A 72089-nucleotide genomic window follows, 5' to 3' on the forward strand; every position below is an offset into this window, starting at 1 on the left:
CCAGACTCTGTCCCCCAGCAGCTCCATGTGTTCCTCTACTGATCTCCTGTCAGCTTCAGAGAAACTAGACCTGACACAAACAGTTAACAGGACAGCATGGGGTCCAGGAGAACACAGAGTCACACCGCCTAGAAGGGCATTTTTGATCCTCTCGGATGGAGGTGAAATCGACCAGTCTGAACAGTTCACCACACAGATATTTCTTCCAGCAACACGGCGCTGTTGTCTGACACACCCTGTCAGTTTGGTCTGGGTTTTAAACTCCTGGAATGTGAGGTTTACTTTATGTTAGTCATAATAATCAAAACCATCACTATTCTGTCGTCATTGGTGAACAGTTCCCTCTCAACCTTAACTCACTGAATGTATTATTCTCTTTCACTTTGTCTAACTCTTAGTGTTCCTGCCAAAGGAATAAATAAACAGGAAATAACTATATGGTTAATAATTACAACCAGCATAGAAGTAATACTGCATATGGAAATAAGCACATTAGTTAACAGTGGCAGTTAGCAAAAAATAAAAAAAATAACAAAATCATATAACATCACTCACCTTGTATGAAGTTTTGGTGAACAGATCATTCTCCAATATATGTTCTCCAGCTCTGCTCCTCTCCAACTGCTCTCCACCAATCAACATCACCCTCACATCATTTAGATTCGGAGGTATTCCTGACAAACAGAATATCAACATTAGTTTATCACACTGATTTGACAATTTAGGGCCTGGATTCACTGATTGAATTGAAATTGAACTATTACATCTGCACATGTAAATGTGTAGAACATTCTTAAATGTATCCCTGAGGATATTAATCTGTTGGTAATTAGATCAGTACACCTAAAAAATGTTATTGTACAGAAGTCTTCATAGATGTACAAGTCACACAGTGTTACAACACTGAGAATGTACAATACAAATCATTACAAATTTGACCATACAAAGTTGATATGTAAATAAATAATTATGAATAGCTTTAGTTGTAGACAGACAGACAGATAGATTTTTTTATAATTATAAACATCACCTTTTCGTCTGGGTGTCCTGAATGCCTGGACATGGTTCTTTATTATTTTCTTCCTCGTTGACAACTTCTCTGCAACAACTCTGTCAACTTCATAGTGTTCACCGCTGTTTCCTGCCACCATTTCCTCTATCTGCTCTAGCAGCTCTGTGACCTGAGTGTCATCTACCTTCTCATTGTTGAAGACATTATACCTGTTCCCACATTTGTGAACAAGCCAGCGGAGGTCTTCCCCTTCAGCCTCAATGTGCTGCTCAATGGTTGTGTCTCCCAGCCAGTCTCCCCTGGTGAACAGTACTATAGTGTGACTCCAGAGTTTCTCTGTCAGAAGCGTCATGTGTTCCTCTACTGCTACTTTCTTTGTTTTAGTGAACGCTTGATCAAGACGAACCATCAGAACAGCAGCATGTGGTCCAGGAGAACAGAGAGATGCACTGCTCTGGATCTCCAGTCTGTCCATCCCTGAAGTGTCCTTTAGTGGACTGTTGTAGAACCAGCCTGGTGTGTCCACCACTGTCAGATGTCTCCCCGATACTTCATTTTTTTCTACTGTACAGTGCACTGTCCTCTTAACATTATGATAATTTAAATCTCTTCTGTACAGAATGTTGGCTCCTGCTGAACTCTTCCCAGAAAGGTGCTCTCCCAACAATAGAATCCTGAGGTTAGCTGTCAGAGAAAATAATGTTTACATTCACACAACAAAGCCACTATATCCATGTTATTATATGCTATGCTCTCAAGTCTCAACATCTAATAATCACATGCATACCAATTAAATCAACTGAAAATGTACATCAAATATTTTTTCTTAACAAAGTAAAGCAATACACACCTATTTTGTTTGGAAACCGAGTTGTTGGTTTCTGAACTTCTGCCCTCCTTTGTTCTGCTCTTCTTCTGATAGTTTTCTCCATCTCCTTCAGTTGCTCTGAGATGTGTTTTTCCGTTTCATAGTGACAACCATTTTTGGCCACCATCTGCTCTATCTTCTCCAGCAGCTCTTTGACCTGACTTGCATCTCTGTCAATAATGTTAAGAATATGGAAGCGGTCTTCACATTTCTTAGTAAGATCTCTTAAGTCATTGTCATATCTAATGAATTCTCTCACATCTCTTGTTTTGCTTTTGTCAACTACTGTGAACACCACAATAGTGTGTCTCCACACTCGGTCACTGAGGAGAAGACTCACATGCTCCTCTACTGACATTCCTGTTCCAAAGTATGGGCTGTCCAATGGCATCACTAGGACAAAGACGTGCGGTCCTGGAGGACACAGATACAGACTCTGTTGAATTTCTAACTGAATCAGTTTTGGGGTCAGATCTAGGGGATGATCGACACTCCATCCTGGAGTGTCGACCACAGTGACTTGTCGCCCATACAGTTCCTCTTGTCTCCTGACACTCTTAGATGTTCTTCTTTTTGTGTCAAAGACATCTCTGCCCAGGATAAGGTTTCCCACTGAACTCTTTCCACTGGGTTGATCATCATCTCTTCCGCCAATCAGAATCATTCTCAGTTCTGTTGGGTCACAGTCCTTCCCTGGTTGGAAAAATAAATACAATATTCATAAAGATCCCACATGCAGCCAGTTTGTTGGTTTTGTCTGTTTTAATTAATAGACGGAAGCTGAGGTTCCACTGGACTGTTTTTGGACTGTTGTTTGAATTGTAAAACAGTCAAAATGAGTCCATCTTATGTGTAAGACATTGATCAATACTTGTAAGTTGTTGTGGAGGTGTCCAGGCTCTTCTGACGTTTTTGTTGTTTTGTCTGGTCCTTTGTGATTGCCGTTCTGCAAAGTTAGGACATCATGCGTGAGTTATTAATAGAGTGATGGTGGGAGTTGTCAAATGTTTGCATAATATGACATGTCTGTGTTTGTGTTCAAGTGAATGAGTTTAGTCACTACAATGCATTACAGGGTTAATGGGAAAACATGAATAGTTACCTTTGGCCAAAGTTGTTTCCAAAGTATTGCGCCTGCCCTGACAGCGCTCAGCTGAGAAGGTAGTTGTAAATATTTTGTTATTAGAAGTTATGATATACTGTACATATATGTCATCTATGGAACAAAGTATATTTGATAATGGTATTGTTGTATTAATGTAGTTAATTAAAATGTCAGTGTAGTAGTAGATACAATGCATTACTGGTTTAATGGGAAAGGATGACCTACGTGTGGCCTGAGCCGTCTCCAATGACCAGGACCGTTCCCTTCTCTGCCACGCCATGTCCTCACGGCGCTCAGCTGAGAAGTGAAGATAGTTTTAATTTATGTTCTGAGGTACAGCTAATGATATGCAATACATAAAATATGTTATGTCTGACAATGTCATATTTGTATTGAAAAAATGTTTTTTTTAAGAAGTTGGGAAAATAGCAGATCGCGACACGTTGTGAGCTTGTGAGCTGTCTGTGACCATTCAGACATTTGCCGACTGGTCAAGAGCAGCCGGCAAATAGGTTCTACGCACAGCAGCCATATTGGAAAGAATTTGGGCCTCTTCGTTACTTCCTTCACAGGTCTTACCAATTATACTAACTAGAAAAAAGTACCCCTTCGGGCGCGTGCACGTTGTAGCAATGAGAAATGTGTATCAATGCAGAAGGGTAGACGGTTTATTGTCATGTTGTAATAAAGGACAGGCAAAGTGATTTTGGCAGAAATCAAGTGTTTTCCCTAATAAGTGCATCTCCCTTTGCCTGATGAAGGCGGTTCTTTATTTCATTGTCTTGATCAAAGACAAAGATTTGAGAGAATTTGGGTTTGTTTGTGCTGTCAGGAAAGACTGCTGAGGGAGTGAAGTGGTACATCTAGCCACTCATCTTGAATGGCTTTGGTACATGTCCTTTGAAGTGGACCAAACTTCACAGTGCAGTAATAATAATAGCATTATCGTACCAGACACATTCCTAGAAGCCATAGAAACCAAGCCATTGTACTGTCTGATGTTCTCTGACTGTGTAGACCTTCTCTCGAACAGACACGTTAGTGCAGGTGTTGTCCAGGCTCTTCTGACGTTTTTGTTGTTTTGTCTGGTCCTTTGTGATTGCCGTTCTGCAAAGTTAGGACATCATGCGTGAGTTATTAATAGAGTGATGGTGGGAATTGTCAAATGTTGGCATAATATGACATGTCTGTGTTTGTGTTCATGTAGTGAATGAGTTTAGTCACTACAATGCATTACAGGGTTAATGGGAAAACATGAATAGTTACCTTTGGCCAATGTTGTTTCCAAAGTATTGCGCCTGCCCTGACAGCGCTCAGCTGAGAAGGTAGTTGTAAATATTTTGTTATTAGAAGTTATGATATACTGTACATATATGTCATCTATGGAACAAAGTATATTTGATAATGGTATTGTTGTATTAATGTAGTTAATTAAAATGTCAGTGTAGTAGTAGATACAATGCATTACTGGTGTAATGGGAAAGGATGACCTACGTGTGGCCGGAGGCGTCCCCAATGACCAGGACCGTGTCCTTCTCTGCCACGCCATGTCCTCACGGCGCTCAGCTGAGAAGTGAAGATAGTTTTAATTTATGTTCTGAGGTACAGCTGATATGCAATACATAAAATATGTTATGTCTGACAATGTCGTATTTGTATTGAAACAATGTTTTTTTTAAGAAGTTGTGAAAATAGCAGATCGCGACACGTTGTGAGCTTGTGAGCTGTCTGTGACCATTCAGACATTTGCCGACTGATCAAGAGCAGCCGGCAAATAGGTTCTACGCACAGCAGCCATATTGGAAAGAATTTGGGCCTCTTCACCTTCACAGGTCTTACCTGTGTGTGTGTGTGTGTGTGTGTGTGTGTGTGTGTGTGTGTGTGTGTGTGTGTGTGTGTGTGTGTGTGTGTGTGTGTGTGTGTGTGTGTGTGTGTGTGTGTGTGTGTGTGTGTGTGTGTGTGTGTGTGTGTGTGTGTGTGTGTGTGTGTGTGTGTATGTGTAGCCTGTAAAACTATGCCTGCCCGAGGGTAATCACACATGTAGGGGGGCAGGGGTGTAACACACACACACACACACACACACACACACACACACACACACACACACACACACACACACACACACACACACACACACACACACACACACACACACACACACACACACACACACATAATGTGAAAAGAAGTTCTTGTATAAAACCTAATAATTGCCTGTTGTGCTGTTTGCTGTCAGGTGTAACCGCTACGGCATGTCCTAAAATAACACGGTACTCAATGTCCAGATTTATGGGGTTTTATTGACTTCAAGATTTTTCTTGAAGCCAAACTGTTTTTTTTTATTCATAACAATATGTTGCTTAGCCACACCACAAACACTAAATCAACATATTAACTCCAAGACGCAGTACAAATACACATGCAAACTCACCGTTTGAATGCACACACAAAAATGGTTTCAAGTAGAGGGCTACTGGATAAAATCATGGAGTAGGTAAAATATGAAAGTTGAAAGCATGAAAGGTAGTTTATTGGATTTCCAATGTCATGCATGTCATTCATTAGTATCATTGATGAAGGAAGTAAGGAAGCGGCCCAATTTTTGCTGTGCATAGAAACTATTGCCCAACCCCAACCATTTGCGCACGCACGCACGCACGCACGCACGCACGCACGCACAGATGTATAACATACATTTACTGTAGATTTCCTTTACTTACTCTCTTCTTCAGCCTGGGGTTGTACCTCTACGCATCCAGGCTCTTTATAACAACAAACCCTTTTCTTTCTTGACAATCTTATTTTTCGTTGATGACATCCGTCTGTGTTATCTGCTAACATGAACAAAATGAGTAAAGATCAAAAACTTTGTATATCTCAGGTATGTGTGCTTCTATAGCTTTAGTATATAGACGTTGGCAATCGATGCAATGCTAGTGTGCTACCATATAATCTGGTCCACAGTGGCCGGACATGGCGCTCCTCAGTACAACAATAGCGGCCGGCGCTTGTCGATCTACGCTTTTCGGTTTAAAGCGGCTATAGCGCCCGAACGATGGGTCGTACAGAGACGTTGGATCCGGGCTTCCGCTTCCAACTGTGCTCGACTCCACTCTGTCCGTCGCCCCCCGTCCGAGGGACCACCCTGTTTTCAGACAGTTACCACAGCCATAAATTGACATTTATGTCAAAGTCTTGTTTAAAAGGGGGCATTGTGTTGAATGGGGTTTGTACAAGTGGAAGTGGAAGCATGTCTGGGAAGGCAATACGAAAGCCTAATTTATACTCGGTGAGAGTGTCACTTGTCGAAAAGAACACATCTACAAGCCAGCAACTTGTCACGATGCAACACGTTGGCTTGTAGATGTGTTATCAGGTGTTGTTTAGCCACTCTCTAAACTACCACGCAACTGCTAGTTGCATTGATCGCATTGAAATGGCTATACATTTCGACTTATAACATTTTTTGTTCACATACTACTAAAGATCACATACTACTGTAACTGTCCAGCTTAATGTAAAATGTAAACAGGATGAGAGGAATGTAAAAAGGAACCTCTGTAGATCCTCCTTGATCACAAGAACATCACCAGATTCTATGTTGCACCATGACCCACTCAGATGCAAAGAAGTCAGGCCATGCATTTATTCCCTCAAGGATTTATTTATTTGATCATTCCATTTCCACACTCTTCTGAGTTAAATGAACACTGAGAACTCTGCCATTGTTTGAGAGGAGTCTTGGGTGGGATATGTTAAGATATGTTAAGATTTTCATTTACTATTGTTAAAACTAATTATTTGGTTTTGAAGTTAAGGCAAATTATGTACATAAGTCATAGTGCTTCAAAGTGATGTGTTGTTGGTTCCTACTTCCAGTGTTGGAAAAGTTACTCAAAACCAGTAATATATTACATACTACTAGTTACTTGTTTAAAAAGTAATATCATGACTTTACATATTACTCCCTGCCAAAAGTAACTCGTTACTCATTACTTTAGTTTACTTTTTTTTCTCTCGCCCCCAGTAATTGCATTCTTTCTCCCCAAAAGTCTTACTTTGCATTTTCAACATTAGCAGTTGAAAGTTCCTTCTTGTTACCGACAGCGGACAACAATGTTCTTCAAATCTTTGGTCCGGACAAAATCAAAATGACAATTATTCACTGCCCAAGTCAATGCCTAAGTCACTGCCCACCACTACGGAGGTTGTGGGTTCGAATCCACCGTGGTGCGTCCAGCTTTGTCGAGCGTCTACACAAACACGATTGGCCCGTGTTCGGGGGAGGGAAGCCGGGCGGGCAGGGTGATATCAGTCTTTGCACGTACTCCTACAGGCTAGGGTGGCACCTGTCAGTGGGGAGTGTTGGGCGGGAGGAGTAGGACGAAGGCTCTATGTCCCCCCGGTGGGGGCTCCTCACCGGCAGGTGAGTCAGTAGGATACGACGAGCTGTGACAACACAGAAGTGAGTGTGGGGAGGATTCATTTAGCATAACGACTAAATTAAGGAGAAAAAGGGCTAAACATTTTTTGGCAACTCTAAATTAAAAAAAATTAAATAATAATAAATAAAGACAATATTTCCAAGTGCCGGTGTCTCCCCCATGTTTGTTTCCATCTCTAGCAATCTGTGTGTCTCACACTAACACTAACCGCATCTGATAATTCACACGCACAGATAAGTGCGCAACGTTTCCGTATCCGCTCTAGAGTGTAGACCTAGACAGGATCAGCAGCATGCAAAGCAACTCGATCCCAACCTAGTCTACCATTATATCATCTGACCAAAAACTATACAGGATCAAATAAAACACACTCAAGCCCACAGTACCACCAAGGCTCGTGAAAATAGTAATAACTTACTGTTGGAAAATAGTAAAAGTAATATTTATTACTCAAAATGTGAAAGTAATTAGTTATATTACTAGTTACTGGAAAAAAGTAATAATATTACTAATATTACTTAGTTACTTTAGTTACTTTCCAACACTGCCTACTTCTTAATTTGCAAAGTGTCAAAATGTAAATATTGAGGTAGGTGTGGGAGAGGTGCTATGTGCACTAGAAGCAAAGCAAAGTTCAACTGCTAGCATGTGGAATAAGTGGCATTATCTTCAGACAAATAGCATGACTTTGAGACAAGTCCAGGTGTGCGTTGGGATTCTCATTGTAACAACTATAAAAAAGGTTATGAATTATTTGTATTTACTATATCAGTACTTTGTACACAATCATTTCCCAATACAGAAGCACATTTTAAACCCTGACACATTTAACCACTTTCAACCTAGCGTCCCTATTTTGGGCATTTAATTATAGTCAAAATAGCAGATCTACAAGCTCACAATGCTTTGCAACGTGAAGCTTGTAGGTCGGCTGTTTTTGATAGGAATACGAGTGTGCCTTGAGATTGTCCATTGGTGTGCACTGGGCAGAAAGGTTTGAAAACTCTGTATGAAGTCATGTGAAAAACCTCTGTAGATCCACCAAGCACATCACCAGATTCTGTGACACTATGACCCACGCGGATGCAATAAATCGGTCCATGTCTTTATCCCCTTAAGGATGTATATATTTATTAATTTGATAGGGTAAAATGTGGTTCCTTTTGTGCACTCTTCTGAGTTAAATGGAGGTTTTCCTTGAGCTATTGTTTGAGCTGAGTCTTAAAGGTGGGATGTATTCAAGACTTCTTATTGTTACATCTTATATGAGTACACAAGTAAAGTAATATTCTTTGGGTTCGGTTCCTCAACATTGTAGCATAAGTAACAGTAACAAAGACATAACTAAGTATAGCAACAATAGTAAGTAAAATGTAAATAAAAACATACATTAGCCATAGCCATAGCACATTGAGGTGCTTGAGGTACTGTGTGTATGTGTACTATATGTGTATGAGTGGGAGGTATGTGTATACAGTATGTATTTACATGTATTTACATTTATGGGTGCGTATGTTTTTGAGTGCTGCCATTTGCTGTCGTGCAAATGTGTAAATATTGAGGTAGGCGTGGGAGGGGTGCTGTGTGTGTAGATACTGTATGTTCCTTATTTCAAGTGGTTTACTTCCCTTTACTGGCACCATAGCGTGTGATGGATGTGATGTGATGGCAAAAAATGTCACATTGTGTCTGGCGGTGCTCCATTTTGCATGTGTGCATTTATATGCTCATTATAATTGAATGGGAATATATTATGTAGCCCACACAAGCTGCTTTTTCTTGAAAAATTATAGGCTTAACAATATAATATCTGCAATAAATAGGACATACCCTATTTTTTAAAAGAGATGGGCCCCTATACACTGTTCAAATAGTTTGTTATATTCAGGAAAGGAATATCACTTTTCCCCAGTTAATTTCTTCAAAGTCGGCCATCACACCCATGACCCAGCATTATAAAACAAAATGCCATACACCAGAGGATTTAAGGCCTAACACTAAAATATATTTAAGGATCATTATGGTATATATTGTGCTATACTGTATGATTGAACGACCCCATTCAGACAGATCAGGGGTGTCTAAGAACTTAATGGGGTCTTCGTGAAGGGGGGGGGGGTCTCAGGGGGCATTGAAAGCTTCTAATGCTGTTGTTTTGAACTTTTAGTATTTCTTTTAAAATATATACTTTTAGTATTTCTCCCCACAGAGCTGAACCCCCATTCACAATTCAAAGTTCAGATATCTTCATTTCAGAAGGCTTTAACTTTTAAATTCCTGATCCGAATGTCCTAATATTTTCTGAGACATGCTCGTGAAATAAGTGGAATTATCCTCCTGCGACTTGAATGACTTTGCCTTAGTTTGATGAGGTCAAACTCCTAAAGGATTTGACATTGCCGCCAAATAATTTTTTTTAATCTTTTACCAACATTCTGTGTACTGTATGCCGAGGCATACTGGTGTGCTGTGAGACCAGGTGTGGTGTGGTCCAGGTGTGTTTTGGGATTTTGTGACAACCACAAAATGTTATGAATTTTAATTACTATGTCGGTACTTTTTCTATACCCTGAAATATATATATTTTAACCACTTTCAACCTGGTGTCTCTATTTTGGGCATTTAATTATAGCACACATTATCTTACACCCATGGTGGGATTTGAAACTGTGATCTCAGGAGAGCCAATGTCTTGACACAGTGTGCTACCAAGCTTGCTGTCACACCCTGTCACCCATCATTTTGGATGTTATTTGAAGTGCTATCCAATGATAGCATAGTGCGTCACTTGGCAGAGCCCACTCCCAATTCATCACATATTGCAGCTCTGTCATTTTCTCGTCAAGTCGTCACTATAGGACAACTATTTGTGAGAATGTGTTACAACCTAACATGGAATGCACATTATGGTGCAGTGGTTCCTTTGATTGTCTGGTGTAATGTTTGGGGTAATTGCATGAGCAGTGTCCACTTGACAATTTAATGATGCTAATAAGCTATTTTGTTATTATGCTGCAAGTAGCCTATAGCTCCTTCATTGTTCAAAGTAAAAAGAAGAAAAAAATGAGAAAAGATAATACTTCATGTTAGTAATTTTCATAAATTACACATTTTAACAATCAGGGACATTTCTCAGGCATTTCTGCTTTTTAGCTGTATCGAAAACATACCGAACCGTGACACGACTGCTGTATCAAACTGAACCGTGAATTTTGTTCAGAATTACACCCAAATATAAATTATATATACTCGGGCCACTCCGCGGTCCTCACATCTAGAGTCAGGGACGCGCTATTATGGATCCCACGCCAGCTCTTGGCAAACCCCGCTGTGATTGGTCAGTAGTCGCTGTGATTGACAGTTCTCATTTTTGCAACTATGCCTAAACCTAACCTTAACCCTAACCCTAACCTCAGTAAAACTATATAAACCTAACCCTAGCCCTAACCATAACCTCAGTAAAACTATGCCTGCCAGGGAGCCAATCAGACAGGTAAGGCGGGTCTATATCCTGGAGCGTTGGTGGGATCCATAATCACGCGTCAGGGACGCTACGCGGTGACCTACGTCACACCACCAATCCGACCGATATGTCTGAGTGATAGTGTCAGGGGCTGTGCCAGAGTATCCGTTGTACCCGTCTGTCTGTGTCCCCCATTTATGGAGATCTCTGTATCTGTCAGTCCTTGTCCCTTTTATGCCCATACATGGAGATCTCTGTATCTGTCAGTCCTTCTCCCTTTTATGCCCCTATATGGCGATCCCTGATGTCATCAGTAAATGCCCATATATGGGCAAGATGATATGCCCATATGCCCAGTTCTGGACAATGGTATCCGAACGTACCGAGGGCGTGCACTGCACTCCTCCGAGTCCTCGCCAATGCGCCCGCTGAGTTTGAAGTCAGTCTGTATATATACACATGACATGACCACTTGAGTAAGAGTACAGATACTCCTTGGTCAAATTTACTCCACTATAAGTAAAAGTAGCTCAGTCAAACATACTTAAGTACAATACTTAAGTATTCCAAAGTACATGCTTTGAAAAATACTAAAAGTACGAGTACAAGTAAAAGTAGATTATCTTAATTTTTATATCAATGAATTGCTGTAATGTTTTCACAATGCATTTATAGGACCTTGTAACTCTTGTTTCAGAGAAGCACTTTAACTCTGAAACCACCTGCACTGCATGCACTGCTGTGCTTGTTTTTAGAACCACTACGTTATACAAAGCCTGCAGAAACACCTGTAAAAACATAGAAATTAGGAACCAGAACTAAATACTTTTACTCCTTTACACCCATACAAGATGTAACAAAGAGGTAAGCGGAGGGGGAAGCCAGAAACACAGCCAGTGTGAGAGCAGAAGTTAGGCCAATTGCATTTTAGGGCAGAAAAAAAAAACAGCCAACCTAAAGGACGAACCGCACTAACGCAACTAGTCGCAACTCCTTGCAACAAAACCGTTTTAAGGTCAACCGCACCAATGCAACTCCTTGCAACTGCCATTGGGGATAATGGTTGCAAGTAGTTCCATGTTGCAAGGAGTTGCATGGCGAAACATTGGTGTGGATGTGGTGTGGGCTTAAAAGTACTCAGTACTTTACAGCCTTCCTAGAAATGTACTTGAGTAAAAGTAAAATATTTGTGTTGGAAATGTACTCAAGTAAGAGTAACAAGTATCCGAAAAATCTAATACTCAAGTAAAGTACAGATCCTCAGAATCTGTACTCAAGTACAGTACTCAAGTACATTTACTCCGTTACTGTCCACCACTGCACATGACCATATGTGTTCCCGGCTGACACCGGCAGTAACTTAGCCTGTGTGACCTACTTATATATGTGTGTGTGTGTGTGTGTGTGTGTGTGTGTGTGTGTGTGTGTGTGTGTGTGTGTGTGTGTGTGTGTGTGTGTGTGTGTGTGTGTGTGTGTGTGTGTGTGTGTGTGTGTGTGTGTGTGTGTGTGTGTGTGTGTGTGCGTGCGTGCGTGCGTGCGTGCGTGCGTGCGTGCGTGCGTGCGTGCGTGCGTGCGTGCGTGCGTGTGCGTGTGTGTGTTTTGATAGAGCATTAACTTCTAATCTACCCGCACTTCACCTACCTTTTGGTATGTTTTGAAACCTCTCGATTAGATCATTCCTGTCGATCTTCTTCAGAACATTCACCACGATCTGAGCTGCATTCCTGGGATAGTTCTGCATGACCAGATCAATGGTGCCCATCTTGTTGACATTCTCCAGGCTGTCCTTTGGGAGCGGCTGGAGTCCTTTAAGGACAGGCTGTCGCAAATGCCACTGGAACTGCTCAAACTCCTCTTTGCCCAGCTCCTGTAGAGTTTTTAAAAGTGTCTCCTTGGTTGATTCCTAGTAGAAACAGAGGATATTAAGATTTCAGCGTCATTCTCTTAATGCTTTGTGTGTAAAGAAACTGAACACATCAGAACACATCAGGAAAGACTGTGTCTGGCTGTGTCTATATTCCATAGTTCTAAAACACATTTCTTTCTTCTTTTTTTTTTTAAGCAAAAGCCATATTGAGTTGTTACTATGTATGTCTGTAGAATATTACAATAACTGAGCATGTTTTCTAAAGAGGATCTGTACAGACATTTATGACAAAATACAAATGTCATATCAGAATGGAAGAGAGAATTAAAACAACTACAGATATAATGCAGTATCAGTATTAATTACTGAGATCGTTGTATTAACTTTACAGTTAATTACATTCTACAGAGTATTTGCATTTCAACATGCTCAACACTGGCCTTCAGTTAGTTTGGTCTGACCATTATGTTAATGTACTGGTGTATGCCTTTATATATTGCAGTTTTGAGGGCCTAAATGTGCTCAAAGGGTGCAACTTTGCACCCTGATATGTGATATGAGAGACGTTTATAATGAACCAAATCAGTTTACTACATGTTACTCTCAATGATAAACTACAGTAAATGCAGTGTAACAAAATGATACAGAACATGAAAAACAAAAGATGCTTTGAAACCTCAAATTCATGGTGAATGGTCATTCATTTCAGTCAGAATAGGACTGCTAGTCCAGAATCATATCATTACTTGGAATCATTACAGAATGAAAGGTAAAAGAGATGCCTGTTGCACAGCTCTATGCTGCCATTTTGGTCCAGGTCTAGACTTTTATTTTGTGTCAGTCAAGCTCTGCTGCTTGCAAACAGTGCAATAGGCCTAACGAGAAAATAAAGACTTAAACACTCAAACCCTCTAGACTTAATAAAACAGACCTGAGTTGGCATTTTCCCCTCTACACCAAATCTCTTTGGTGTAGAAAATAGCCGATCTACAAGGCCACAACGTCTTGTGAGCTTGTAGATCTGCTATTTTTGGATAATGTTCCCCCCAGAATATGGATGTAAGTTGTTAAGAAAAAGATGATTCATAAGTCCTTATTTATGGAATAGGTTTCAGTAGATTTTTAACAGGTCCCATGTAATGCATAATAGCCTTATTATATTCAAATTTTGTGGATTGTAGCCATGTTTCAGGGGACAAACATTTACTCAGCTTCTACAGAGGAAACAGGAGCCATCAACACCAACCTGACCAGAGCTTGTCCCTGAGGAAAACTTCCTTTCATCTGCTCACAACTTCTACCACACAGAAGGCTATTTATGCCCACTGATTGGTCATTTACCAAAACAATTCATAGCCCTTTATAGCCCATTATTTATTTTATTTATTTTATTTATTTTATTTATTTTATTTATTTTATTTATTTTATTTATTTTATTTATTTTATTTATTTTATTTATTTTATTTATTTTATTTATTTTATTTATTTTATTTATTTTATTTATTTTATTTATTTTATTTATTTTATTTATTTTATTTATTTTATTTATTTTATTTATTTTATTTATTTTATTTATTTTATTTATTTTATTTATTTTATTTATTTTATTTATTTTATTTTTACAAGCATGCTAGTATGGTAGCAGTCCCACCACTAAATCTATGCCTTATGATTTAAATGCAAACACAAGACACCATCATCATCATCTTTAGTTCTCAGACAGTGACAAACAGTGCAACAGAACACATATTATCTTCCTCACTGTGCATTAATGCTCCTCTTCAGTCCCCTATTTGTTTATACTATATTATGTATAACAAATATAAGACCTCTAAAATATTTTCATTTGCATAATCTTACAATTATTACAATGTAACACCATCAAATGCATTTTTGGTTTCCTGGTAAAGTCCTTACCTGGCATGGCTGCTGTCTGTCCATGGTCCTTCTCTGCAGACAGTGAGCTTTAACTGTTGAAATTCATGTTGTCTGTTCATTTGTAGTCACACAGCGCCAGGGTACAACTGAGTTGCAGCTCAAGTCCAAGCAAAGTGAGCTCCAAACAAAGTCAGATAATGCAACAACAAAAAAAGGCTGTGGCTCTTTGAAGAACTGCTTTTGTATGCAGTGTGAAAACATTGAGAAAGAGACAGAGAGAGAGAAGGAGGTAGGAAGACACAGTGATAGAAATACAAACTTAAACACAATATGAATGTAGAAATATGTATTCTCATTGCATACGTAATAACTGCACTTGTACTAGTGCCTGAGCCATACTAGCAGAACCGGTTTGGTGTGGCTCAGGTGGGGAGGACTCTAATTGGATAGGTCAGAGGTCATTCATAGCAAACTCAACAGATACTGCATGCCTGTGATCCCATTCATTGTTCACTGTTACATACAGTAGGCAGCACATTATCTGGTTAAACTGCCAAGGAACTTGGAACTTACTGACCGTCCCTATTATAATTATGTTGCTTATTACATCACATGTTTGCCTATGAGCAAAATCAATAATTAGACATAAAAAGAAAATAACGTATGAATTTACAAGTGTTTGCTTTGATGGCAACATAAACAAAGCAGAACAGAAGTCTTTTATTGAGAGCAGTGAAATAACAGATGGCAGAATGTCCTGTTTGACTTAATAACTTGTGTTATTAGTGGCTGAAAGGGAGGGGATTATTTTTCATGTTGTCCAGGTTCTCCTAGGCTAGAGCATACAGTAACATTACATAACATAACATAACATAACATCAGAAGCTCAGATCAAAGTATAGCCTAAATGACAAGTTTGATTTGTGCTTGATATGTTATTGTTAGTGTGTAATACTGTTACACTTTACGTAATGATATATACTTTACATACATGATAATATAATGTCAATGTTGGTGCCAGGCATGGCTACTATCGATGTGTGAATGAGTGAATGTAACGCATGCTTAGTAAAGGCCAGTCCACACAAATGCAACTCATTGCAACATGCAACTTCTTGCAACTATCCCCAATGTCAGTTGCAAGGAGTTGCATCGGTGCGGTCTGGTCTTAAAGGTGCTATATGAATGCTGACCATTTATGATTATTTATTCATTATCATTATCAAGTTAAACTATTTTTATTGCAGTATGACATCAGAATAACTTTTCATTAGTTAGATAACAAATACTTTAACAAATGTATTTCCAAAACTATTGGAATTGAGCGTCTGTTTGTCTGTATGTGCACAAAATAGTCCACTAGAGGGTGTTGGAGCTCAACTATGCAGACCCCAACGTTTCCTTGTGAGAACATAGACTAAACATATAATTAGTTAACAATGAAACACACCTGTTACAAATTTCAAGAGATACACTGACTTACACACAAATGTACATACATACATTAAAAACAATGTAGGCTACAAGAATAATGTACATATCTTCTAAGTAGGACTATGTTAAAATCCATTAATTGCACACATGACACTTGCTTTCTAGACTCTGTGGATGGTCAAGTGAGTGATGGCATCTTCTGGGTCATCAAGCAGATGCCCTCTTTCCTCTATGTTTGGCTGATAGGCCCAGGACACCTCCAGAAGGTTCAGCAGTGAACCCTGATGTCCCAGGCTCACCGCCTAGGTGCCATCTACTCACTTGAGGGCCAGTTGGGAGTCCATTCTTTTCATTCAGAGCCACTGTACCACCCTCTCAGCATGTCAGGGAAGGATTTCACTTGCACTCTGAGAGAGAGGTGTGTTTGTCTTTGGGTATGTATAGGAAAAAAAAACTTTTCATCTAAACTGTAGTATCAGGTTTGACCACAATCCTACCGCAGTCCAAGTTCCAGTCCTGGGGGTTTGGGTCTTGCCTCACATTATTAGTTTTCATTTACCAGAAGACAGAATATCATATTCATATTCGTGGGTGATATTTATTTTCCGATGGTGGTAGACTGACACCTTGAGCTCAGATGCTGTAATTGGCTGAGATGGGGTAAAGGCACTCCGTCCTGGTATTCAATGAAGCCCAACATCAATAATAATAAAATAAAAGTTTTCCCCAATTTTAAGAATAATATACAAATATAACTACGAGGATACTATTCGTGCTGTGTGTGTGTGTGTGTTTGTTTTGTAAAGTGTGAGCATGAAGGAGAGAGAGGGGGAAAGAGATTGAGAAACACACATCATAAATATTTTTGGATGAACCTTTGGCTTTAGATGAACATAGACCACTTTCCTGTTTATCTCTTCTCCAGGGACTGTTTTTGAGTATACTTTTACAATAATGCAATTTGAAATAAATAAACAAATAAAGGCACCATACAGTTCACTGTGTTGGATCAGGCTAACTGACTAGTTTCAATGACTGCAAGTTGACTTTCATACCATACTGAAATGAATGGAAACCAATGGATTCCTCTAAAATAAAATCAAAAACGTGTGTTGTAATTAAGTAATCCTGTTGTGATCCTTAAAGCTCTCCTCCATTAAGGTGATGTGTCCTGTTGTCCAGGTTCTCCTTGGCTGGAGCATACAGTACACCAACATAATATCAGAAGCTTAGATCAGAATTGCTCATTTGGTTAATTTGAATCACTCATCTGTAAGCAAGCAGCACACTCAGAGAACAAGAAAGTCAGTATCAAACGACATGTTCTAAAGTTTATTCAACACACAGAGAACATATACCTTCCTTTCGAAAAAAATGCATTATGTGAACGGAAGATGTGTGAGTGAGTGATGGCTGGTGCAGAAGTAGCAATAAGACATGATACGAATAGGAATAGATATTTAACAAGCAGATGACAGTTGCATTTCAACAGTGACAACCTGTAGTTTCTTGGAGATACAAAGGAGAGCAAATGGTGTCAGAAACACATCTATATACGTACACTCTTAAGAGTGAGTAAGTATAGTTATAAGGTTATGTAAGCTATGTCCATATCACAACATTGTGCTTTGAAAAATGCCCACATACAGTACAGCATGAAAGATTAACTAAACAACAGGAACTTAATTGTATTCTCTTAACTTTCCAGACCCCTGATTAGACAGCTACAGTACATGACAAAATACCCAGTGTTATGGCTCAATTTGGTTCCATTTGTGCATTCTCAGAGTTAAATGAACACTAAGACTTTTACAGTGTAGAGTGACAAGAACAGTGGGTGGATGGTACTGTATTCAATTCCCTGCAAGCTAGAAACAGAGCAGTATTTTCTAGGGGTCCAGAGTACATGGGGTCTAGTTTTATAGAAAACCAGCAATACCTCTGGCTAGGATCCTGGTGGGATAGGAATCCAATGGCCTACTAGGGGTGGTAGGATTAAAGCAAAGGGGGAAAAGAGTATTATGGTAACCTGATAGAATAGAAAATGCTATTAGTTAGGGTGGTGGCTAAAGGCTTTATTTTTAAGGGTTTATTTATTTATACCATATTGACTAGCTGTGGAAGATTCAGTCATTGCATCCTACCATGGCATCAAAACTAGAACTGGTTTGTAATGTAGAAATATGAAGAATGTGTAGAACAGACATTTCATTCATAGCAATGCTGTGCTTTCATGTCACACACAGATGAAAACGTGATTATTTCATGGGGGCTTTTGCGACTCATTTGTTTGAAATGAAGATGTGTCGTTTATGGTATAGATAGATTCTGTATTGGTCCTTGCGGACTCATTTAGCGGCACTGGGTTCCCCACAAAATATTTAAGTGAGTCAACACAGCTATTTGTAAATGTCAGTTTTATGGTAGTTCTAACACACATCCCCTTCTCTGGTGCTAAGCCACAGGTATCCAAGTAATCAACACTAAAAAGATAGTTTATGTACCATGACTTCGAGAATGATGTTTCATTCCCCATATAGGATATTTGGCAGGTAAGGACGTCCTTACATTGAATGGCATCAAATATTGATGTTTGGTTCATAAATATGTTTTCATTACTTTGAATTCAGTCTGAGTCAGACTATTGCGTCTCTGTCCCTTTCCATGCTGCACAGAATACCTACTATTTAAACCTAAGCACTGTGTTTTCATCCACTGCACCACCCATGATACAACAGAACCATGCATAGTAGAGCTGGCCAATATGGACTAAATCTATTATTTTTGATAAAATACCTCAATATCAATATTGTGATTATTTTGTGGGACTGACTACTGGCGCTTTCACAAAATATCCAAGTAATGAGTAATCAGTAATGCCTATACCCACTAAGTGAGTAAAGGCAAATAATATACCAAATAATATAAAACAGTCAGGTAAGGTCAGAGAATTCACTTTGGGGTCATAATGCATCCTTTAAAAACAGGAATTGACAACACTAATGTCTTGATAGACGAAATAAAAACAGTCTCCTCTGACAGTAAGACATAATTTCCAGTGTTTTGCAAATTGCAGTGGTTAAATTTGTCTTCGGGCAACTCAGACTTAGTTTGTTGCCGTCAGTCCATATAAATACAGCCTAGCGAAAAATACTAAATATCTACTCTTATACAGTTAGTACTAAATACATCAATGCAGCTCACTGTGGCACCAGTTTGGATGGATCTCATTAATATTTACTTATGTGTATGCACCTGCATGAACATGAAAATGTCGTTTGAGACTAGAACTGTCAGAGAAACACCTGCCACAAACATTGCAGATGTAGGGTTTATCACCCGTATGGGTCCTCTTATGTCTGATCAAATTGTGGCGAGAGCAGAAGGCTTTACCGCAGTCGCTGCAGCTGAACCGTTTCTCTCCCGTGTGGATCCTTATGTGCACTTCCAGATTTGCTTGACAGTTGAAGGATTTACCACACTCCTTGCATCTGAACGGCTTCTCTCCTGTGTGGATACTCATGTGTATCTCCAAACCTCTAAAACTGCCAAATAATTTCCCACAAACATCACAAACCGCTGCTTTCACATTGACGTTGAGTTGACATTGAAAATCCTTCTGTCTCAAAGTGTCTCCCACACAGCCCGGCGAGCCCGCAGATATCTCTAGGGTTTGTGGTTGGTGTGCAAAGTTTTCCACTGTTCCCCCACTCTTCACTTCTGTCACTGTGTTCGTCTTGACTAGAATCGCTCACCCTACAGTTCTCGTCCTCGTCTTTGATTTCGGGCTCAGAGAATCCAGGAGATGGGACCTCTTCATCAGCCTCTGTTGGCATCTGCTCAGCTGTGACAGGTAGAGGTTCCTCCTCTTCTTTGTATATTCCATGCTCATTTTTCACACACTGAGGAGTGAATGTGTCATGGATGGTGTCGTCCTCTGGTCTTCTGTCCTGGCTGCTGCTCAAAGGTTCCTTGTGGCTCCTCTCAGTCTGCAGGGACTCTGGGTTCTTCTGCCTCGGACTGGAGTTCCACTCCTGCTGCTCAGTGAGGAAATCCTCCTCCCACACAGAGAGGTTGAGCTGTGCTTCCTCTGAGGAGCAGGGAAGGAGAAGAGAACATTCAGCAATGATTACAACATCTGTGTGTGTGCGGTGTCTCCTGACTCAACATACTTGTTCATTCTATTAAAGGGATTAAATTAAAGTTTTTTCACCTTTGGATTTGACATCACACACCTCAGGCAGGATGACTGCATAGCATAGGGTGTATACCAGTATGTCTGTATACTTGTATTAGTATTTTGTTTGAGGGTGTCTTTACTGTGATGTTACTCTTCTGTACTTCTATGTCCTGTATGTGTAACTTTTACTGCTGTGCTGTCCCTGGAGTCTGAATTTCCCCCAGGGCCAATAAAGGTATCTATCCCAGGGTTTTTGTACAAAATTTGCAACAGAATGTTGCTAAACTTAGTGTCCAGTGGCCATTTCTCAGTAACTGTGGTGCTCATTAAAAAAACGTTATCAACTATTTGACGAGAACTTTGGACGTGTGGAATTTGTACTTCCATGTACTGATGTTCTCATGTCTTACTAAATAAAGTACATCAATCAATCAATCACGTGCAATATAAAATCCAAAAACTGAACCATCCCTTTAATACCAGCATCTCTACTGATGCCATGGTAACCATGGGAGCTGTGACATAATTGGTTAAAACAGCTGTGTAGTAATAGTAAACAGGTAGTCTCACAGTAGCTAGATGATAAGATATCTAACATCTGAGCAACAACTATTGAAATATGGTTTAACACTAGCCCCATGTGTGACCTCTCCTTCACTCTAGCTCCAGCCTCCAGGACTAAGCCTCATCATTAAAAAGGTTATGACTCACATGGTTCAGTCAGTGATTGGTGAAAAAAGTCATTATGTAATTCTGAAACATTCATCCTGAATTTTACCAGAATAAACATTTGATTTGAAGAGGGCGTTTTACATTAGAGGCTGATTGAGTTGATTCTGCAGGCTAGATTGAGGCAATCAAATGTCTCCACGTCGAATAGATACATTGTAGGCTATCTAACACATACCTGGTATTCAATTTTCTTTGATCTGTGTTTTATAAACGTATCAATCATACATTGACATACCAGATATTCTATTTAACCTGATCTCAGGTTGTAGAAGTGCATCGAGCATCTTCCGTTGTCGACTGATCTCTCGTTTAGACTGGTACATTTCTTCCTCGTAGCCTGAGATCATCTTCTCAACAGCTTCCACGATCTCATCAGCAGCCGCAGACAGAAAATGCTTCACAAGGACCCGAAGACCTTGAATTTTAATCATTTTGGTATCTAGTTATAGTGGATATTATCACATTGATTGATTGAGCAAGGGTTCTCCTTATGATCACAAACAGTCTGATGCTCTAAAACTTAGCTGTGTTGTTCCGAAAGCAGCCATAGCAGCTTGCTGTGAGCAGCATCGATTCTTTGTTTACTTCCGCTGCTGTCCTACGACTGCACTTTGGTTTCAGTACCCCCGGGTGTCCCGTCCATCAGAATCTCCCTGCATGTCAGAAAATGCTTTATTGTAGTAGTAATAATTACACATTTAGCACATTTCCTTAAAATGCTTACATAGGAAGCTTCCTTGCAAGCGTGACCGCCTTTATTTCAGCATTATGTGTTCCCAAATGGTGTAATTACCAAATCGTACTGTAGGGGTCAATAACACACCTACTACTACAACGCGTCTGGTCCGAAAAAGATAGGAAGAAGAAGAGCCAGGTCACGTGCAACAACAACAATGGCGGACTCCTCCACGTCGCCCAATACGTCTGGAAGTCTTTTCACCGTTTCTCTACTAGTGGCGGCGTTGGCGGTGGTCTTTTATTTAAGCAACGTCAGTGCGACATCGTGGTCCCTGGTGTCGCTGACTGTCGCCGTCGTGGTGTGTCGGCTGTTGCGTGGGACGCGGAGACGAGACGGCGACACCGACCGGCGGGTGTGTGCGCTGGTCCTGGGGGACGTGGGACGCAGTCCCCGCATGCAGTACCACTGCCTGTCCCTCAGCACGCACGGATACCACGTTACTTTTGTTGGGTTTGCAGGTAAGATCTAGCCTCAAATCAAGACTATTGTTGTAGATGTATTTTATCGAGTCTGACTTTTACTTTCGTATCTACGAGAGTCTTAGCGACCCCCCCCAGTTTGCCCTGGAATTTCACCATTAAAGCCCGTATTTCTCCGAACATGTACAAATGCAAAATGTAAGGTGCTTACCCGCTTTCCCCAAATGTTAACTAGGTGTCCGGCGTGTTTGTGCAATGTATGAATCCATTTTTTTCAATAAAGAAGTGTCTTAATCCCGTCTGTGGCCTATTCTGTCGGAAGTTCCCAATGGGCGGTAGTGACGGGGCGCATCCGGTGAAAGCCGGAATTACACTCAATGTAAACAGGAAGTAATCTAGGGAGGAAAATGGCGTTCGGCCACAGACGGTTTAAAACACTTCTTCATTGAAAGACATGGACTAATACATTGCACAAACTCACCGGGCACCTAGTTGACATTTGTGGCAAGCGGATAAGCACCTTATATTTTGCATTTGTACACGTTCGGAGAAATACGGGCTTTACTGGTGAAATTTCAGGCAAAACTGGGGGGTGGTTGCTAAGACTCTCGTAGATGTGTCGATAAAATACATCTACGATAGTCTTGGCTAGGTAAGCTCCTGACTGAGTGTTCACTAAAAAGGTTGTACTTTCCCCTCTTAATACACGTTACCTGCGTGGTTTTACTTTCTCTCTCAACACGTTATTTTTATTTCCATGGGGTTACCTTTTCCTTTTTACGCGTTGCTTTTGTTAGGTTTGCAGGTCAAATGTGCCGCACAAGTTCTTTCATTGTAATTAAAGCAACATTATTACTGTTTGTCTCAAAAGCTCTTTCACCACGCCATTTCTCACATAGTCCAAGTGCTGAGGGCCGCCAAGCAAGTTTGCTGAATATATTTGTCATTGTGTTAATTGTTTATGCTATGTTGATGAATTGAATACATAAGACCACAATGGAACCCAGGACCTTTTTTGTGTTATCCTTCTAGCCTCAATGTCTTACAGTACCACGTTTTGTTTACATTTCTGACTAATAATAAAGTAATCAATCAATCAATACTGTAACTGTACTACAGCAGCTGTAGTATTCCTGGTTTCCTTTTTCCTAATCCTTGCTTATTACTATCGGCTTACTCTTTTTATTTTCTATTAATAGTATTATTGTCCTGTGTTCCACAACTGCGGTTTTGCCATGACAACTGATTTCTCCCCACGAATCGTCTGTCTGTCTTTGATTGATTGAATTTGATTGAATACTTTATTTAGAAAGACATGGTAACAGTACATGGGAGTACAATTCACAATACAAGGTCCTCTAAACTGGATCGCTCATAAAAGCACTTGGCTTTCTTCTGTCTGTCTGTCTGTCTGTCTATTACTGGTATTTCATTGATGCTGCCCTTCTCCACAGGTACCAAACCCCATCAGGGCATACTTCAAGAAGAGAAAATAAGCATATTCAATATTAAAGAAGTGAATGGCATTCGAGGTAACTTGAAGTGTTTTGTAGTAGGAATACATACTCAAAACTGTCATGGACATTTTCTGTTGACCATTCAGTGAATTAGCCTGAAACCAAAGCTGCATTAACACTAACTACCTTGCATGTGGTTCTTTTAAGTGGGACCCAGGGTCGTTACATATGTGACAAAGGTGATTCTCCAGTCACTGCAGCTTTTCTATGTTCTGATGAAGATGGACTTACAATCACATATTCTAATGCAGGTATATGTTCTTCAGGATACAGGGTGAGTGGCACCTAAACATTGTGGGCACCTCAATGTTAAATTATCTTCCCCAAAATGTAAAACAAATTAATAATAAATATATGCTTTGGAAAATGGTCGGAAATAATGTAAAGTATACATGATTTAAACATGCACAGAACATCATTATCAGAACAAAATTTACCCTTCAACTTCTAGTTAATGTCCAAAATGACTGGCTTTGTTGCATGCATTGTATAAAGGTTAGGCCTTAAATTTCATTACAAATATAATGTATTTGGTCCCCCATTTATACAATATATGTAAATATTAAAGTATTAAAAAGGTGCCCAGAGGTCTCAGGTGCCCCTTGAACTGGTTATCGCTCTTCATACATGTGTGTACAGTTGAGGCATTATTTCAAAACATATATGGCATAATGTCATTTATTCTTCACATAGTCCTTCTCTCCCAGCCTCAAACCTCTGATATTATGGAGGCCAAACAAAGATACTGCAGATTAAATGTACGTCTATCTACCTGTATATAACAATCCTTCACAGATGATGTCTTCTGTGTGTGTGTTCCAGAATCCCCCAGGCTTGCCTAGCATTGCCGTGGTGTGTCTGGTGTGTGTTGTGCGTGGAAGCAGATTCATCATTGATTGGCACAACTATGGCTACACCATCATGGCACTCTCCCATGGGCAGAAACACCCTATTGTCAGACTGGCTAAGTGGTCAGTATATTGTTATGAATGTTACTATGCAGCCTAAAATTTACCTTAAATACCTTCAGCTGCTGTTTGCCTAAACATTAGAATTGGCAAGACACAGGAACCTAGCAACTTTGAATGAGGTATCACAAGCATCTCAGAAACCAGTGGGATTTTGGTAGAGCTTACAGTCAGAGAATGGTGCATTAAACCAAAGATCATCCAGTCAGTGCCAGTTCTGTGGGCGAGAGAGGTCGTAGGAGAATGGTCGTACTGGTTTAAGCAAACAGGACGACCACACATGCACACATAACAGTTCAGTACAGCAGTGGTGTGCAGATTAGAAGGGCTTCTCTGAATGCACAATTTGTTGAAACTAAACTAAGTACTTGGTTGACTTGACATAATTTGAGATATTGATATTCTTCATATTTTGCTGTTTTACATGGAATATCGCATATCTAAATTCTATTGACTTGGCCTATACTTTAATATGTATCTGACGTACTTTATTGTATATGATAGCTACAGAATGTGTTATTGGGATGATGGAGTGATGAATGATGTTTAGCGGTTTCAACGTTTTTTTGCCTCTATCTTTACCAGGTATGAACACTTCTTTGGCCCTCTGGCCACCCACCACCTGTGTGTTACCAATGCCATGAAGGATGACTTGCTGAAGAACTGGGGCATCAAGTATGATTTTCTTTCTTTTTTGCATCATACATGTATCCAAATAGATTATAACTCAGGTATTTTTCAACTCATGTTGTTTACATGCCACGCCATTCTGTGACCCATTGAAGGTTGCTCTGTGTTTTGGTTCCTTTGTGTCTGTTCAGGTCATATGATAGAATAAGCACAGATTATGTTTTTTCATACTTATCTTCTTGAGGTAGTATTTCTTTTTTAGCTTAGCACAACACGTGATGAGACACAGCTTGACAGCATGGTACTCATCTACCTCTTTGCACATGCATGACTCTCTCTCAAAGCCTAATAACTGTGCTTGTAGACAGTAGACACACAAAATAGCTCCTGAACAGAACACTCACATGACAGTGCCCAGATAGAAGCCAACATCACTCAGCCGTGAATTCTACCAAACCATCCATTGTAACCGTGAAGTTATAGAATCTAACCTTTATGTTTCGTTGATTGGACAGCTGCCAAGTAACCCCTAGGTTTATACGAAAGCTTTATGTGATAAATGAATGTATCATATACCCAGTCTTTATTTGATCTGCGTAAATCAAGCTAAAGTTGTTTTGGGGTGCAAACAGCTAAGGGACTTGACGCACAGAGGTTAAAACAGCAACCTTTGACCTTTTGTTCCTACAGTGTGAGTACCACTTTGACCAGGGCATATATTAGATTTATGGATGCCACTTAGACCACATGTATCATAGTTCCCAAACAGGACATTGAATATCTTTTGGACTAATGGTTTGAATGCTTTGACCTCTGAAGGGCAACAACCTTGTATGACAAACCTCCTGCCATATTCAAAGAGACTCCAGTCAGTCTCCAGCATGAGCTCTTCATGAGACTGTCCAACACCTATCCTCAGTTCCAGGCTGACGGGTGAGTGCCCTGTGAAATAATCCACACATCTGCCCACTGGGGGCCCAATTCAATAATATCGTTGCTGACGGGCAGAAACCTCTCCATATTCGAACTTTCTGTATTTTTTTGTAAATTAATACCCTACTTGATCATACTACAGCGTCACACAAAAACATCAAAAGTAGCAGATCCACAAGCTCGAAACGACGTTTTGGACATATGAGGTTTCCACCCGACAGAGACGATATATTGGTTTGTCCTTCCTTACCTTGACCTAACGTACTTTACGTAATTTATTTCTAAGGCACCATGTACACTATTAAACGTAAATGTTGCCAGTTGATTTAGTGTACCAGATTTATCTTTAGCTAATTTCCATTTGCAGTCCCTTGGCGGGATCCACAATAACCATAGAAATAAACCACATTTCATGGCACATTATAGACAGTAGACCCAGTTATCCTCACCACGATCATTACCGATTATGGTTGGGCGGCATGTCACACACAGAAATTGGCAGATCTACAAGCTCACAATGCGTGGCACAGCAACGAGTTGTGAGCTTGTAGATCGGCAATTTTGGAAAATCTTCAGTGGCACAACTAAGGATAAATCGCCCTTTACTGTTACCCTTTCATCCCTTGCTTTTGTTTTCTTTTGCTCTCAACCCATTCCATTCCCTTCTACATTGTGTTTATCATTTTCTAGTGTCCAGTGTGCAGAAGGGGAGGTGGAGAGGACGGCCTTCACAGCTCGTGACCTTGCAGTTGACACCGTGACCCTGACCTCGGATCGCTCTGCACTACTGCTCAGCAGCACCAGTTGGACAGGTGACTAAACTGTTGTAGTAGCCGTTTAGTTTTCCTTAACAACATAAAAACATAATAGGCAAACATTCTGGGAGAATAGCTGAACTAGTGGAGAATGGAGAGTCTACAAATGGAACCAAACCCTTCCGGGTCCATTTGGTTCCATTTGTACACTCTCCATTCTCTAGCGTCTCTCATAGTTACAAATTGGTAAATTAACACTGAGGATTTACTGGGTATACTGCTGTTTGACAATGAAATGAAAATAATTCCCTTTCTCCCTGCAGAGGATGAAGACTTCTCTGTTCTTCTGAAGGCTCTTGAAGGTAGAAGGTCTTTTTACAGAGCACAGTTCTCATCTGTTGTTCTGCAGAAACACACATTTTGTTGGCCATTTTAAAAATAATAATCATATATCACTTTTCACCGTGGTCTTTTCAACAGAGTATGAAGGCTTTATTAAAAATGGAACCGCCCTGCCGTCTTTGGTCTGTGTTATCACAGGTAACTTGTTCAAATTCATAAATGGTTGTTAAATAGATTAATTACCTTCTTATTGGTCAAAAGAGTACAGTGGTTCTCAAACATTTTTCATTTCAAAGACTCCCAAATTGATTTCTGCGGAACACCTGTTCCTCATTTTGTTGGGGAGCCCCTGGAACCCCCTTTAGGACCTCTGGGGGGTCCTCGGTCTTTACTTTGAGAGCCAGTGTTTTAGACTGGGCACTGTCAAGGATAATCTAACTTGTGTATGTATGTGTGTGTGTGTGTAGGGAAGGGCCCACAGAAGGAGTATTACAGGACACTTATAGACACTCTAGACTTTGAACACGTGAAGATCTGTACTCCCTGGCTGGAGGCAGAGGACTACCCCGTCTTATTGGGTATGTTTGATGTTACATGATGCTCAGTCCGAAGACGACATGTAGCAATACACAGCTGTATTGATGAGGTGCCGACAAACAAAAGCAATAAAAACATTTTATTATCTGCTTGTTGTGTGCACCTGTGCTGATGGTGTCACATTTGCAGGAATAAGCCCGATTCATTCTTCGTTGCACAGCGGCGTCGCACGCCGAAAATAGCCGACCTACAAGCACACAACACGCCACGGATGCGACGCGTTGTGAGCTTGTAGATCTGCTATTTTCAGCACACAATGCCGTCCTGCGACAGAATGTAAGGCACACCTCCAAAAGCGCTCTCATACAGTTTTGCTATTGTTGACTACTTTGTCTATTGGAAGGGACCAAGTGTAGACCCCTGGGCGACCCAGGTCAATTGAAGTATAGTATATAGGGTTTAATTGGTTAATGCTGACTGTGAGTAAACTGTTCCTTTTACCAATTTGAGCGCTATATATCTGCTTTCCCTCCCAGGTGCAGCTGACCTGGGCGTCTGTCTCCACAAGTCATCCAGTGGTCTGGATTTGCCCATGAAGGTGGTGGACATGTTTGGATGCTGTCTGCCTGTCTGTGCCATACACTTCAACTGGTAAACATCATGCCTCACAGACCATAGCACTGTACAGGGTTGTCCACACGATAACTATAAATGTCACTTTAAAAATGAGTTCACACCACATCTATAACGACAATAACAGCGATGAATGATAATTGTTGGGATCACTTTCATTGTGATGAAACGATAGAAACACTGCCAGCCAATCAAATCCATCCAAATTTACAGAGTTCAACATGTTACTTATAGTCATCTTGTTTGCAGAACATTATCGCTCAGCAGTGTGGATGGATGCACAAATTATCACTATAGTTAATCTTCATAGTTATTATTGGTGTGGATGGTCCTAAGTTCTTGGATCAGGGATGTGATTTTTCCCGACATTTCATCTACAAAGCATGACTCTCTAAGTCAAGGCCTCACACCCTCACATTTCACGTTTCCGCTAGCAACATTTGACCCAACCCAGTTTCCCTTCTCTGAAATGTTCCCTGGAGCAAATACTGGTTGAGATGCTAGCTTAAGAAATGGGTTATATGTTTAGTTTAAAATATTTTTCTCTCCAGTTTACATGAGCTGGTGAAGCACGAGGAAAATGGCTTGATCTTCAAAGACTCTCAGGAACTGGCTCAGCAGCTGAAGGTGACTGGATATGAAATTAATTGCATTGCCATGCTACAGTATATTCGGCACACTGTAAATTCCTCTAGTTTTTTCCCCTTAAAAAAGTTAAAGCTCTATATTCTGCAGTTATGTCTAAGAGTTTGTTTGTTCAGTAACGGGTGTCTCCCCGTCTGCCCAACTCTTTAATACAGATTTCTTTTTTTTAGGTGGGTCATCAATTTCATCCACTCAGAAGAGAAATTAATCAACATTTTATAAGTGTTCAAATTACAAATTTGCTCATTTTCTTTGTTTCAGCACTTCCAATTTCGCTTGTTTATCCTGTATGTATTCTCTCTCCTGATTGGATGAAATAGGTATCCCAAACACATGATTGCTATCGTAATATAGAGCTACAGTATTTAACACTTATTGTAACAAATATATCACTTACACCACCTTTAATTTAACTCCAAGAGTGTACAAATTAGTTCCATTTGTACACTCTGAGTTAAATGAACACTGACGATTTACCATGTATGTGGAGATATGGTGCATGGATCATAATATTCCAATATACATTTTAACTGTCCAGTTTGATCATTTGGTGGAAAAATAGTGTTCTGACCTCCATTCATTATTGTGTGTGTGTGTGAATGTTTGTGCGCGTGCCTTCACAGTCCCTCTTGTCCGAGTTCCTCAGTACAGAGGGCAGGCTGGGCGTGTTCCGGAGGAACCTCCGCACCAGCACAGGGCAACGCTGGGATGACAACTGGGACCAGAATGTCCTGCCTCTGATCACCACCCGTCGATCGTCATGACGACCACCTTGTTTGAACCATGCATATCGTTGCTGTCGGGCAGAAACCTCTGATCTCCATATTTCTAAATTAACGTCCTACTTGATCTGCAGCTTCACTCAAAAGTAGCAGATCCACAAGTTCAAAACCGTTTTGAGCTTGTGGATCTGCTACTTTTGCTATTTTGTCATTTGAATCCTGAAAAGTTAACAGTTTTGGACATATGAGGTTTCCACCCGACAGAGACGATATACACACATGTACATACCTCATTGGCCGCTGCTGTTCGTTGGAGTGATGCATCAACATGGCCTTCATATTGGCAGGTGGGGAAAGCCACACCTCCCTAATAACATGTAGGTCTATTGAAGCAGGAGGTCTCATCACAGATCATCACAACTCGCTGAATTCTCAATCAAGCAGTTTGATACGTCACACGTAGTAATGATATAGGATACTTGGTTAAATACATGTGAGTTTTCATACAGTACCTAAACACCTTATCTCATGTAGATAGTATCAGTAATGGCTATAAAACAAAGTTTTAGGCTCAGGTACTGTACTGTATACATATAATAATTCATATTTCTAGCAGTGAACTTATATGGTGGTGACATTGATATACAATCCAGTGGCCAACGCAGTGTCTACGTATATTATGTGGATGACCATGCAAACACCAAAAGGATTGATGTTACAAAGCTAACATGGAAAACAAAAGGTCATACAAGATAATAGGTGTGTTTTACCATGTAACGTTCATCAGGGCGACCAATGTCAGGGAAGTAGCATATTGGTGTGAATGGTCAGTAGTGACGGGTAAAGTAGGACATGGTATTTGGGTTTAATTTAGCATGAGTTTTGAAGTTTCTCTCAATTTACTATTGAGATCTGAAATTAGATAAAAAGGGACTTTGGCTCCGATTACATTCCAACAAAATGCCCTGACTTCCTTTAGGAGTTGCATGACTGTGGTCTGCTTTCGCTTGGCCTTTTCAGTCGAAAATAGTACTCTTGTCAGTTTGAGTACTTGAAATGTAATAGTACTGACATCCATGTGAAATAAATGAATGTCACTGGTGTCACAGGAACCTCCTATGAGAGGGTCCCCCCGCTCCACCAAAAGCATTTAGGGCAATCAAATATATTTTTGACCAAATACCTCAATATCAATATTGTGGGGATAATATTGTAATGTGACAAATAATAGTAACTTATTTGAGACTTTGACAAGTGATTAAAACCAGGAAAAGGCAACACTTATGCCAAATCATGATATGGAACATCCCAGACGATACTGTATACAGTATCTAGTCTCGTATCATGATAACAATATATATTGCCCAGCCCTAAAAACAATCATTCCAAAGGTATTTCCCACTCAAAAGCACTTAAATGACTGAACTTTTCTACAGTGTACATTTTGTGTAAATAAATGTTTTATTCTGTCTCAGTATCAAAGGAGGTGTATTGTCATACGTACAGTTTAATCATCTCTAAAGCCGACACTCTGTTGTAAGGAAAGACGTGGCTGACGGGGCCTGTCAGGACATCGTAGCGGATTCCCATGTTTCCTGTGAAATGGAAAGATGTCAGCTACATTTTGAACCACAGTGTAGGAGACACATTTTAGACTTTAGAATCATCACACCTTTTCATAACTAACTATTTTAAAAAAAATTCAAAATGTTTATTACAAGGCTGAAGGGATGCATTTTGAAATGCAACTAGGGGATCTAGGTAGCTCAGTAAATACTTTGCAGGCACTAAGTTATTTAGTTTTTTGTTAAAAGTTAAAAATCTATATTCTGAAAGTAATCATTGTAAGGTCTCTTCTCTCCAGCTCCTTAATAAAAATACATTTTAAGGTGGGAGACCGATTTCCTCCAATCAAGAAAGACCATTACTAAGGGAATAGAGCTATTTTTAACACTTATTTTAACAAAAAGATCACAACCTAAAAACATCTGAGCTTTTAAAAAGGGTCTGTAACTCGGAGTGTGCATTTCCCCACACACACACACACACACACACACACACACACACACACACACACACACACACACACACACACACACACACACACACACACACACACACACACACACACACACACACACACACACACACACACACACTCAAGAGTTAAATAAACGCATGTATTCCACAGCATTCCCATACCAAGCTGATGCTTGAAGCAGTTGTATGTGTCTGGGTTTCTTATGCTGGAGGTGATGACGACATCGGGGGGGCTTTCAGTAGACGAGCATCGCAGAATCATGGACAGCAGCGTCACCAGACAGCCTATGATGTCAGGGTCATACACCACGTCTGCAACCAGGGAAGAAACCACCCTTCTTTAGAATGCAGGGCTTTGCTTTGTTCTTTACTTTAGCATTTCACATAGCAGTTAAAATGCACCAGGGGGTGTGAACCCTGCCAATGTATCTTGTTTTGCATCTGTCCATTCCTGATGAATAGCTGATAATGGGATTTTGACACCTTGATGGGGAGCTTGTTGCTAAGTTTGCCAAAAAAATCTACCCCTTCTCAAGTTGTTTTGTTCACAGACAGGACCAATTACAATACATGCATGCATGCATGAGGACAGGGTGATAATACTCTAGTCTACACACAGACAGGACCATTGATTATATGCTGCCAAGCATGCATGAGGACAGTGTTCTTTACTCAAGTTTGTGTTGGTGGCAAAACAAAAGCTATGAAGCACTGAAACTGGTTTTGTTTTATGGTTACTGGAATTATGGTAGACAGTGTATATAATTTATATATATACACAGTGCAGTACACGAGAATATGATCCAATGCCGTCTTCTGCATTTGATACATTAGTTATCAATGTATGGGCACTAATTGAGTAGCATATACATTAAAAGAAACTACAGTAGCAATCCTTTAAGAGTTTGTAAAGCATACTCCAAATGATCACACTGTAAGTGAATTTAGCACGTTATGGTTTAAAAAGACTTGAGCTTTAATTACCTTAAACATATTCCATACAATTTCTACAATTTCTCACCATGAGAACTAGTATGAGCATGACTGACACTCAGAGTTACAGACCTATAAGGGTCTATTTCATTCCTAACAAACATTAATTTAAGTGCGGACCCCCTAGAACCCCCTCTAGGACCCATGGGGGTCCCCACTTTGAGAGAACGCTGCTCTATAGCCCATGGCATAGTTACAACACATGTACATACAGTGCGTGGTGCAGTAAACATGCAGACTGCTGGACAGCAGAAACTAGGCCATGATGAAACGTCACCTGTCGCGATGACGGCGTTAGCGCCGATCTCTCTCAGCTGCTCCTCCGTCACCGTTGCCCAGTCCAGCTCCTCCACGCAGACGCTGGGAGACGTCTGGCCGCCCAGGCCGTTGAGCTGGACGTTGTCCCTCAGCCTCTGCAGCACACTGGGGTGACAGTCACTGAACACGTACCTGGAGGGATCGCACGAGCGACACACAGTGATCCCGGTCAAGCCCATGCCACTGCCCAGCTCCAGCACCGTCCTGGAGCGAACGTAGACACACACACACAAAGTAGCAGATCTATAAGGTCACATTGAAAGAAGTGGTTAGTTTGTGTATTTTTGTACGTTTGGGTCCTGGGGGAGACACCAAACTTCGCTTTTTGGGTGTGGAGGTGAAAACCCCTGCAACTAAGTAGAGGGTCATGAGAGGATAATGAATTACCTGCCGTTGAAGACCTGCTGGTTGTCCAGGGCCCACTCTGCCAGGTAGAGAGCAGCCTCCCACGTCACCAGACCTGTGGTACCCTCCGAGATGACAGACACGCTCTCTAGAAGACTGATGGCGTCTCCACATGGCTGGGTAGGACACATCAAGGCATCACCATGTATTTAGGCTAGTGATTCTCAAACCAAAAATGTCATAACTTTAACATCTATTCTTACTGTAGGGGTTGTTGACTTTGGGTTAGGGTTATGCCTGATTTATACTTGGTTGTGTGGTGTGTTGCACACCGGAAATACCAGATCTACAAGACCACAACATGTTGCAGTGCAACTCATTGTGAGTGTTTTTGAGACCTTCATTTTTGTATTAGTTACTTCATTATGTTATTATTTTCTGTAATGTAATGTTGCATCAAGGAGTCCTATATGTGCATGAATGAAATCCATGAAGACATATCAGTCATCAGAAGCAGGGACGTGTCGTGTGCTTTCAATAAGTACAAAATGGTTAACATGGAGTTTGTAAGTTGAATGGGCTTATACAGGAGGGGGTCGTGTCTGATCAAATGAATATCAAATCTATATTGAATCAAGCAACTCAAAAAGCCAGAGTAGACGCTAAAATGACCACAGAACGCAGAAGTGTTTTCAAGTAAAATTCCCCATTCACACTTTACCAGCAAAACCCCACAATGGTTTTACAGTGTGGTAAGGTTGTGTAGTATATTCGGTACCAATAAATAATTCTTGTAGCACTCTGTTCCCTCCTCTGTCCCCAGAACGTCTCCTAAAGCATCATACAGCTCATCCAACGGCTCCGACTCTGTGGCCTCATGCTGTGGACAAAAGATGTGTGGATGTTACTGAATTATATACAACAGACTAACCGTTATTTCATAATAAAATAATATGAACACATAGATTTATGGAAGGATTTAATTCCAAAAGTTCAATTCATACATTTTGTGGGAAATTGATTGCTCTTTAAAAAAGGAGTAGTTCACCAAAAAAATGACTTATTTTTATCAATTACACACCCCATGTAGCATTGAATTCATGGAGACTTTTTTGTTTTTGTCGCATTCCTAAGCCAATAATTTGATGACCGGCGGAAAGATGCTAATGTATCCGAGTCTCCTACCGGAGAGACCGCCGGTCATCAGTCCACGACAGGAAACAGGGAGAGAGAAATGGGGAGAGACAAGATCGTCTGGAATGGGACTCGAACCCCCGATGCACTGTCAGGCTACATTAGAGCCTGGTTGCCCGGACCGTTGGCCAAATTTCTACCACTCTACTAAAGGGGCAATCCCAAAAGCTAAGATATTGTGCTTCAGGCAGGGCTACTTGACAGCAGGGTCTCTGTGGAAGAGAGACTACCTCGACTAACCACTGCAGATGTACTAGTTATTATTGTATTAATATGCTGTACCATACAGATTGTTTAAAATAACATTAGTACACAAATACTGGACCAATGTATCCTCTAAAATAATGGTTCATGTTTAGGTTTGCTTTAAGAGCCAAACTTGACATTCTCAAAGCAGTATCGTTACACATTTTGGCCAATATCCAATTAATTGCATCATGGTCAAATCAATCGATACCGATATTGCATTCCACCAGGGTTTACCTAACAGTAGCTGTGATTCTGTGTGCAAATGCGGTGCAAACTGTGCATTTTCATTACCTGATTCATCAAGCCTACTGATGTACATATTAGTTCCAACTACTGAAATGTAGTAAACAATATGTAACATTTATTTCTACGTAACGGTCCATCATATCATATCATGTATCATGTGTACAAACGGAATCAAATGGACCCTTGCGGTTCCATTTGGTTTGGTTCCATTTGTACACTCTCAGAGTTAAATTAACACTTGGAATCCGTCAGTGTAGATCAGTGGTTCCCAAACGTTTTCGCTCGAGACCCAAAAGAGAAGTCTCCCCGGGACCCAAACTATAGTGAAAATAGCCTATCTACAAGCTCACAACACGTCGTTGTGAGCTTGTAGATCTGCTACTTTCACTACTACTTAAAAAGTATTTTCCCCCCTCTAATTAACGGATTTTTTTTATTTATTATTAATTATTTTGAAAAACATTTGAAATCTTTTTTAACTTTAAATTACATTTTTGGGGAATAATAAAAAATATCCTTTAAAATGATATAATAAACAAAATGTAGGAAACCAAAAATAAAGGGATAATCACTCGCGACCCACGGAAATGTATCCAGGACCCAACATTGGTGTAGAATAGATGGCGAGGGAGACATGATGTTGGTACCAACCCTTTTGATGAGCTCAGTGAGAAACAGCCGCCTGTACTTGACTGCCGGGGGGTGCTTTTTACACAGAGGATGCAGACACGTCTGTAAAGATGGGACAGTGGGTTAGAAAAGTGGTTCTCAAACACGTTCATGTCAAGGACCCCCAAATCATTAGGCTGCAGACCCCCCACTTGAAAAGATTTTGTGTCAGGGAAAAGATTTTTGTTGTTAGATTAGATTTAGTCAAGGTTTTTGTCTATACCAGTGGTTTTCAAACATTTTCACGTGAAGGACCCCCAAATTGATTTGGACACAGACCCCATATGACAGTAGGGACCCCATAAGAGTATGAGGGTAACCGGAAGGCTCACCCCAAAACACAACCCATTTTTTGGGGCGGACCAGCGGTTCTTGTGTTCTTGTATTTGTTTTACTGAAGATAAGGTTAGAGATAAGTTTACGGTTAGGCATAGTTTTACTGAGGTTACGTCTAGGAATAAGGTTAGGTTTAGGCATAGTTTACAGAGGTTAAGTTTAGGAATAAGGTTAGGTTTCGGCATAGTTTACTGAGGTTACGTTTAGGAATACCAGGTGAATACCTCCAGATTTGCCCCAGGGCGACTGTGTTTTGGGGCGAGCGTTTTGGTATTCAATTTGAGTTAACAATTTTCAAAGTGATAGGAAAAAAGAAATCACAATTCTTCCAGATTTTTCCCAAATGATTCGAAATCAGCCAAAGCATTTACACGGTTAACGTGGCTAACTGTTCCCCATTTTTGATGCGGACCCCCTGGAACCCCCTCAAGAATCCCTGGGGGTCCCCGGAACCCACTTTGTAGGTAGAGAGAGTAAAACTTAATTAACCTATGATCTTATCAGTCATTCTTATTAATTGTCTCATTGGGCTGACGTCTAGCCAGTGAAATATAAGGGTGGAAAAAACTGTTCCTCATTTTACTGGAGACCTCCTGGAACCCCCTTATTACCCACTCTGTGGGTCCCTGATCTCACTTTCAGAACCACTGGGTTAGAAGTTAGAACACATTAGAATTGAATAGAATGGAATAGAATAGAATAGAACACATTAGAATTGAATAGAATAGAATAGAATAGATGGTGCATTGCATAGCTCAACAACACACAACATAAAGTGAGCCTGTGGTTTGTAGTTACCTGTTTCAGGATGTCTGAAATCAAGTCGGACGATTTGTCACTTTCGATTTCTCTGTCAAGGAACTGTAAACATGGATAATATTATGAATGATCAGACTCATCAGTGAGTGCTGCAGTAAAGATGTGATCAGTGTGATGACGGGGGTTCCATCGCTGCAGTGGTGGAAGAAGTACTCACCTTTTTTACTTGAGTAAAAGTATCAATACCACACTGTAGAAATACTCCATTAGAAGTAAAAGTCTAGTATTCAGAATTGACTTAAGTAAAAGTACAAAAGTATTGATATGAAAATATACGAAAAGTACTCATTATGCAGAATGTCCCATTTCAAATCTTTTGAAAATAGCAGATCTACAGATTTGATGTGCTTAAGTGGTTAATGCATGTTTAGTATTAATAATCTGAATCTACAGTACTACTAACTAAAGTTTTCAAATAATTGTAGTGGAGTAAAAGTACAATTAGTATAAAGTACTGAAAATTGGAAATACTCCAGTAAAGTCAAAATACATAAAAATGTACCTAAGTAGTACTTGAGTAAATGTGCTTGTAGTTACTTTACACCACAGCTACTTACAGTCCATGGAAATGTGGGTAAACGTCTCATTGCAAAGAAAGCCACCTGGAAGCCGTGCAGGATGTCCGTCCTGCTCCTCATGCTACACGGTGTGGATTGATCCTCTGCGTGCAGGCTGCTCATTTTACCACTGATTTATTTCTTCTGAGAACATGTGGTCCCTTTCAACACATTGTTTACGTCCTCGCTACCCATAAAACCTTTCGTCTACTACTAGGCCTTGTGGTCATTGTAGTTTTTATTCCTTCCGGGTGACGCACAGCGTTGCCAGGTTTTGTGAAAGAAATAAGCATGGTCCAGGTCTGTGAAAACAAGCCCAAAAGAAGCAACTCTATATAGGCCACATGAGCACTTATTTTCAAAATAATCTTGGGGGAAATGTGGACAACACAAATCTGGTACACGGGTCTCTGACTCTGGCACAAAATATGTTCAGTCCACAGACAAATCACATTAATCTGGGGTCCTTGACATGAAAATAGTTGAGAACCACTAGTTTAAAACAAGGAAACAAGCCCAAATAAGCAGTACATTTTAAAACAAGCCCCCAAAAAACCCCACAACCTGCAAATTGTAGCCTACAATATTTACAAGCAACTTTACAGAAAAACAAGACCAAACTCGCTTATTATAATCGGACATGGCAATACTGGTGACGTGTAATCTCTCAAGAACAGATTCAGAGCTACGCTACTGAAAGAGTAAAAAACAGCAGAGAGCGCTGTTTTTCCTTTTTATTTGGCGATGGGTTCCCAGATTGGGTGACGTGAGGTTTACCCCTCCCTGGTGCGTTCGTTTATTATACCCTGAGAGCGCGGGAGCTCACCTGGGGTGCTCTCTCCAAAGTTGCCTATATTTTACTTATTTGCAGTTATAGTTAATATATTTTTACATATCTAACATATCTTTTTGGTTGTTATTACGTACAGCGTATGTGTAGCTGTCGCCATAAAAGGGTTGTATATTTTTGTATTTTATTTACATTTTGAATGTGGTGTATATGAGTGAAACACTATCGAATAGTTTCATATTACTGCAGTGCCCTCTACAGTTCAGGTCGTGTCATTGTATTACCTGGTCAGTCACGTAACACCAATCAACATTTGGTTCACCTGTTATACCTTAGAGGCCTGTAATCAGTATTACTGAGTTGCTGAAGAGGGAAGGAGCTCTCCTTCAGCTAAAAAGAGTTTCCAACAAACTACTAACAAATCTAACCTCCTAAATATCTGTGCAGAAGGCGCACACGGTACATCCTTTGTTGTGTTATCTTTGTGTAAAATGCCATTATTGATGTTGTAATAGTCTATTACATGTCTATTTTCACATAAACAAACACATCTATTACTAATAGATGTGTTTGTTTATGTGAAAATAGACATTTCATTGCGAATATGGACAAACAATTCATTCATCAACACGGACAATTCATTCATGGGCATTTAAAAAGACAGTATGATTGTCAACATGGACATTTATATTTCATCATGTTTATAATTCATTGTTTAAAAATATATTATTTGTTTTGTGTTACAGTTTTTCCTGTTGTTGTCTACATGGGGTTAAAATAAAGAGCCCTCGTGAACTACACCACCAGTGAAGCATGGTTTATTCTGGCACAGAAAAAGACAATTTAGGGACGGTTATAGTATGATTAATAGATTTCAATGTTTTTCCATGAATTGTATGGTGACCGAGATAGAAAATAGAATACATATTCATGATGTATAGGGGCCGGGCATAGCGATGTCACAGGGTCGAGACGCCGTTAAATCAGCCCACTTTCGCCGCCATAGTGAGTGAGTAGATTGACAGCTGCCACAAGTGTAGAGTAGTAGTCTGCAGACCTGTGTTTGTTGTCCAGCAAGTAGACGGTGTACATTATTATCTATCTCTAACTTGTATGTTGCTCTAATTTAGCAATGGTATGACAGTGCTGCATTATCGGATGCAATGCCAAGGTTTCAGACATTAAATAAAAAAAGTTAAATTGCACACATTTCCAACCTGGAAGAAAAGCTTTGGAGATCAGATGTCGGAGAAATCAAAGAAACGTCGTATGGCTTGGCTTGGGTATCTAAATACAATGAGATTGAGCTAACAGCTAAATTGTGTTTCTCTATGTCTCCAGTCTGATAAACGTTGTCTAATGTGGGTGGTTCACGGTCACGGTGGCTGAGTAAACAGCCGGGGGCTCTTGTCTGTCTGTCAGCAAGTGTTCAGACGTTGAAGATATCAAATAAATGTAGTATGGCTTGGGTGTCAGCTGACGAAATAACATAACCTTCAACAACATTCCCAAACACATATAAGCTCAAACGAGCATGACAGCACACAATCAAAAATATAAACATCTTATCTGTTGGTGTTGGAGGCGAGGGCGAGGCGAGCATCAGCGTTGCCATGTCGGCTTATTATAAGCGACTTTGGGCTTCTTTTTCTGTAAAGTTTCTGTAAAATTAGTAGTTTTGTGTGGCTTATTAATAAAGTGTACTTGCTTATTTAGGCTTATTTAGGTACTTGCTTATTTAGGCTTTTTAAAAAAATAGAAAAAAAATAAACCAGTGGTTCTCAAATCTTTTCATGAAAATGTTTTGTGCCAGGGAGCATTTGTGTTGTTAGAATGTTTAAAAAAATATTCCAAATATTATTTATTTTATTGCAAGAGTTTTTTTTAATAGCCTATGTACAAGCTCACGTGAACTTGTAGATCGGCTATTTTCAAGTAGCCGATGTCACTAAGCCACTTCTTTTGGGCTTGTTTTCATAGACCTGGTTGCTTATTTCTCTCGCAAAATATGGCAACACTGATCGCAACAGGTCCGTTGTGCACTTTCTCAATGATCAATGAACAATATAAAATGAATAATAATACTAAGCTATAATAATTTTATAAATATATATATAAATAATCAGTACTCAATATGACTATATTTTATTTCGGTTACACAACTAAGCAACAAAACGTTGTTCTTTTCAGGTAAAATGAATGATTGTGACTGACTGGGCACTGTCATTACATCTGGCACAGATGTAATGACTTTTTTCCAGGTAGCGTGCCTTTGCGTCTGTGTTCAGCTTCTCTCTGTATGGTATCTCTCTGTCACGCATTGCCCGGTCCATCTTCTGTCCTTTACCAATACATTTGCTGTAGTTCAGGACACGTCGTGTCTCGTGGTTAACTGTCAATGTTGTTGATACGAGCTGTTGTTATGGAGCTCACCTAATATGGCCACCGGAACTACTTCCGCCTAAGCTTGGCCACGCCTTTTGCCCGTTCTATAGAGACACACGGGGACTACAAATTTCACGCCCACTTTTGAGACAGCACCGCTACTCGAGGTCCGTTAGAACGATGAACTGCAGCTGCCAATGCATTCCCTATGAGAGGATATGAAAGTTAGCCTACTTTTAAAATTATCCTGCATTAACTGAAGACGATATTGATTTAAATAAAAATATGTTTCCAAATGTATGGAGTGTCTTTGTCAACATATCTTCTTGTTTTCTTAATATTTGATGTGTTTCACATTTAATTTGCCACTTTAACGAGTTACCCATAATGGTAACACAGCAGAGGGTAGACAGCAGACAGGCATTTCAGTGACATCACTGTCTTTACGAGCGCCGAGCGCCGACCGACAGCGTACCCACTGTAGAGGCAGGAGAGGCAGTCGCCTGCCCAACTAAGATCTCGCCTCCCCTAAAAAAAAAAATAACCCGAAAATGTGTCATTGCGTGCTTAATGTCCTCAAAGTCACGCATCCAACAAGCTTTGAACTGAGCAGATTGGACCTTCTGTTCCAGAGATAATGACCAAAACCTATTGAAAACGGCCACTTTCGCCAGTTTTCTGGGTATTGAAAACCTCAAGGGATGCGTCCGTGATGCGACCACTTAAAGTCTGGATCTCCGATGCTAGCGGTTTTGACATACTGATGGAGTATATTATAGTATATTGTGGGTAGTATATCGAGATGAAAGATATGGGACATTAAAAAGGACAAATTAAACAAATGGGACAGATTATTAGAACACAAAAAAAATCGCTACAGCCTCAGTAGTTAACCAGTGAAATGACGGTATTTTACAATGCCTCTCATAGAGATTGCATTGAGAGCTGCAGTTCATCGTTCTAACGGACCCCGAGTGTCAAAAGTGGGCGTGGATTTGTAGGCCTTCCGCTTCCGGCCGTGTGTCTCTATAGGATAGTAAACTACTAGGCCTTGAATGACAAAGGGGAAAAGCAAGAAAATCTAAAACAAACCAACCAAACAAAACATAGGTGTATAAGGACTTTCTCAATCCATGTATGCAGCGTTCAGTTGATAACTGAACAGATTTTTCTCTAACTACATAGATAGATGAACGTGTTAGGTAGGCTACCACTGGTGAAACACTAACCAGAAAATACCAAATTATATTATTATTATAAATAATAAAATAATTAATATTGTATTGCAATGGTGAATGGTGATGGTCACTTTATTTGCTAGAATGCAAATCTGTCAATACTACTCATTTCACAGAAATGCAGTCAGTTATTTGAAACTCTGATAAAAGGACTTTAGAAGAAAATAAGATCAATTTGACTTAGCCTACAGTATGTATCTTACAAATATTGCCACCCTGTATTTAGTAGTTGGTGGTTCAGTCACTTCTCACTTCCACACCATCAAGGTCCAAGGATCTATAGACCATTCTGCCATACAGAGCCAAAACAGTTCTCTTTTTATTATTATTTTTCAAACATTTTAAAATGGTGAAAATAGCCAATATACAAGCTCACAACGTGTCGCAATCTGCTATTTTCACTACTTATGTGTGACACTCTTGTATGATGAAGCAGCGCATTAATTTCCCCAAGTATCCTACACTTTATCCTTTAACTCGTGTCTGTGGCGCTTTAAAGTTTTTGAAGCCTTTAGACTGTTCTATATTTCTGCATAAATATGACCTAAAACATCAGACTGTCACATGCCTTAAAAGTAGTTAAAGAGAACCCAATTAAACAAACAAGACAAAAACATTATACATGGTCATTTATTTATTGAGGAAAATGATCCAATATTACATATCTGCCAGTAGCAAAAGTATACAAACCTCTATGATTAGCAGTTAATTTGAAGGTGAAATTAGAGTCTGTCAGGTGTTTTCATAACCTGCTTAGTTTTACAATAGGCTACAACCAAAAACAATGACAACTCAAACAAAACAATAAGGAGCAAGATATTACCATGGACTCACTACACTGTAGTGAGTCCATGGTAATATCTGTAATATCTGCATACTGTAGTGACTACAGTATGCTGCAGACTATAATTATACATTTATGGTAACAACCTGGAAGAGAGCCATAGAAGGTCCCCATAAGAAGGACATCAAATGTTGTCATGATCAATAATGATATCAGACCAATGAACTCTTATTTCTCAGATTCAATGGTTTTTCCCAAAATGGACTTCAGACCCGTGCCCTAGTGGCGCTGAATATTTGCTGATCTCAGAGTAGATGTTTCACCATCTACTCTTTGTGCATAAATACGTTTACACAATATCCTGTTCTAGAGGCCTTCTAACCCCTATCCCCAATCCTAGTTTTACATAGGATCTCACCCCTGCATATAGGAGGTTTCTTTTCTACATAGGATCTCGCCACTACAGAACTAAATGGACCCATCATGTCATGTGAACAGTACACTTTTCAGAGTTAAATCAACAATGAGGATTTTACAATGTAGGCTGCAGAAAAGGGGGGAAAAAACAACTGTTAATGTTGAAAATGCCAAAAAATACTTTTGGGGAGAAAGGATGCAATTACTGGGGGCGAGAAAAAAAAAGGTACAGTAAAGTAATAAAGTAACAAGTTACTTTTGGCAGGGAGAAATATGTAAAGTAATATTACTTTTTAAACAAGTAAAGAGTAATAAGTAATATATTACCGTTTTTGAGTAACTTGCCCAACACCTCTGGTAGGAGATACACATGAGATCACTCAAAAAGGTCAACAATGGTGTTCCAACACATTAAATGCCCCCCAAAAATGTATATATATATATATATATATATATATATATAATGTAAAAAGCTTTGTACATGAGGTCTATAAGGATGTATTTCTTAAAATGGTTTGGGAACTTTCTGGCCACTTTCTCTTAGTTCACCGTATTACCTAAATCTACTGTCACAGAGGTAGGGCAGAATCATTATCATCATCATTGTATGATGTATTGTAAAATTTCCCTTCACTGAACTATGGGTCCTATTAGTCTTAAAGGGGAATTTTGGACTAAAGTTTTCTTACCTTTTCTATGACGTTATGATATCTTAGGATGAATGGTACAGTAGAACATTTTCATAACTCCACCCCAGAGCCGCCACAGCTTAAAAGGTGCGTGGATAGGCCTTAGGTTAGATCACAAAAAAAAAAACAGAAGTCTCGCTAGACAAGATTGAAATCTTGAGATTTCAATCTCGTCTAGCGAGACTTCTGTTTTTTTTTTTTTTGGTTGCATAGTGTTCTGTCACTATGAACGTCAGATCTCATCAAAAAAAATATTAAAAAAAGCTATTAAAATATGTGATCTAACCTAAGGCCTATCCGCGCACCTTTTAAGCTGTGGCGGCTCAGGGGTGGAGTTATGAAAATGTTCTACTGTACCATTCATCCTAAGATATCATAACGTCATAGAAAAGTTAAGAAAACTTTAGTCCAAAATTCTCCTTTAACTATGAAAAACATCCCCAGACCATTATTCCTCCTCCACAAGACTTAACGATTTAAGTGCTATTTAATATTTTGTCGAAAAAAGACGATTTACAAGTGAGCTTTTACATCTGCCATTCCGCAATGATAGAAAAAAAGAAATAGCAAAACTTTCACTTAGGAACGCCAGGTTGAAAGGGGTTAACAGGCATTCGGGCTGCAACACTCCTGGCACGTATCAAACCAAGATAGGTCAGTCAGACTACCGGATGGTGAGAACGAGTTTCTTTATATTTGTTTATTTATTTGTTTTCTATACCCATGAATGACTTCAGATTTTTATATTGACTGAATGATTGTTCACAAAATGTACACTCAAAGGGTATATCCCCTGTATGAGTCCTCATGTGTGTCTTCAGAGCAGCATTTAGGCTGAATTTTTGTTCACATACTGTACACGCAAATGTATGAGTCCTCATGTGCGTCTTCAGATGCTGTTTTCGACTGAACCTTTGTTCACAAACTTCACATACAAAGGGTTTTTCCCCTGTATGAGTCCTCATGTGTCTTTAGACATACATTTTGACTGAATCTTCGTTCACAAACCTTACACGCAAAGGGTTTTCCCCCTGTATGAGTCCTCATGTGTGTCTTCAGATGTCCAGTTTAACTGAATCTTTGTTCACACACTTTACAAGCAAAGGGTTTTTCCCCTGTATGAGCCCTCATGTGTTTCTTCAGACTGCCAGTTTCACTGAATCTTCGTTCACAAACTTTACACGCAAAGGGTTTTTCCCCGGTATGAGTCCTTGTGTGTTTCTTCAGATGTCCAGTTTATCTGAATCTTCGTTCACAAACTTTACAAGCAAAGGGTTTTTCCCCTGTATGAGTCCTCATGTGTGTCTTCAGATGCTGATTTAGACTGAATCTTCGTTCACAAACTTTACAAGCAAAGGGGGTTTCCCCTGTATGAGTCCTCATGTGTGTCTTCAGATGTCCAGTTACACTGAATCTTCGTTCACAAACTTTGCAAGCAAAGGGTTTTTCCCCTGTATGAGTCCTCATGTGTGTCTTCAGACATACATTTTGACTGAATCTTTGTTCACATACTTTACACGCAAAGGGTTTTTCCCCGGTATGAGTCCTTGTGTGTCTCTTCAGATGTCCAGTTTCACTGAATCTTCGTTCACAAACTTTACAAGCAGGGGTTTTCCCCTGTATGAGTCCTCATGTGTGTCTTCAGACATACATTTTGACTGAATTTTTGTTCACAAACTTTACACGCAAAGGGTTTTTCCCCGGTATGAGTCCTTGTGTGTTTCTTCAGACTTCCAGTTTTACTGAATCTTCGTTCACAAACTTTACACGCAAAGGGTTTTTCCCCTGTATGAGTCCTCATGTGTCTCTTCAGACATACATTTTGACTGAATTTTTGTTCACAAACTTTACAAGCAAAGGGTTTTTCCCCTGTATGAATCCTCATGTGTGTCTTCAGACTTCCAGTTTCACTGAATCTTCGTTCACAAACTTTACAAGCAAAGGGTTTTTCCCCTGTATGAGTCCTCATGTGTGTCTTCAGATGCTGATTTAGACTGAATCTTCGTTCACAAACTTTACAAGCAAAGGGGGTTTCCCCTGTATGAGTCCTCATGTGTGTCTTCAGACTTCCAGTTTCACTGAATCTTCCTTCACAAACTTTACACACAAAGGGTTTTTCCCCTGTATGAGTCCTCATGTGTGTCTTCAGACTTCCATTTTGACTGAATCTTCGTTCACAAACTTTACAAGCAAAGGGGTTTTCCCCTGTATGAGTCCTCATGTGTGTCTTCAGACTGTCCTTTCGACTGAATCTTCGTTCACAAACTTTACAAGCAAAGGGGGTTTCCCCTGTATGAGACCTCATGTGTGTCTTCAGACTCCCAGTTTGACTGAATCTTTGTTCACAAACTTTACACGCAAAGGGTTTTTCGCCTGTATGAGTCCTTGTGTGTTTCTTCAGATGTCCAGTTTATCTGAATCTTCGTTCACAAACTTTACAAGCAAAGGGTTTTTCCCCTGTATGAGTCCTCATGTGTGTCTTCAGATGCTGATTTAGACTGAATCTTCGTTCACAAACTTTACAAGCAAAGGGGGTTTCCCCTGTATGAGTCCTCATGTGTGTCTTCAGATGTCCAGTTACACTGAATCTTCGTTCACAAACTTTGCAAGCAAAGGGTTTTTCCCCTGTATGAGTCCTCATGTGTGTCTTCAGACATACATTTTGACTGAATCTTTGTTCACATACTTTACACGCAAAGGGTTTTTCCCCGGTATGAGTCCTTGTGTGTCTCTTCAGATGTCCAGTTTCACTGAATCTTCGTTCACAAACTTTACAAGCAGGGGTTTTCCCCTGTATGAGTCCTCATGTGTGTCTTCAGACATACATTTTGACTGAATTTTTGTTCACAAACTTTACACGCAAAGGGTTTTTCCCCTGTATGAGTCCTTGTGTGTTTCTTCAGACTTCCAGTTTTACTGAATCTTCGTTCACAAACTTTACACGCAAAGGGTTTTTCCCCTGTATGAGTCCTCATGTGTCTCTTCAGACATACATTTTGACTGAATTTTTGTTCACAAACTTTACAAGCAAAGGGTTTTTCCCCTGTATGAATCCTCATGTGTGTCTTCAGACTTCCAGTTTCACTGAATCTTCGTTCACAAACTTTACAAGCAAAGGGTTTTTCCCCTGTATGAGTCCTCATGTGTGTCTTCAGATGCTGATTTAGACTGAATCTTCGTTCACAAACTTTACAAGCAAAGGGGGTTTCCCCTTTATGAGTCCTCATGTGTGTCTTCAGACTTCCAGTTTCACTGAATCTTCCTTCACAAACTTTACACACAAAGGGTTTTTCCCCTGTATGAGTCCTCATGTGTGTCTTCAGACTTCCATTTTGACTGAATCTTCGTTCACAAACTTTACAAGCAAAGGGGTTTTCCCCTGTATGAGTCCTCATGTGTGTCTTCAGACTGTCCTTTCGACTGAATCTTCGTTCACAAACTTTACAAGCAAAGGGGGTTTCCCCTGTATGAGACCTCATGTGTGTCTTCAGACTCCCAGTTTGACTGAATCTTTGTTCACAAACTTTACACGCAAAGGGTTTTTCGCCTGTATGAGTCCTCATGTGTGTCTTCAGATTTCCATTTTGACTGAATCTTTGCTCACAAACTTTACACGCAAAGGGGTTTTCCCCTGTATGAGTCCTCATGTGTGTCTTCAGAGCAGCATTGTGGCTGAAGTTCTTTTCACCAACTGTAAAAGTAAATGTTTTTTCTCCTCCATGTGTTCCCATGTCTTTTTCTAGATCATCATTTTGACCACACACGTTGCCATTTTGTGTCTTGTGTGATTTCAGTGTGTCATTTGATGGACCTTCCCTGTTCTCCTCCCAGTCCCAATCATCACTGTCTTCAGTGATGTCAGATTCAGAACAATGTGAAGAGAGGGGCTGGACATCACTAGTTGGTTGTGATGTTCCACAGTCCTCTATATCAGCTTGTGTTTTCATGTGTTCAGTTGAGGTGCTGGCTAGAAGCTTTGTGTCTCTATTTTCATCATCGTCTTCACCTTTCGCCGCTAGTAGTGTCAATGTTGACCCAATAGCCTCCTCTGGTCTTTTAAATTGGTCCTCCTGTTCCTCTTTAATCTGTGGAGGTTCTAGTTTCACCTGGACCTCACTGGGACTCCTCTCCTGCTGTTCCTCTTTAATCTGTGAAGGTTCTAGTTTCACCTGGACCTCACTGGGGCTCCTCTCCTGCTGTTCCTCTTTAATCTGTGGAAGTTCTAGTTTCACCTGGACCTCACTGGGGCTCCTCTCCTGCTGTTCCTCTTTAATCTGTGGAAGTTCTAGTTTCACCTGGACCTCACTGGGGCTCCTCTCCTGCTGTTCAGAGGAGACCTCCACTTCACACACTGTAAGGAGTGGGAGATCTAGGATGAGAGAGGAGGTAACATCAGTAGAGAGCAAAACATTCTACTTGTTGATTTGTTTTGTAACGATCTGTTTTGTTTTTATATTATTTATATATTTTTTCATTGGGCTGATCTTGTCTGCTCAACGTCCTGCGCACTGTATATGTTCAAGGGTATATATTAGACACAACGGGAATTGCAAACAGCAATTGCAAGGCCATGCATATGTTCTACACTCTATAACGTATTCCCGCACTGATTGCTCGATGATAGACCATATTCACACGGCGGCCATTTTGGAATTTAACATTGAAAGTGCCACCGCGTTGCTGTGGCAACCGGGCTCCAGTCTCTCCCGGGCCGGGCCGGCAATAGGCCTTACGCTAGATTGCGTATTTTAATAGTTTTCTTTGGGTTTTTTTTTTTTGTGAGATCTGACGTTCATAGTGACAGAACACTCGCTAGACGAGATCGAAATCTCAAGATTTCAATCTAAAAAAAAAGCTATTAAAATACCCGATCTAGCGCAAGGCCTATTGGCGCACGTTTTAAGCTGTGGCGGACTCGGGATAGAGTTATGACATTTTTCTACTGTACCATACATCCTAAGATATCATAACATCATAGAAAAGGTAAGAAAACCTTAGTCCAAAATTCCCTTTTAATAGCAACAATAACCAAAACAAGCAGTCCCTCCACACATCCTGGGAACAGTAGGCCTAGTCCTACTCTCTCTCTCTTATCTCTGTGGTCCTTCCTGCACTTTGAAAGCACTTGAACTTGAACCTTTGAAAGGGGTAGGCTACGCAGACGTCACCAGCTAAATAGCCTAAAGTCAAAGACGGGACTACTGTAGTTTCACAGACAAACGAGAGTAAGGTGCAGTAGGCTACAGTGCATGAGATGATCATTTAATTTGATTGCTACATTGATGAGGCCCCAGTGGAGTGTGTGTGTGTGTGCGTGCGTGCGTGCGTGAATTACTCACAGCCTGCCTTATTCTCAGTGCACTTGTTGTCGTCCTCCAGGGTGAAGAGGGGCATTGAGGGTGGGCAGTGCAGAGCAGAGTTCAGCTCCTGACTCAGGGCTGCTGAGTCATAAGAATGCATGTGGTCCTGAGTGGTCATGTTGTGACTGGATAGACGGCTGTCACTGTTGGGCATCTACTTTATTACAGCACACACACACACACACACACACACACACACACACACACACACACACACACACACACACACACACACACACACACACACACACACACACACACACACACACACACACACACACACACACACACACACACACACACACACACACACACACACACGGTTCAGCCCAGTGGTGTGTTCTAGTTTTTTTTGGAAGGTATACTATGATTATTCCCTGCCTCCCACACGCACGGCATGCGCGCGTCTATAATTAATTAAATGTAAAAAATTTGCACGCGTGTGGCCCACAAAAATATTGCATGTGAAAATTTTCCGCACGCTTCGCGCGCGGGTGTGTCTCGCTATGTAATGTCTGTCTTGCTCTCGTTCTGTCTCTCGTACCACTCTCGGTTCCTTGTTTGTTTTTGTTGTTGGCGCTGCCTGTCTCACGGCCGATCTACACCAGACTTTTCAAAGCGCGCGTATGCGTGGCGCGTAGAGTGCGTTTGTTTAGATCCAATTGATATCAATGATAGCGGCTACACCAGGCGCGCGGATACGCGAGTCCCGCATACGCAGGCTTTAAAATAGGACTGGATCTAAAAGTGCGTGTGTGCGTATATGCGCGTGTGTGCGAAAAAAGTCTGGTGTGTTTCCACAGTTACTCTTCCAGGGCTTTACCTGCTGGGGCCAGTGTTGCCATGTCCGCGTATTATAAGCGACTTTGGGCTTGTTTTTCTGTAAAGTTTTCTTGTAAAATGTTGGTCGTTGTGGGTTGCGTTTTTTTGGGGCTTGTTTCTAAAGTGTACTTGCTTAGGCTTGCTTCAAAAAATAGCGTAGGTTTTAAGTGCTCATGTGGCCTAAGTTGCTTCTTTTGGGCTTGTTTTCATAGAACTGGTTGCTTATTTCTCTCGCAAAATCCGGCAACACGGGCTGGTGAATGAAATCACAGAAGACTCGTCCCTAAACACACTCGCCCCGGGTCTAATCCGGCGGCCTCTGTCCGCGAAATGAATGGGGGCGAGTGTGTTTTGGGGCGAGCGTTCCAGTTACCACCGGAACGCTCGCCCAGAATCGTTTTTTTTTACTCTCTCTCGCTTTGCTGCCGTAGCAGCACAGTGCACGTTAACGCCAGTCAGCGCCGTCAGTTAGCGTATCAGAGCGTATCAGCGTCTCAGATACGCTGTTTTGAACAGTTTTTGAAGGTGTACGGTGGCGACGAAAAAAAATCTCAAGGTGTACGACGTACACAGCATCTGACGGTAGAACCCACCACTGGTTCGGCCTTAGCTGAGTGGGGAGAGGCTGTCTGGGAATCGGAAGGTAGCTGGTTAGAGGCGGGGGGGGGGGTTCATGACATTAAAACAGCTGAATATATGACCCATCACTGATAATTCCCCAACTGGATACTTTTGCTTACCTGGTACTGTATAGTTGTAGAGGTTTGTGTAGTAGGCAGAGGAGTGGGAGGGCTGGTATAAGTTGTTGTAGGAGGTACCCATCACCAGCAGGTCTTCAGATGACTCAGTTTGACTCTGGCTGCTGGCAGAGGGGCTGGAGGTCAGGGTGGAGCATCTCCCTGAACACAAGACAACATGATGTTTAGCAACACAAACACTTCTACAGTCCCATTCACTTCCCAAGAGATATGATGATGGACATCAGTGGTTCTCACACATGTTCATGTCGAGGCCCTACAAATTTATATGTACAACAGTATTTGGCCGCAGACCCCCATCTGAAAGGATTTTGTGCCAGAGACCCCCATAAGAAATGATTTGTCGACATTCTTTAGATCTCCAATTAGCCAGAAATATGGTTCTTCATTTGATGGGGAACCCTGGAAGCCCCCCTTTTACTTCATTTTTAACCGACTGTACTTTTCTTTATAAATACAGTTGGATTGGATTTTTGTCTATACCAGTGTTTCTCAAACATTTTCACGTGAAGGACCCCCAAATTGATTTGGACACAGACCCCATATGACAGTAGGGACCACCCCATAAGAGTATGAGGGTAACCGGAAGGCTCACCCCAAAACACAACCCTTTTTTTTTGGCGGACCAGCGGTTTGTGTTCTTGTATTTGTTTTACTGAAGATAAGGTTAGAGATAAGTTTACGGTTAGGCATAGTTTTACTGAGGTTACGTTTAGGAATAAGGTTAGGTTTAGGCATAGTTTACTGAGGTTAAGTTTAGGAATAAGGTTAGGTTTCGGCATAGTTTACTGAGGTTACGTTTAGGAATATCAGGTGAATACCGCCGGATTTGCCCCAGGGCGACTGTGTTTTGGGGCGAGCGTTTTGGTATTCAATTTGAGTTGTTAACAATTTTCAAAGTGATAGGAAAAAAGAAATCACAATTCTTCCAGATTTTTCCCAAATGATTCGAAATCAGCCAAAGCATTTACACGGTTAACGTGGCTAACTGTTCCCCATTTTTGATGCGGACCCCCTGGAACCCCCTCAAGAATCCCTGGGGGTCCCCGGAACCCACTTTGTAGGTAGAGAGAGTAAAACCTAATTAACCTATGATCTTATCAGTCATTCTTATTAATTGTCTCATTGGGCTGACGTCTAGCCAGAAATATAAGGGTGGAAAAAACTGTTCCTCATTTTACTGGAGACCTCCTGGAACCCCCTTATTACCCACTCTGTGGGTCCCTGATCTCACTTTGAGAACCACTGGGTTAGAAGTTAGAACACATTAGAATTGAATAGAATGGAATAGAATAGAACACATTAGAATTGAATAGAATGGAATAGAATAGAATAGAATGGAATAGAATAGAATAGAATAGATGGTGCATTGCATAGCTCAACAACACACAACAAAGTGAGCCTGTGGTTTGTAGTTACCTGTTTCAGGATGTCTGAAATCAAGTCGGACGATTTGTCACTTTCGATTTCTCTGTCAAGGAACTGTAAACATGGATAATATTATGAATGATCAGACTCATCAGTGAGTGCTGCAGTAAAGATGTGATCAGTGTGATGACGGGGGTTCCATCGCTGCAGTGGTGGAAGAAGTACTCACCTTTTTTACTTGAGTAAAAGTATCAATACCACACTGTAGAAATACTCCATTACAAGTAAAAGTCTAGTATTCAGAATTGACTTAAGTAAAAGTACAAAAGTATTGATATGAAAATATACGTAAAAGTACTCATTATGCAGAATGTCCCATTTCAAATATTTTGAAAATAGCAGATCTACAGATTTGATGTGGTTAATGCATGTTTAGTATTAATAATCTGAATCTACAGTACTACTAACTAAAGTTTTCAAATAATTGTAGTGGAGTAAAAGTACAATTAGTATAAAATACTGAAAATTGGAAATACTCCAGTTAAGTCAAAATACATAAAAATGTACCTAAGTAGTACTTGAGTAAATGTGCTTGTAGTTACTTTACACCACAGCTACAGTCCATGGAAATGTGGGTAAACGTCTCATTGCAAAGAAAGCCACCTGGAAGCCGTGCAGGATGTCCGTCCTGCTCCTCATGCTACACGGTGTGGATTGATCCTCTGCGTGCAGGCTGCTCATTTTACCACTGATTTATTTCTTCTTCAATGTGGTCCCTTTTAACACATTGTTTACGTCCTCGCTACCCAAAAAACCTTTCGTCTACTACTAGGCCTTGTGGTCATTGTAGTTTGTTTTCTTCCGGGTGACGCACAGCGTTGCCAGGTTTTGTGAGAGAAATAAGCAACCAGGTACAGGTCTGTGAAAACAAGCCCAAAAGAAGCAACTCTATATATAGGCCACATGAGCACTTATTTTCAAAAGAATCTTGGGGGGAAATGTGGACAACACAAATCTGGTACACGGGTCTCTGACTCTGGCACAAAATATGTTCAGTCCACAGACAAATCACATTAATCTGGGGTCCTTGACATGAAAATAGTTGAGAACCACTAGTTTAAATAACATTAGGAAACAAGCCCAAATAAGCAGTACATTTTAAAACAAGCCCCCAAAAAACCCCACAACCTGCAAATTGTAGCCTACAATATTTACAAGCAACTTTACAGAAAAACAAGACCAAACTCGCTTATTATAATCGGACATGGCAATACTGGTGACGTGTAATCTCTCAAGAACAGATTCAGAGCTACGCTACTGAAAGAGTAAAAAACAGCAGAGAGCGCTGTTTTTCCTTTTTATTTGGCGATGGGTTCCCAGATTGGGTGACGTGAGGTTTACCCCTCCTTGGTGCGTTCGTTTATTATACCCTGAGAGCGCGGGAGCTCACCTGGGGTGCTCTCTCCAAAGTTGCCTATATTTTACTTATTTGCAGTTATAGTTAACATATTTTTACATATCTAACATATCTTTTTGGTTGTTATTACGTACAGCGTATGATTAATAGATTTCAATGTTTTTCCATGAATTGTATGGTGACCAATTAGAGATAGAAAATAGAATACATATTCATGATGTATAGGATAGTAAGCTACTAGTAAGCTACTATTTTCTTGCTTTTCCCCTTGTCATTCAAGGCCTATAGGCCTTGAATGACAAGGGGAAAAGCAAGAAAATCCAAAACAAACCAACCAAACAAAACATAGGTGTATAAGGACTTTCTCAATCCGTGTATGCAGCGTTCAGTTGATAACTGAACGCTGCATACACGGATTTTTCTCTAACTAAAATAATTAATATTGTATTGCAATGGTGAATGGTGATGGTCACTTTATTTGCTGGAATGCAAATCTGTCAATACTACTCATTTCACAGAAATGCAGTCAGTTATTTGAAACTCTGATAAAAGGACTTAAAAGAAAATAAAATCAATTTGACTTAGCCAGTATGTATCTTACAATTATTGCCACCCCTGTATTTAGTAGTTGGTTCAGTCACTTCCACACCATCAAGGTCCAAGGATCTATAGACCATTCTGCCATACAGAGCCAAAACAGTTCTCTTTTTATTATTATTTTTCAAACATTTAAAAATAGTGAAAATAGCCAATCTACAAGCTCACAACGTGTCGCAATCTGCTATTTTCACTACTTATGTGTGACACTCTTGTATGATGAAGCAGCGCATTAATTTCCCCAAGTATCCTACACTTTATCCTTTAACTTGTGTCAGTGGCGCTTTAAAGTTTGTGAATCCTTAAAATGGTCTATATTTCTGCATAAATATGACCTGAAACATCAGACTGTCACATGCCTTAAAAGTAGTTAAAGAGAACCCAATTAAACAAACAAGACAAAAACATTATAGGTTACATGGTCATTTATTTATTGAGGAAAATGATCCAATATTACATATCTGCCAGTAGCAAAAGTATACAAACCTCTATGATTAGCAGTTAATTTGAAGGTGAAATTAGAGTCTGTCAGGTGTTTTCATAACCTGCTTAGTTTTACAATAGGCTACAACCAAAAACAATGACAACTCAAACAAAACAATAAGGAGCAAGATATTACCATGGACTCACTACAGTATGCTGCAGACTATAATTATAAATTTCTGGGAAAAACCTGGAAGAGAGCCATAGAAGGTCCCATAAGAGGGACATCAAATGTTGTCATGATCAATAATGATATCAGACCAATGAACTCTTATTTCTCAGATTCAATGGTTTTTCCCAGAAATGGACTTCAGACCCGTGCCCTAGTGGCGCTGAATATTTGCTGATCTCAGAGTAGATGTTTCACCATCTACTCTTTGTGCATAAATACGTTTACACAATATCCTGTTCTAGAGGCCTTCTAACCCCTATCCCCTATCCCCTATCCTAGTTTTACATAGGATCTCACCCCTGCATATAGGAGGTTTCTTTTCTACATAGGATCTCGCCACTACAGAACTAAATGGACCCATCATGTCATGTGTACAGTACACTTTTCGGAGTTAAATCAACAATGAGGATTTTACAATGTAGGCTGCAGAAAAGGGGGAAAAAACAACTGTTAATGTTGAAAATGCCCCATGACTTTTGGGGAGAAAGGATGCAATTACTGGGGGCGAGAAAAAAAAGGTACAGTAAAGTAATAAAGTAACAAGTTACTTTTGGCAGGGAGTAATATGTAAAGTAATATTACTTTTTAAACAAGTAATAAGTAATATATTACCGTTTTTGAGTAACTTGCCCAACACCTCTGGTAGGAGATATGAAACACATGAGATCACTCAAAAAGGTCAACAGGACAACAATGGTGTTCCAACACATTAAATGCCCCCCAAAAATGTATTATATATAAATAATACATACATACATACATACATACATACATACATACTGTGGAGTATCGCTGGGAGATCGCCTGTTAGGTAAGCACCACACCTCGGAGAGAGAGTGGGACAGAGACAGAGAGAGGCTCCACAGACACAGCAGCAGCCTGGGCTGCGTCATAGAGGGGCGTTACCTACCAATCGCCCTCATGAATCAGCCCCATCTGAGCGCACCTGTGTGATCGGCTAGGTGTGGCACCAAACCTACAAAATAGCCACTCTGTCTCAGTCTCAGCCTGGCTCTCTTGGTGAACAGACGGGTGCTTCAGGCGGTAAGCGATACTATCCACTGTTTCCCTCACAAACCTTGTATGTGCGCGAAATGTAAAACTAAAAGGACTATTTCTGTTATCTTCATAGGCAACCTACGAGGAGGAATGACAACGGATGTTATGATGAATGACAACAGATGTTATGATGAATGACAACAGATGTTATGATGTAAAGCCCCGGACTCGGGAAGGATTTATGTTCAACATTAATATTATTTACACAATATAAACAATGCTCTCTGAGCCTGGCTGTTTTCTGAAATAAACGCCCTTTATTGGGTTTGTACCCTGACTTTTGCGTCTTGGCTTGAATCAGTTCCCCACCATACATACATACATACATACATACATACATACATACATACATACATACATACATACATACATACATACATACATATATATGTGTGTAAAAAGCTTTGTACATGAGGTCTATAAGGATGTATTTTTTAAAATGGTTTGGGAACTTTCTGGCCACTTTCTCTTAGTTCACCGTATTACCTAAATCTACTGTCACAGAGGTAGAAGGGCAGAATCATTATCATCATCATTGTATGATGTATTGTAAAATTTCCCTTCACTGAACTGTGGGTCCTATTAGTCTTAACTATGAAATACATCCACAGACCATTATTCCTCCTCCACAAGACTTAACGATTTAAAGGAGAATTTGACTAAAGTTTTCTCTTTCTCTTAAAGTTTTTTCTTACCTTACCGCGGATAGGCCTTAGGTTAGATCACATATTTTAATAGCATTTTATTTTATTTTTTTTGGTGAGATCTGACGTTCATAGTGACAGAACACTGTCCCCCCCAAAAAAAAACAAAAAAAAAAACAGAAGTCTCGCTAGACGAGATTGAATCGAGATTTCAATCTCGTCTAGCGAGACTTATGGTTTTTTTTTTTTTTTTTTTTTGGGTTGCATAGTGTTCTGTCACTATGAACGTCAGATCAAAAAAAAAAAAAAAAAAAAAAAGCTATTAAAATATGTGATCTAATCTAAGGCCTATCCGCGCACCTTTTAAGCTGTGGCGGCTCAGGGGTGGAGTTATGAAAATGTTCTACTGTACCATTCATCCTAAGATATCATAACGTCATAGAAAAGGTAAGAAAACTTTAGTCCAAAATTCTCCTTTAAGTGCCATTTTATATTTTGTCGAAAAAAGACGATTTACAAGTGAGCCTATACATCTGCCATTCCGCAATGATAGAAAAAAAGAAATAGCAAAACTTTCACTTAGGAACGCCAGGTTGAAAGGGGTTAACAGGCATTCGGGCTGCAACACTCCTGGCACGTATCAAACCAAGATAGGTCAGTCAGACTACCGGATGGTGAGAACGAGTTTCTTTATATTTGTTTATTTATTTGTTTTCTATACCCATGAATGACTTCTCATGTGTGACTTCAGATTTTTATATTGACTGAATGATTGTTCACAAAATGTACACTCAAAGGGTATATCCCCTGTATGAGTCCTCATGTGTGTCTTCAGAGCAGCATTTAGGCTGAATTTTTGTTCACATACTGTACACGCAAATGTATGAGTCCTCATGTGCGTCTTCAGATGCTGATTTCGACTGAACCTTTGTTCACAAACTTCACACGCAAAGGGTTTTTCCCCTGTATGAGTCCTCATGTGTGTCTTCAGACATACATTTTGACTGAATCTTTGTTCACAAACTTTACACGCAAAGGGTTTTTCCCCGGTATGAGTCCTCATGTGTGTCTTCAGACATACATTTTGACTGAATTTTTGTTCACAAACTTTACACGCAAAGGGTTTTTCCCCGGTATGAGTCCTTGTGTGTTTCTTCAGACTTCCAGTTTTACTGAATCTTCGTTCACAAACTTTACACGCAAAGGGTTTTTCCCCTGTATGAGTCCTCATGTGTGTCTTCAGACATACATTTTGACTGAATTTTTGTTCACAAACTTTACACGCAAAGGGTTTTTCCCCGGTATGAGTCCTCATGTGTGTCTTCAGACTTCCAGTTTCACTGAATCTTCGTTCACAAACTTTACAAGCAAAGGGTTTTTCCCCTGTATGAGTCCTCATGTGTGTCTTCAGATGCTGATTTAGACTGAATCTTCGTTCACAAACTTTACAAGCAAAGGGGGTTTCCCCTGTATGAGTCCTCATGTGTGTCTTCAGACTTCCAGTTTCACTGAATCTTCGTTCACAAACTTTACAAGCAAAGGGTTTTTCCCCTGTATGAGTCCTCATGTGTGTCTTCAGCCTTCCATTTTGACTGAATCTTCGTTCACAAACTTTACAAGCAAAGGGGTTTTCCCCTGTATGAGTCCTCATGTGTGTCTTCAGACTGTCCTTTCGACTGAATCTTCGTTCACAAACTTTACAAGCAAAGGGGGTTTCCCCTGTATGAGTCCTCATGTGCTTCTTCAGACTCCCAGTTTGACTGAATCTTTGTTCACAAACTTTACACGCAAAGGGTTTTTCGCCTGTATGAGTCCTCATGTGTGTCTTCAGATTTCCATTTTGACTGAATCTTTGCTCACAAACTTTACACGCAAAGGGGTTTTCCCCTGTATGAGTCCTCATGTGTGTCTTCAGAGCAGCATTGTGGCTGAAGTTCTTTTCACCAACTGTAAAAGTAAATGTTTTTTCTCCTCCATGTGTTCCCATGTCTTTTTCTAGATCATCATTTTGACCACAGACGTTGCCATTTTGTGTCTTGTGTGATTTCAGTGTGTCATTTGATGGACCTTCCCTGGTCTCCTCCCAGTCCCAATCATCACTGTCTTCAGTGATGTCAGATTCAGAACAATGTGAAGAGAGGGGCTGGACATCACTAGTTGGTTGTGATGTTCCACAGTCCTCTATATCAGCTTGTGTTTTCATGTGTTCAGTTGAGGTGCTGGCTAGAAGCTTTGTGTCTCTATTTTCATCATCGTCTTCACCTTTCGCCGCTAGTAGTGTCAATTTTGACCCAATAGCCTCCTCTGGTCTTTTAAATTGGTCCTCCTGTTCCTCTTTAATCTGTGGAGGTTCTAGTTTCACCTGGACCTCACTGGGACTCCTCTCCTGCTGTTCCTCTTTAATCTGTGAAGGTTCTAGTTTCACCTGGACCTCACTGGGGCTCCTCTCCTGCTGTTCCTCTTTAATCTGTGGAAGTTCTAGTTTCACCTGGACCTCACTGGGGCTCCTCTCCTGCTGTTCAGAGGAGACCTCCACTTCACACACTGTAAGGAGTGGGAGATCTAGGATGAGAGAGGAGGTAACATCAGTAGAGAGCAAAACATTCTACTTGTTGATTTGTTTTGTAACGATCTGTTTTGTTTTTATATTATTTATATATTTTTTCATTGGGCTGATCTTGTCTGCTCAACGTCCTGCGCACTGTATATGTTCATGGGTATATATTAGACACAACGGGAATTGCAAACAGCAATTGCAAGGCCATGCATATGTTCTACACTCTATAACGTATTCCCGCACTGATTGCTCGATGATAGACCATATTCACACGGCGGCCATTTTGGAATTTAACATTGAAAGTGCCACCGCGTTGCTGTGGCAACCGGGCCCCAGGAGGAGTGAGATCCCAAACCGACCCGACGCTGCAGCGTCGCGACCGGGACCGACGCAATTCCGACCCCATACCGACCGACCGACCCGTAACCGACGGAGTACCGACCCACCGACCTTTAACCGACGCATACCGACCCCACCGACGCTGCCACTGACGCTGCCACAGCAGCGTCGCGACCGGGACCGACGCAATTCCGACCTTCCGACCCCATACCGACCCACCGACCCTTAACCGTCGCAGTACCGACCCACCGACCTCCTACCGACCTCCTACCGACCCGCCGACCCTGGACAGACTCTCCGCTGACCCCGCTGTGGCGGAGAATTTTATTTTTATTTTGCGCATTGATGTTGAGATTTCATTAAGCCAGATCTTTGTAAATTTTACTTCAATTCTTATCATTTTAATGTTTATATGATCTTTAAAGGTTATATTTTCATTTGGTATCAGTCATGATTTTTTTGTAATTTATTAAGATTTATTTTCTTATTTTCTCATGGCACCAAGTCAATTTCCGATCAATCTACCATATCTGCAGTCTTCTGGCACAGCTGTTCCCCCCCCACCTGCGTGCCGCCCCCCACCCACCGGGACCCCCCCCCGGACCCCCCCTCGGCCCAAGGTGTCACTCATAATAATGTTTTAATTTGCGCATTGACACTTTTTTGTAATTTATTATAATGTATTTTCTTTTTTTCTGTAATTTATTTCCACGCGCGTAGTTACGCACGTAACATAATCTATCTATCTATCTATCAACTATCATCTGTCACAAGGCTTTTCATTGTATATAAGCTCACAATGTCTCGAATATTTTTTTATTTTGCGCATTGACGTTGAGATTTCATTAAGCCAGATCTTTGTCAATTTTACTTCAATTCTTATCATTTTAATGTTTATATGATCTGTAAAGTTTAGATTTTCATTTGGTATCAGACATGCATTTATTGTAATTTATTATAATTTATTGTCTTATTTTCTGTAATTTATTTCCACGCGCGTAGTTACGCACGTAACATAATCTATCTATCTATCTATCTGTCAATTAAACTATCATCTGTCACAAGGCTTTTCAGCCCAAGGACCCCCTAGCTGAGAGAGAGATGAAGCAGGGACCCCCTCTATATTGTATATAAGCTCACAACGTCTCGCGCTGCGAGACGATGGATTAAACTCGATCAGGTTTCGATAAACTGTTGGTCCAACGCAATTGGGACAGGTCGGACCCTGGCTTCCACTGGAGCGCCTCACTCGGGACTCACTTGCACTGCTTGGACTCTGGCTTCCACTGGAGCGCCTCACTCGGGACTCACTTGCACTGCTTGGACTCTGGCTTTCACTGGAGCGCCTCATGCTCGGGGACTCCCTCACACTGATTGGACTCTGAAGTCCACGGTGGTGCCTGTCTTTCTGGGATACACTTGAGGGGACAGCTCTCTGGTGGACACTAGGCGTAAGTCCATGGGGGGGGTTTGGTGGCAAGTCATCCTCACCACAAGAGTCAGATTCGTCTTCACTTGATTGATACGTGACTCTGTGTGATGGCCTATTCAGATAAAAGCATACATTTTAGCACATGAAAAAAGGGAGCACATCAGCCATTTTCAAACTTGTAATTACTAATACTCATAAGATGGTTCAATTTGTGTCTACTAGTGACATAGTGTGTAGACAGAAATGGTGCCATATCATGAGCATTAGTGAGGACTAAATAGCCAATTCAATATATTGTTAGAGATATACGTACTTTCGTTTTTTTGGCGTGTCACTTTCTGTCGTCGTCCTATCAGCTTCTCTCTCTGCATCTGACAGCTTCTGTCGGGCTTCTTGATATGTGCCTAAAAGACAAAATGGGGAAACAAACTTTAAGCAATTTTTCTAAGTTAAAGTAATGCAAATTGTTCATGTTTTCAGACTTATCCCCTTCCCCAGAAACTATGATTTTCATACCTGCACTTCTCATTATATGGACAGGGCATCTCTGCCATGTCCCATCCGTCTTTACATCCTCCTGCATAGCCTTTGGCACCTTTTTAGATGCATTCTTTCGCGGCCACCAACACTCCTCCTTGGCCTCGTCAATTAACCAGCAGGCTGGTATGATGTCGATTGTCACCCCATCTGCAGTTCGCTCAGCGGTGAACTCCACAACGTAGAAGTGGGGCATACTGCAAAGTGCACATGTTGTCAGTCAGGTCTATTTTTTCTTCTTTCCCCCCCCCCCCCCCCCCCCTTTCCCCCCCTTTTTTTTTGTTGTGGTCAGTTACTGGTTATGCAACTGAGGAAAAGCCACACCCCCCTCTTGGAAAGGTAGTAGTATGAGTTTTTCGGTTAAGTCAGTCACCGGCACACCATGAAGCCGATCAGACAGTTGTGTCACTGTTTTGATCCCCACACAAGATGAATCAAGAGGGTAACTGCAAAAGCACCCTTCTCTGTCATAAAACTGACAGACAGCGTACATAGCTCCTGAGAACAACTGTACAATATTCTTCACTACAGCAACTCTTCCCTCAACATTAAAACAGTTGTTGCCTTGAGAGATGGAAATAATATTTCCCTTATGCCTGTACTGCTTGTACTGCATACGTGCAGGACGATCTGGGAGAGTTGGACCAGATACGTGTGGTTGCTGAGGCTTATCCCCCCTTTCCTGTCCATTATCAAGCCTGTTCCTCACACCTAAACGCCGCACAAGTTGTGGCACAATGCCTTGTGGCCTTCTTACTAGCCGCTTCAGTGTCCCCAGATAATTTTCAAAAGGGAAGCATGAAACATTGTCCAAGGCACCAAACTTTCTTGCATCATCAGCCAGATGTATAAGCGAATGGGTGTTATACACTACCATATATCCATATATCTTTGCAAAGTTGGTCACATAACATTTCAATAGCTTGTCTGCATAGTCACAGTATGCAGAACACAATGCTGGACTGAGTAGGATTCTCATTGCTATGGACAGAACCATAAAGTTTTTGTACAATCGTGTAGGTAAGCGTCCCTTTAGAACCACAGGGCCTGTGTACAATAAAAACTGTCGAAATTCAGTGGCCTTCCACATTCTGAATTCCAAAAGTGACCGTGGCTTTCGGGAAAAATTACTCGGGATACATTCTCTGATTGATTGCAAGTGGTTAGAGATACTGGTGATGGCGTTTGAAGAAAGACGACACTTCAAAGGTCCCTTCATCCACAGACCTATGAGTCTCTTAACAACTCCTAAGCAAACTAAATGCATGTAATCAAGTGCAAAGCTTGAAACCATCCCTATGCCAAGCTCTTGTAGGGGTGAGACACCGTGATGATGTTCATCATCCATCCTACGTTCAAACGTTGAATCTGTTCGAAGTGGTGCTGTCAAATCAGGAAACACAACCTTACCCTCTAGGTAAATCCCATGCTCTACACAGCGCTCACAGGCACCGTAACCAGTATGACCGTGATACATTTCAAGAAGGCGCGGGCAGGTGCATCACAGATGAAGGCATCTGGAAGAGCAACATTATAATGTTTCCCATTGTAATCAAAACCCTCTCGAGTTACTACCTTCAGGTCTTGAATCAAATCCTTCAGATATTCCCCAGCATTATTAGGCTTTGTACAGCCTGCATACAGACCAAGGACAATAACATTAGATCCTGGAAATTCTTTGATCTTGGCCAAAATAGGCCACACATCCATTCTAGCGCTTTTAAAGGGAGGTGTGCCATCAATGTTAACACGGAGAGTTAGAGTGTCAAATAAAGGATGTGATTCATGTGACAGCACTGAAATAATTGCATTTGACACACCAAAATGGTAGTAGCTACCACCTGCAATTTCTTTGACCTCACAGGTCCTCATGGTTGACAGAAGGGTTCTAGGATCTTTGGGTACATCCAGGCCACCCTGCACTAAAACATGTAATAGTTTGGACAAGTCACTATGAGAAATATTGCTACCTGCCGCCCAGTCAGCCAAATTCGATCTAATCGAACCCTGAGTACAGGGATCCGATCCTTCAGCAACACAGTCTGATTCAGCCTGACAATCTATTTCTTCACCAAAGTCATAGTACACAATCTCAGAATCTGATTCTTGGCCACTTTCACTATACACTGCCTGAGATGCCAACTCGTCATTAGGCTTCACAACAATCTCAAAATCTGATTCTTGGCCACTTTCACTGTACACTGCCTGAGATGCCAACTCGTCATTACGATTCACAACAATCTCAGAATCTGATTCTTGGCCACTTTCACTGTACACTGCCTGAGACTCATTAGGATTCCCAACAATCTGACTGTCTGTTTCAAAAGAATCTAAGTTCTGATTTGAAGACATGCTGTTCTGGCTGGAGTGTAAGTCTCGCCAAAAACGCATGCGCTCTGCAACTCTGGCTTTAATGTGCCTACGTTTGGTCCGATAGCAACCAAACCGTTCCATGTTTCCACACAATCTGTAACACAAAAATGATGACGCTTAGAAATGTTTCTACGTCACTATTCTAAAAACGATTGTGTGGTGCTACAGATAGAAAACACATACATTTTTCCCATAGAGCTTTTTGAAAATATTTATATATATTATTTTAAACCTGGAACCAAGGCTCCTGGTGAATCGTGACCATAAAACATTTGATTCTGTGTCAAAAGAAAAAAAATTGAAACCCGCAAAAAACAGGTATTTATTTAATATATTATATGATATAATTCAATATTATTTTTTCTCTTTTTTCACAGAATCAAATGCATTATGGTCATGATTCACCAGGAGCCTGGATGGCTTGGTTCCAGGCTTAATATAATTTATATAGATATTCTAAAAAAATATCTATGGGAGGGAAAAAATCCTATCTGTGGCACCACAAAATGTGGGGAAAATTAGCTAAATGGGTTGTGAGCTTGTATAAAAGCTAAAAGATAAATTATTTTTATGCTATATTAACAAACTTTGCTGGGGACCTGACACAGTCTGATCATGGCAGAGCACACCAACCACTAGCTAGCTCTGATGCATTAGCCCTTTAAACAGCCCTCTACAACAACAGACTATCAAAAAAAGAATACATCCAAGAGCCTACAAAACAACAATGTAAATAGTCACATAGTGTATAGAATGGATAGGCATTGTTGTTAAGCTTACACACTTGAGTGTGAGTTGTTGCAAGCTAACACATTACACATACTATAGCCTAGCCCTGAAACATGACTGTCATACCATGACAGTCATGGTGCCGAGTCCCCCTGGTCTAAAGTTGTGTTCGATTTTTTCACATTGCCATCTCTCACATAAACATAAACGTTCAGATTTCAAATATAAAGTGCTTACCACCGAGCCACGGATGTTACAAGGCGATGCGGACCGCGATGAGTACCCGTATCTCCCGTATTGTTCAATAAAAAGCATTTTAATCCCATCGCCGGCCATTTTTTTTTTTTTTTTTTTTTTGGTAATGTATCAGAGTGCAATACACCTCCCAACCTTTAGTGTCGCATGGTTGAAAGTATCGGAGACAATTTGGAGAAAATGGCCGGTGATGGGATTAAAATGCTTTTTATTGAACAATACGGGAGATACGGGTTTGAAATCTGAACGTTTATGTTTATGTGAGAGATGGCAATGTGAAAAAATCGAACACAACTTTAGACCAGGGGGACTCGGCACCATGACGCTTGTATACAAGCGTCATGTGAACCATGGCTAACTATAGCCTAGATACCAAAAAAAGCAATAGCTCTGGTCAGTGAGTTCTCTCTAACGCCCTGCCACTCTGCCAGGCGCTCGGCTCTGCTCATAGACAAGGAATTGCACGGCCCTGCGAGGTCTCCAACTGTAGTAAAAAATAAACAAAACCACTTCACTACTCACCGAAACAAAGGCTGTTTTGTGTTGGTGAAAGTCTATTCTCCAGGGTGGGAAGCCTCTCAGCACCCCACCTTCTCTATATAATACACTTTTTTGTCCAGAAAAGAAAAAGATCGTAAAGAAAAATCGTGTCAATAGAAACAAATTTGAGGGCGCAGTGGAGCAACCAAAAACATTTTCTCCTTCCGGTGAAATATTTTTCTTTTCTGGCCAAAAAGTGTATTTACAGAGAAGGTGGGGTGCTGAGAGGCTTCCCACCTCCGAGAACAGACTTTCAACAACACAAAACAGCCTTTGTTTCAGTGAGTATAGCGAAGTGGTTTGTTTATTTTTTACTAAAAATGGAGCCCTCACAGCCTGGGCAGTGGAATTCCTTCTCTATGAGCTGAGCGCCTGGCAGAGCGTTAGAGAGAACTCACTAAACGCCCTGGACCAGGGCTAGACCTACACATGACAAATACAATGTCAAAAGTTTCTTACCTTAAATGTGTTTCCAATGGTCAATAAATGAAGAAAGTAAGAAGAGAGTCCGTGTTCCGTTGATGGAGCAAAGCACAGCAGGACGTGTGTCTGTGTGTGTGTGTGTGTGTGTGTGTCTGTGTGTTAACACTTAACAGCCCTGGATATTTAAGCTTAAGACAACAAAGAAGATTAGGCTCACGCAATTGGTCGGTTCATGGACTATTGTCATGATAAAACAGCCTACGGATTGGCCAGTTCCCTCCCCCCGCCTCTATCTCTCTCTCTCTCTCTCTCTCTCTCTCTCTCTCTCTCTCTCTCTCTCTCTCACACACACACACACACACACACCACAGAGGCAAATATACTAAATATAAATTGTAGTTACTTTCAAGATTTAGATTATAAATACAAAGCAGCAGTAAGTCAATTATGATGTTTACTATTATTATTATCAGTGGTGTAAAGTAACTAAAGTACATTTACTCAAGTACTACAATTTTGAGGTATTTTTACTTTTCCAATTTTCAATACTTTTACTCCACTACAATTATTTGAACACACAGATCTGCTATTTTCAAATATTTTAGTACTTTCAGTATATTTTGATGCCAATTACTTTGACTCAAGTAACATTTTCAACACATGTAGGCCTACTTGTAACAGTATTTTTATATTGTGGTATTGCTACTTTTACTGCAAGTCAATTTTAGCTGAGTTGAGTTAGCTGCTCAACAACATTGCCTGAATACCTGACTCAAGTACTGTGTTTGAATAACAATGACTGAAAACGGGACATCGTTACCCTCTCTGGCTTCAGATGTAGGCCTATTCTAGAGAAGCTATTTTGCATCTGTATGCTGTAGTCGTTGCACGAAAACCTGTTGGTCAAGAACTTGACTTCGGGGGTCACTTGTACCCTGAAAGAGAAAAGCCACAAGGAAGTGCTGCGTTGATTTGACTGACTGGAAGCTTGCCCACTGCCAAGCCAAAATAAACACGTATCAGAGTTAAAATAGTAAAATAAAACGAGTGAAGTAACTAAAACTGAAAAATCATACAGTTTGAATCTTTCTGAAAACGAAACATTGAGCTTGTAGATTGTATTTTTGCTATTTTTATGATCAGCTCTGACTGATCCATATTGCAATAAAAAAAGTAGTAAACTAAACTAACCAATTAAATTCAAAGGAGCTTTATTGGCATGAGAAAAGTTTACATTGTCAAAGCAATTGTGTCAAAATATAATAAAAACAGAGTGTGTGCGTGTGCGTGTGCGTGTGCGTGTGTACACACACACACACACACACACACACACACACACACACACACACACACACACACACACACACACACACACACACACACACACACTGTATTATGTAGTTACAGATTTAGATTATCAATACAAAGCAGCAGTATTATTATACAGTATAGCCCAGCGGCACATTTTAGCAGAGTGTCCAAAGTCTGGCCCAGGGCGGGCCAATTGTGGCACACAGGCAGATGTTATATGGCCTGCTGCTTCCTTCCTAAAATGTATATAACCACACTAATAATTACATGAATCCTATGGGGTGGACTTTTGGCACAAATGGCAACAGCTCTACAAGAACATAACAGTTGTGCAATGCAATACATTATGTGATCTTGTAGATTGGCTTTTTGACACAGAGTTTGCGTGGATTTGACCAGGACTAAATAGTATACTTAAATATTTAGTAGGCTACATTTACTTTTGGTACTTTAAGTATATTTTGATGCCAATAACTTTTACTCAAGTAACATTTTGAACACAGCTAGGCCTATTACTTGTAACAGAGTATTTTTATATTGTGGTATTGCTACTTTTACTGCAAGTCATTTAAAAAAAATCTTTTTTAGAGATGTGGTCATCTGTAGATCGCAGGCTGTTAGCAGCTCAACAACATCGCCTGCCTATACTAACTGTTTGATTTGACTGACTGCAAAGTTCTATAAGGAAGCTTGTCCCCACTGCCAAGCCAAAATAAACATGTATCAGAGTTAAAATAGTTAAATAAAACGAGTGAAGTAACTAAAACTGAAAAATCATACAGTTTGAATCTTTCTGAAAACGAAACATTGAGCTTGTAGATTGTATTTTTGCTATTTTTATGATCAGCTCTGACTGATCCATATTGCAATAAAAAAAAGTAGTAAACTAAACTAACCAATTCAATTCAAAGGAGCTTTATTGGCATGAGAAAAGTTTACATTGCCAAAGCAATTGTGTCAAAATATAATAAAAACAGAGTGTGTGTACACACACACACACACACACACACACACACACACACACACACACACACACACACACACACACACACACACACACACACACACACACACACTGTATTATGTAGTTACAGATTTAGGACTATACAGATAGGCTTTGACTTAAATACTGGGGTGGAATATTTTATCCATCACTAGTTGTGAGCTTGTGCATTGGCTATTTTTGGCTTTCGGATTTAGTTTGGCAGTGGTAAAACAACAAACAAAAACAAATGTCTCTGTTTATACTCCTTACTGAACAAACACTCAATAGCAATGATCACTATCAGAATTGAACCTTTTAACAAAAAACTCTTTGTTTTAACCCAAAAATATTACCCTCCACTATAGTAGGGTGAAATTATTCATTATTATACTTTATCTGTTATAAATTGAGCAGGCCCTGTTTTTTAAAAACATACATTAACCACTTCAGCCCTATTTTATGCTATTTGAAAATAGCCGATCTACAATAAGCTCACAACGCATGGCATGGCGTTGTGAGCTTATTGGTTGTGAGCTTGTAGATCTGCTATTTTCAAATATTTAGTACTTTTTACTTTTGGTACTTTAAGTATATTTTGATGCTTTTGATGCTTCCAACCCATGCCGGTTAGCTCACATGCAGCCCACGCGGGAACCACGTGGGCTTGCCCGCTTCCAACCCATGCCGGTTAGCCCACATGCAGCCCACGTGGGAACCACGTGGGATTGCCCGCTTCCAACCCATGCCGGTTAGCCCACATGCAGCCCACACGGGAACCACGTGGGCTTCCCCGCTTCCAACCCACGCCCAGTTAGCCCACATGCAGCCCACGCGGGAACCACGTGGGCTTGCCCGCTTCCAACCCATGCCGGTTAGCCCACATGCAGCCCACGCGGGAACCAAGTGGGCTTGCCCGCTTCCAACCCATGCCGGTTAGCCCACATGCAGCCCACGCGGGAACCACGTGGGCTTGCCCGCTTCCAACCCACGCCCAGTTAGCCCACATGCAGCCCACGTGGGCTTGCCCGCTTCCAACCCACGCCCAGTTAGCCCACATGCAGCCCACGCGGGAACCACGTGGGCTTGCCCGCTTCCAACCCACGCCCAGTTAGCCCACATGCAGCCCACGCGGTAACCACTTGGGCTTGCCCGCTTCCAACCCACGCCCAGTTAGCCCACATGCAGCCCACGTGGGACCCTCATAATTTGCCCAGTTCAAGCCCATGCCCACTTGGTACCCAAGTAGCCCGCATTGGGCCCATATGGGTCCCACGTGGGCGTGCTGGCTGGGGTGACTGTTAATTTATTATTATTATTATATACCTTTGTTCAATTATCCAAGCCATAGGGCTAGAGAAAAGTGAATTATTATTGTTCATAGTAATGTGCTTTTATCATTCTTTAGGATATACCAAAATATTCTAATTAAGTTAAAGTCTAGAGAAACGTTTGCATTCCAAGGCAGACCCCTGCTGTGCGGAGCCTCAAAGGAGAGCTTGCATTCGAGGGCGGGGGTAGGGTTTTAGATAAGACAAAGCAACTGGTTTGACTGGGTCTGCTTGTGTGGCAGGAAATGGAAGGCAAACACTGAGCCTTGTGGGTAAACTGGCCTGGAGGCGGGTCAGTGTGAAAAGTTGTTAAATTAGGCTGTCTCAGAACAGAGACTCAGATTCGATTGAGCTGGGCCAGAGTATGGGATCTGGCGCCACTTGCTAACATCATGGCGAAAGAGGAATGGGCTAAAGTGAGTAAGAATTAACGCTGTAACGATGATATTTCTGATGTATTCAATATGGGGTGAAGATTCATGTCATTACGGGGCCAGAGCTCAGCTCTGGACCTGTTTTATTATTGTACGTATTCTTCTGTTTCTGCCACTTTTCGCAGTTCTGGCTGAACCGTACTGTTGCTTTTTACGAAACTCTGCCATATGGTAGATGGTCATGAAAAACTATCAAGAAATAAATCTCACAATCTTTCGTCAAAAGGTGGCGCTATAGCACTCAATTGAAAATGCCAACTTTGAACAGGTACAACTCATGCCCTGTTTGACCTACAGCCATGAAACTTGGATACACCTATGCGTCTACTCATGATGAACAACTTTAACCCTCTGACTTTTGACCTCTGACCTTTAGATCTCCCACCATTTTGAATTATATGAAAAACAGTTAAAACCTCCTCCTGGGATTTTTGAGTAATCTGCACGAAACGTTTTACACATGAACTTTGGACCTATGCCGACAAACAAGCAGCAAGATTTTTCCATAAGTGAAAAAATGAAGCTTTAATGAGCCAATGAATATTGCAGTTTTATGACAATTATTCATCTGCCCCTAACACATACATGCAGACTCACATTTCTTTGAAACGTTGCGTTAATGTTGAGGGTCATTCCAAATATTACTGAAACCAATCTTACTCCAATTGGTCAAAGGGGGGCGCTATAGCGATTTTTTGAAAGTGCAAACTTTAAACAGGCAAAAGTCATGCCTCGTTTGACCGACAGCCATTAAACCTGCTTACACATGTGCCTTGACTCATGAGGAACACATGTATCACGTTGACCAGTAAGCTCCGCCCTTAGATTGTCCGCAATTTTGAGCAGTTTGAAAAACACTTAAACCCAGGATTTTTCAGCTATTTCATTAAAGTTTAAGAGTTCATTAAAGTTGCATTGCACACAACATGATTGTGTCAATTAATACATGTGCAATTGTTAAACATAACCTGAAATACTTATTTGAGAGGGTATGTTTTTGCAATGTATGACATACTTCATTCTGAAAATAGCCGATCTACAATCTCAAAACTTTTCAGATGGCAACGTGTTTCTTAGCTTGTAGATCGGCTGCTTTCACTGGTTCAGTTTTATCTTCAACAGACAACCTCAGCCTAGACAAAGCTATAGCACTATAGGTAGTGTTGCAGCCTGTCAATCCGAAGGTTGAGGGATCGATTCCTGTTAATGGCAATAGGTTGAGACGTCCAATCAATCCATTCTGCTTCCATCTTTCTCTCTCTTCAATCTATTATGTTTCCATGTCTCTCTCTCTTCAATCTATTCCTTTTCCATGTCTCTCTCTCCGCCCTTAGATTGTCCGCAATTTTGAGCAGTTTGAAAAACACTTAAACCCAGGATTTTTCAGTTATTTGCGTGAAATGGTATCATCTGTTTGACCTCCGTTTTCACTGGATCAGGTCTGTTGGTCCAATGGCTTCCCGCTTAAGTGAATGTTTCACAACATCAAGGTTGCCGGTTCAAGCCTCACTTGGTGGAGATTTCATTTAAAGTGCATTGCAAACAACAAGACTGTATTAATGAATACATATGCAATTGATAAAGATAACATGAAATGCTTATCTGAGAAGGTATGTTTTTGCAATGTATGACATACTTCATTCTGAAAATAGCCGATCTACAATCTCAAAACCTTTCAGATAGCAACGTGTTTCTGAGCTTGTAGATCGGCTGCTTTCACTGGTTCAGTTTTTATCTTCAACAGACAACCTCAGCCTGGTCAAAGCTATAGCACTATAGGTAGTGTTGCAGCCTGTCAATCCAAAGGTTGAGGCTTCGATTCCTGTTAATGGCAATAGGTTGACACGTCCAATCAATCCATTCTGCTTCCATCTTTCTCTCTTCAATCTATTGTTTCCATGTCTCTCTCTCTTCAATCTATTCCGTTTCCATGTCTCTCTCTCCGCCCTTAGATTGTCCGCAATTTTGAGCAGTTTGAAAAACACTTAAACCCAGGATTTTTCAGTTATTTGCGTGAAATGGTATCATCTGTTTGACCTCCGTTTTCACTGGATCAGGTCTGTTGGTCCAATGGCTTCCCGCTTAAGTGAATGTTTCACAACATCAAGGATGCCGGTTCAAGCCTCACTTGGTGGAGACTTCATTTAAAGTGCATTGCAAACAACAAGACTGTATTAATGAATACATATGCAATTGATAAAGATAACATGAAATGCTTATCTGAGAAGGTATGTTTTTGCAATGTATGACATACTTCATTCTGAAAATAGCCG

General features: G+C 40.6%; 3 protein-coding genes and 1 long non-coding RNA gene across 5 annotated transcripts; 1 reads left to right on the forward strand and 3 right to left on the reverse strand.

Moving 5' to 3' along the window:
- Positions 1-17492: 17492 nt before the first annotated feature.
- Positions 17493-21667, reverse strand: LOC308097815 (uncharacterized protein). The gene is made up of 2 exons (XM_080445892.1): positions 21220-21667; positions 17493-20162 (listed from the first exon to the last, which is right to left on the reverse strand). Exons 1-2 carry the CDS (start codon positions 21413-21415, stop codon positions 19642-19644), a joined length of 717 nt encoding a protein of 238 aa, XP_080302018.1. The 5' UTR covers positions 21416-21667; the 3' UTR covers positions 17493-19641.
- Positions 21668-21868: 201 nt separating this feature from the next.
- On the forward strand, positions 21869-31294 carry LOC308097955 (chitobiosyldiphosphodolichol beta-mannosyltransferase-like). Its single transcript, XM_080446120.1, has 13 exons — positions 21869-22181; positions 23597-23674; positions 23807-23910; positions 24482-24630; positions 25213-25302; positions 26077-26190; positions 26881-27002; positions 27269-27307; positions 27426-27485; positions 27755-27865; positions 28361-28475; positions 29009-29084; positions 29726-31294. The coding sequence occupies exons 1-13, from the start codon at positions 21878-21880 to the stop codon at positions 29864-29866; spliced, it is 1503 nt and encodes a 500-aa protein (XP_080302246.1). The 5' UTR covers positions 21869-21877; the 3' UTR covers positions 29867-31294.
- A 5-nt stretch (positions 31295-31299) lies between these two features.
- Positions 31300-37799, reverse strand: eef2kmt (eukaryotic elongation factor 2 lysine methyltransferase). 2 transcript variants are annotated; one of them, XM_080446123.1, is made up of 8 exons: positions 37591-37799; positions 37013-37075; positions 35861-35941; positions 34299-34400; positions 33563-33696; positions 33135-33307; positions 32027-32176; positions 31300-31419 (listed from the first exon to the last, which is right to left on the reverse strand). In XM_080446123.1, the coding sequence occupies exons 1-8, from the start codon at positions 37711-37713 to the stop codon at positions 31319-31321; spliced, it is 927 nt and encodes a 308-aa protein (XP_080302249.1). In that variant the 5' UTR covers positions 37714-37799; the 3' UTR covers positions 31300-31318. The 2 variants fall into 2 exon arrangements, with proteins under 2 accessions (XP_080302249.1, XP_080302248.1); XM_080446122.1 differs by having other exon boundaries at positions 33135-33379.
- A 23415-nt stretch (positions 37800-61214) lies between these two features.
- LOC308098331 lies at positions 61215-65910 on the reverse strand. The gene is made up of 3 exons (XR_013934290.1): positions 65795-65910; positions 61418-61635; positions 61215-61305 (listed from the first exon to the last, which is right to left on the reverse strand). It is a non-coding gene; the product is annotated as an uncharacterized lncRNA (long non-coding RNA).
- Positions 65911-72089: the final 6179 nt, after the last annotated feature.

Source organism: Gymnoscopelus braueri (genome assembly GCF_963280865.1).
Source record: "Gymnoscopelus braueri genome assembly, chromosome: 13".
In the NCBI taxonomy this organism is placed as follows: Eukaryota; Metazoa; Chordata; class Actinopteri; order Myctophiformes; family Myctophidae; genus Gymnoscopelus; species Gymnoscopelus braueri.

Coding starts and splice junctions, on each gene's coding strand:
- eef2kmt (XM_080446122.1), bottom strand. CDS start 37,713: ATGAGCAGCCTGCACGCAGAGGATCAATCCACACCGTGTAGCATGAGG. Junction 37,076..37,590: donor TACCCACATTTCCATGGACT/GTAAGTAGCTGT, acceptor CCATGTTTACAG/TTCCTTGACAGAGAAATCGA. Junction 33,380..33,562: donor CAGCAGGTCTTCAACGGCAG/GTAATTCATTAT, acceptor CGTTCGCTCCAG/GACGGTGCTGGAGCTGGGCA.
- LOC308097815 (XM_080445892.1), bottom strand. CDS start 21,415: ATGATTAAAATTCAAGGTCTTCGGGTCCTTGTGAAGCATTTTCTGTCT. Junction 20,163..21,219: donor CAGGTTAAATAGAATATCTG/GTATGTCAATGT, acceptor CCTGCTCCTCAG/AGGAAGCACAGCTCAACCTC.
- LOC308097955 (XM_080446120.1), top strand. CDS start 21,878: ATGGCGGACTCCTCCACGTCGCCCAATACGTCTGGAAGTCTTTTCACC. Junction 25,303..26,076: donor CTGAAGAACTGGGGCATCAA/GTATGATTTTCT, acceptor TGACCTCTGAAG/GGCAACAACCTTGTATGACA. Junction 28,476..29,008: donor TGTGCCATACACTTCAACTG/GTAAACATCATG, acceptor TTTTCTCTCCAG/TTTACATGAGCTGGTGAAGC.